This window comes from Miscanthus floridulus, chromosome 10, assembly GCF_019320115.1.
Source record: "Miscanthus floridulus cultivar M001 chromosome 10, ASM1932011v1, whole genome shotgun sequence".
Lineage (NCBI taxonomy): Eukaryota > Viridiplantae > Streptophyta > Magnoliopsida > Poales > Poaceae > Miscanthus > Miscanthus floridulus.
In genome coordinates, this window is record NC_089589.1 from 138,823,264 (window position 1) to 138,894,727 (window position 71,464).

At 51.0% G+C, this 71,464-nt stretch overlaps 1 protein-coding gene, 1 long non-coding RNA gene and 2 pseudogenes across 2 annotated transcripts; 1 reads left to right on the plus strand and 3 right to left on the minus strand.

Annotated features, from left to right (window-relative positions):
• The first annotated feature begins 12,195 nt into the window (after positions 1-12,195).
• On the plus strand, positions 12,196-14,050 carry LOC136487347 (geraniol 8-hydroxylase-like; annotated as a pseudogene).
• Positions 14,051-16,763: 2,713 nt separating this feature from the next.
• On the minus strand, positions 16,764-27,157 carry LOC136487348 (disease resistance protein RGA2-like; annotated as a pseudogene).
• Positions 27,158-32,128: 4,971 nt separating this feature from the next.
• LOC136486059 (uncharacterized) lies at positions 32,129-33,132 on the minus strand. Its single transcript, XR_010766649.1, has 3 exons — positions 33,014-33,132; positions 32,680-32,813; positions 32,129-32,234 (listed from the first exon to the last, which is right to left on the minus strand). It is a non-coding gene; the product is annotated as an uncharacterized lncRNA (long non-coding RNA).
• A 20,940-nt stretch (positions 33,133-54,072) lies between these two features.
• Positions 54,073-54,975, minus strand: LOC136489795 (uncharacterized). Its single transcript, XM_066486339.1, has 2 exons — positions 54,822-54,975; positions 54,073-54,398 (listed from the first exon to the last, which is right to left on the minus strand). Exons 1-2 carry the CDS (start codon positions 54,973-54,975, stop codon positions 54,073-54,075), a joined length of 480 nt encoding a protein of 159 aa, XP_066342436.1.
• Positions 54,976-71,464: the final 16,489 nt, after the last annotated feature.

Here is a 71,464-nt window from a genome sequence, read left to right on the forward strand (position 1 = left end):
ATCCATTTCCTGGTCCTTACTGAGCGGGCGTCCCCGGTCGGTTGGTTCTAGTCAGCTCCGATCGCGCCAGTTAGAGAAGAGTAGTGAGCAGGGGTCTGGCGCATCCCTGGTCGGAGACACGGGTCGTAGTCGGAAGCGGTGTTTTGGCTAGGCCCTCTAGTCAGAGAGGCCATCTAGAGGTGGGGTGGAGACCGAAGCGAGCGCTCCGGTCGGAGAAGTGGGTCGGAGTCGGAAATGGGCGCCATTCCTCCTCGGCCAGGCCCTCCGGTCGGTGATTGGATCGCCCTTCTGGCTTGTCGTTTAGGTACTTGGGCCAGCCCATGAGTTGCGCGTTGTTTGCAACATTGTCTGCTGGGCCAAGCCTCTGTTGGGACACCGGTCCATGAGGGACCCCGAGTTTATGAACCCGACAGGAGCCCCCGAGCCCCCGGGTGATTCACGTAGAATCGTTTGGGGGATTTTTTTGTCTTGACGGCGGGTGCGCACGAGCGCACCTGCGGGTGTAGCCCCTGAGCCCCTGGGCGATTCGGGCAGAATCATCTAGGGGGTTTTTTGTGTTGCATGCGGGGGAAGTTTTTGTTTTGTCAGCGGATGCGCGCGAGCACACCCACGGGTGTAGCCCCTGAGCCCCCGGGCGATTCGGGCAGAATCGCCTGGGGGTTTTGTCAGCGGGCGTGTGTGCTTGTTTTTTAGTCGAGACAGAGTCATCAACCAAGGCGTCATTGCGCAGCCGAGGTGTTTTAGTTTTAGGGATAGGGCAAGACGGAGCTCATGGATCCTGGCATTGGTGCGCATCGTGGGATCAAGGCAGTTAGTTTAGGGATCGGACTAGACAGAGCTCGCGGATCTTGGCATCGGTGTGCGCCGTGGGATCGGGCGAGTTGGAGTCATGGATCCTGATGGGGCGAGTTCGGGGTCGTAGACCTAGGTAGTTAGTTTATGGATCGAATGAGACGGTGCTCACGGATCCTGGCGTCGGTGTGCGCCGTGGGATCATGCGAGTTAGAGTCATGGATCCTAATGGGACGAGTTCAGGGTCATAGACCTAGGTAGTTAGTTTAGGGACCAGACAAGACGGTGCTCATGGATCTTGGCGTCGGTGCGCGCCGTGGGATCGGGCTAGTCGGAGTCGTGGATCCTGATGGGGCGAGCTCAGGATCGTAGACCCAGGTAGTTAGTTTAGGGATCGGATGAGACGGAGCTCATGGATCCTGACGTCGGTGCGCGCCGTGGGATCGGGCGAGTCGGAGTCATGGATCCTAATGGGGCGAGTTCAGGGTCGCAGACCCAGGTAGTTAGCTTAGAGATCGGATGAGACGGAGCTCGTGGATCCTGGCGTTGGTGCGCGCTGTGGGATCGGGCGAGTCAGAGTCGTGGATCCTGATGGGGCAAGTTTGGGTCACATACCCAGGTAGTTAGTTTAGGGATCAGACGAGACGGAGCTCGCGAATCCTGATGGGGTGAGTTCGGGGTCACAGACCCAGGCGTTTTGGTGTGCAATTGAAGCGTAGCTGAGGGATGGAGCGAGTTCGGGGTCACAGACCCAGGCGTTTGGTGTACAGTCGAAGCGTAGCCAAGGGATGGGGCAAGTTTGGGGTCGTAGACCTAGACGTTTGGTGTGCAGTCAAAGCGTAGCCAAGGGATGGGGTGAGTTCGGGGTCACAGACCAAGGCGTTTGGTGTGCAGTCGATGTGTAGCCAAGGGATGGGGCGAGTTCGGGGTCACAGACCTAGACGTTTGGTGTCTTGAGCCCCCGAGCCCCGTGGGGCTTTGGTAGGGGTCGGTTTGAGTTGTGTGCGTTACCCCATCCTCGGTTTCTCACAACCGAAGGGGCTGAGTTTTGTTGCTTGCCTCGATCGCTCGGGCTCGTGCGACGCGCTCAATGAGCTCGCTAATGGGTATGATCGAGTGGAATCTGGGTCCGTCGTTCGTGATGGGGTCGGCATAGCCCTCTTGTGACATTCCGCTGCTCCTTTACCTACAACCCGGCAGATGCCTGGGTCGTTCCAAAGACTGACCCGGGTGGCCAGCTGGCCTCCCCTCGATGGAGATTCTATGGGCTTAGCGAGAGGTTTAGGATCGAACGAGAAGGTTGAGATGACCCTGTCTGCTTTGGGGCAGACTGGGCGAGGGCCGCATGGGGCTCATTTGTGTTTTCTCCCCTGGCTCTGGTTGACGTGGGGCGGCCTCGAGCCCTTTGTGGGCCAGCCTTCAAACCCCAGTCGGTCATTGCTCATGTTGAATGAGGCAACTGCCACTTCATGACGCAACACGGAGCGTTGTGATGCATTTCGCCGCTTGTGCGATGCTTTACTTCCCGAGCCCCTGGGTGATTCAGGGCCCGAATCATCCGGGGGGCATGGGCGTATGGAATGAATGCGTGTATGGATGTATGAAATGATTATAAAGAAATAGCGGGGGTTCGGTAGTGTTACCTTGATGACTCTAGTGATGGGGTCTGAAGATCCTTTCAGGAATCTAGAGTGCGATGTCGAGCTAGAGGCTACCCGAGGTGATGCTGGCAGTCTTTTCCTGAGAATGGGTGGCTTCCGCCGAAGGAGGTGGCACGCTGGATTCATCTGCAAGGCCTTTTTCGGGATGGAGCCGTGCATGGATTTTTTCCGGTGGATCTTCACCGGGTGAGCCTTGTCGGAGGGGAAGTTGCCCAGGACCATGCTGGTGGAGGGTTCTATGCCTGCAGCTGCTTAGGTTGGCCAGTTCATAAAGTTTGATGAGATTTCTTCCAGCCATGGTGGCCATACCTTGGTGGCAGCATCCCTGCCCAGGAGCTACCTCGACTGCATGAGAAGGTCAGAAGCTCCATGCTCTTCTGCTGAGCATCTATGGGTACGACACCATTGAGGTACATGTTGCGCTCGCCAAAGTCGAGGGAGCGAAACCTGGTGGGTCCCTTGAGGTACCCGTTGCGCTTCCCTGAAGTCGAGGGAGCGGAACAGGGCGGGGCCCCTGTGGCGGTGGTTATGTCTGGCGGCGTGTGCCGTGGCCTCTCCTTTGGCGTCAGGCAATGTCGTCGAGTGGCCGCAGTAGTATTTGGAGTAGAAGTAGTTAGAAAATGTAACAGTTGAGTTCGTGGGTGAGCCCCCGTGTGAACATTTTTTGTATCAATGAATATATCAGTTCTGTTTCTGTGACAGAGCCACTATCCGTTCTTTGTTTTTTTATCCTAGCATAGATTTTTTTATCCTTTCTTTTTCGCACCTGCCCATTAGTTTCATAGGCTGCAGCTTTTAAGAACCTAGGCATGGCCCGCGGGGCTCGGCTGCTCGTAACCGTAGGTCGTGGTGGGGTGCGTTCGGTTAGGAGTAAGAACAAAGTTACATAGGGCAATCAAAGGAATGGAACGCACTTCCGTTTGGGGACAAAGTTGTTACCATGTGATAGTAAAAAAGAGAGGTAGTATTTAGTATTGTACCCTCATGGAGCCCCCGAGCGACCCGGGCTAAAAGTGTTTGGGCTAGGGTGCTTTACAGGAGCAAGTGTTGACTAAAAAAGCGGTAAGACCAAATTTAGGGGAAAATGATGTAGCTGTTCAATGTTCCAAGTGTTGGTGGGAACGTTGTCGTTGTCGTCCTCCAGTCGGTAGGTGCCCGGTCGGATCACTTCGGTCATCGTATAGGGTCCTTCCCATGGTGGAGAGAGTTTGTGTTTTTCCTTCGTTGATTGGGTCCTCTGGAGTACAAGATCACTGACTTCGAGTATCCTCCCCCTGATCTTCCTTTTGTGGTACCTGCGGAGAGTTTGCTGGTAGCGAGCGGAGTGGATGATGGTCGTCTCGCAGGCCTCTTCAAGCAGGTCGACTGCGTCTTGCTGAGCCTCAGTGGCTCGGTTGCAGTCAAAAGCCTTCACTCTTGGGGCGCCGTGGTCAAGGTCGGAGGGCAGCGCTGCCTTAGCTCCGTAGGCCAGGAAGAAGGGTGTAAACCCTGTGGATTGGTTTGGGGTTGTTCTCAGGCTCTAGAGGATCGCTAGGACCTCTACAACCCATCACCCTGCGTACTTGTTGAGTCGGTTGAAGATGCGTGGCTTAAGTCCTTGGAGGACCATGCCATTGGCACGCTCGACCTGACCATTAGCACATGGATGTCCGACCGAGGCCCAGTCGATCCTGATGCCGTATCCATCACTGAAGTCTAGGAACTTCTTTCCGGTGAAGTTAGTCCCGTGGTTAGTGATGATACAGTTAGGAACGTCGAACCGGTAGATGATGCCGAGGAAGAATTTAACTGCCTCTTCCGAGCAGATGTTGGTGATGGGCTTGGCCTCTATCCACTTGGTGAACTTGTCGACTGCTATGAGTAGGTGAGTGAAGCCGCCCTGACCCTTTTTGAGTGGTCCTACCATGTCAAGGCCCCAAACCGCGAAAAGCCAGGTGATGGGGATGGTTCGAAGTTCCTGTGCTGGTAGATGAGTTTGTCGAGCATAGAATTGGCATCCCTCACACCTACGGACAACCTCCTCTGCATCTCGTAGTGCGGTGGGCCAGTGAAAACCTTGGTGAAAGGCTTGTCCAACCAGCGACCTCGGGGCCACGTGATGACCGCAGATCCCGACATGGACCTCGAGGAGGAGCTACTTCCCCTGGTTGGTGGGGATGCACTTCATGAGCACCCTCGATGGACTATGTTTGTAGAGTTTATCACCAAGCGCGACGAAGGTCTTGGCGCATCGAGCGATCCATTGAGCTTCAGTCCTTTTGGGTGGAAGAACCTCCCCGAGGAGGTAGGCGAGCAGCGACGCTCGCCAGTTGGTTTGATTGAGTGCCAATACGACAATGTCAGCGGGTGACGTCGTCATAGAGGCACTGGGATCAGAGCCCCCGAGTGCCGGCTTGGTGTCAGGGTCAGAGTCCTTGGGTGCTGGCTTGGTGTTGGGGTGTGTCTGGATTGGACCTTCCAGGACGCAGGCGGACGAATCATGGAGATCATTGATGAAGGCCCTGCTCGGGGATGGATCCTGCCTGGCGGCCAATTTTACGAGAAAATCGGCGGCATCGTTGTCCTTTTGGGGGACATGATGCAGCTCGATTCCCTAGAATTTGTCCTCGAGCTTACACACCTCTTGGCAGTATGCCACCATGAGGTGGCTTTTGTAGGAGGACTCCTTCATGACCAGATCGACGACCAGCTCTGAGTCGCCACGAACGTAGAGTCGTGTAGCACCAAGTTCGATGGTGATGCGTAGTCCGTTGATGAGGGCCTCGTACTCCGCAGCGTTGTTTGAGGCTAAAAAGTGGAGGCAGATGGCGTAGCGGAGCCTACTCCCATCTAGGGAGATCAGAGCCACTCCAGCCCCCGACCCGGGCCCCATGATGGACCCGTCGAAGTACATTGTCCAGTACTCGTGGGTGACATCTGGGGTTGGTAGCTAGACCTCCGTCCATTTGGCAACAAAATCCGTGAGAGCTTGAGACTTAATGGAGTACGGGGGATATACCTAATGATGTGGCCCATGAGTTCGAGTGCCCACTTGGAGACCCATCCCGTGGCGTCGCGATTGCGGGTGATGTCTCTAAGCGAGTATGAAGTGACGACCGCGACTTCGTGGTCGGTGAAGTAGTGCATGACCTTTCGGGTCACCATCAACACGACATATCGGAGCTTCTGCACCTGGGGGTACCGGACCTTAGGGTCGGTGAGTACCTCCTTGATGAAGTAAACGGGCCGCTAGACCTTAAGGCAGTGTCCCGGCTCCTCCCTTTCGACGACCAAGGCAGCGCTTACCACATGGTTGATGGCCGTGACATAGAGGAGGAGGGGTTCTCCTCGTTCGGGAGTGACGACGATTGGGGCCGACGTCAGGGATGCTTTGAGGCTCTCCAAAGCCTGCTGAGCTTCCTCAGTCCAGACTAAGGCCTTCATCTTTTTGAGGAGCTTGTAGAGTGGCATCCCTTGTTCGCCAAGCTGAGAGATGAACTAGCTCAGAGCGGCCAGACAGCCGGTGAGCCTTTGCACGCCCTTGACGTTGCGTATGGGGCCCATGTTGGAAATGGCCATGATTTTTTCGAGGTTGGCTTTAATGCCGCGCTCGAACACAATGTATCCTAGCAGCTTCCCCTTTGGAACCCCAAAAACACATTTCTCGGGATTCAATCGGATGTTGACCTTTGGAGGTTCCCGAACGTCACGGCCAAGTTTGCGATCAGGTCACAAGCTTGAGCTATTTTGACCACTATGTCATCAACATAGACAACGATCATTGGTCTTGGCCGCTCGGCTTGATCAGGCTGATCGAGCGGGTCGATTTGGTCAGCAAAGCATTGCTACATGCACCTTTGGTAGGTGGCGCCAATGTTTTTTAGGCCAAAAGGCATGGTTACGTAGCAGTACGAACCATACAGGGTGATGAACGAGGTTGCGAGCTGATCAGACTCTTTCATCGTGATCTGGTGATAGCCCGAGTAGGCATCCAGAAAGGAGAGGATCTCGCAACCCGAGGTGGAGTCAACTATCTGGTCTATGCGCGGCAAAGGAAAGTGATCCTTTGGACACGCCTTGTTGAGGCCAGTATAATCAACGCACATTCTCCCTTTCTCGGTCTTCTTTTTAACAAGAACGAGATTGGTAAGCCAGTCGGAGTGAAACACCTCTCCGATAAATCTGACTGCCAGGAGTTTGGCGATTTCTTTGCCTATGGCCCTGAGCCTTTCATCATCGAAATGGCGTAAGCATTGCTTAGCGGGCTTTGAGCCCAGGATGAGGCGCAGCATGTGCTCGGCGACATCCCGTGGTATGCCTGGCATGTCGGATGGCTTCCATGTGAAGACATCGTGATTGGCGTGCAGGAAATCAATGAGCTTGCATTCCTATTTTACTGGGAGCTAGGTCCCGATCCGCACCTTTGTGGTTGGGTCGGTGGGGTTGATTCCCACTGCCTTGGTTTCCTTGAGCGGGCGGAAGGCCATCGAGGAGTTTGGTTTGTTGCAGTTCAGGACTGCTGGGGTCGATGACTCCCCGAGCCGCGGAAGCTCGGAAGAGTTGATGACCACGGTGGTGAGCTCAAAATGCTCGTTGTCGCACATGAAGGCGTGCGAAAAGGCGCTGCTCACGGTGATGACGCCGTTCGGTCCTAGCATCTTCAGCTTGAGGTAGGTGTAGTTGGGGATTGCCATGAATTTGGCGTAGCATGGCCGCTCCAAGATGGCGTGGTAGGACCCTAGAAAGTCCACCACTTCGAAGGTAAGGACCTTCGAGCAGAAGTTGGCTTGGTTGCCAAACGTGACGGGCATGTCGATCTGCCCGAACGGGTATGCCTGCGCTCCCGAGATCACCCCGTGGAAGGGAGAGCCCGCCAGGCGGAGTTTCGACCGAGGGATGCGCATGGTGTCGAGGGTGTCGACGTAGAGGATGTTGAGGCCACTGCCTCCGTCTATCAGCACCTTGGTGAGGCACTTCTTGCAGACGATGGGGTCGATGACGAGTGGATAATGTCCCGGTCTCATGACGTGGGAGGGATGGTCCCTCTGATCGAGGGTGATCGGAGATTCCAACTAGCTGAGGAAGGAGGGGACGGCCATCTCGGCGGCACATGCCTCCCTATAGCGCACCTTGTGCTGGCGCTTGGACCAGATGGCGTCGGATCCACCGAAGATCATGATGCATTCCATAGGGTCGGGGAAGTTGTCTCCGTCCTTGCCCGCCGTGCCTCCTTTCTTTACTGCCGCCTCTTTGTTGTCTCCTTCTTTTGGCCCGCCGGCCTATCGTAGGAAACGTTTGAGGAGCTCACAGTCCTTGTAGAGGTGTTTGACGGGGTAGGCGTGGTTGGTGCATGGGCTGTTCATGAGCTTGTTGAAGTGGTCGGGCAGTCCCTGTTGGGGTTGCTTGCCCGTGCGATCAGCCACGGCGACCAATGCGGTGTTGTCCGATCGACGCCGATCCTTTTTGTTCTTCTTGCCCCTCTGTGTGGAGGGGCCCTTGTCTTGGTCCATGCGCTTGGCCTTGCCTTTGTCTCGACCTCCGTTGAAGACCACTCCGACCGCCTCCTCGCCGGAGGTGTGGTTAGTGGCGACGTCGAGAAGGTCGCGGGTGGTACGGGGCTTCAGGCAGCCAAGCTTGTGGATCAAGGACTCGCAGGTTGTCCTAGAGAGGAATGTGCTGATGATGTCTGCATCGACGACATCAGTGAGGGAGTTGCATCGCTGGGAGAACCTACGGATGTAATCCCACATGGACTCGCTGGGCTCCTGCTGGCAGCTCTTGAGGTCCTAGGAGTTTCTAGGTCGGACATACGTCCCCTGAAAATTTCCGATGAAGACCCTCTTAAGGTCTGCCCAGTCGCGGATGCTGTCGTGTGGGAGGAATTTAAGCCATGCCCGAACATGTTCCCCCACGCAGATGGGGAGATACTAAACAATGAAATAGTCATCATCCACCCCTCCCGCTCGGCATGCGAGCCAAAAATCTTCGAGCCAAATACCAGGGTTTGTCTCCCCGGTGTACTTGGTGATGTTGGTGGGTGGTCGGAAGTGCTGTGGGAATGGGGCTCTCTGGATATGCCGGTCAACGGCCCATGGTCCCAGGCCCTTAGGGCTAGGACTCCGATCGTCTGGCCGGTGACCATGCCTGGGGCGCGTTTCACCGCTCTTCTCGATGGTTCAACCGGGACCCATGTCGCCTGCCCTCATCGCCGCCCGGTGGATGTCATCATCATGCCAGGCCTGATGCCGGTTGCTGATGACGCTGCTAGCATCTTGGTATGGACTGGGCTGTTCACGTATCGATGGTCGGTGTAGAGCAGGCACCAGGTCAGACCACGGCGCGGTCGCTGCCTCCCGAGCCGCACTTGGCGGCTATAGCGATGAGCGGATGGAGCGATCCGTCTGGCGTGTCCCCACTCCTGTCATGGGGAGAGAGGGAGCGTGTCGGGGTCACGCTGCGGAGCTTTCCGCCTATTGAATGGCGGCGGCTTCTACCAGCACCCGGAGGTTCCGGTAGACTGTCCGCTCCTAGGGGTCAACGGGCTCAAAAACGCCACATAGAACCATTGCCGCAACAGCGATGTTCTGGCTAGCCCGAGTGAACTGTGGGGGATCATTCCCCTCGTTCATGATGTCATGTTGGACCTGGCGGGCGCGACCCCGGGCACTGCCCGCCGAGTCATGCACATCGGGTGCAACATGCCGCACCGAGCGCGCCGGCTCAGGCGGCGGCTGGTTCTACCACCGTTGTCGTAGTTCCTTGGCGTGCCCTGCACGTGGGTCTAGAGGGGTGTAAGTCTGCACAGACTCCGCAACCACAGGCGGCTGTCCCGGAGCGTCCGCAATAGCGCACTCCCAGGACAGACGGTGGCTAGGTGCCACATGGCCGATGCTGGAGCCGTCGCTCTCACTCTCATCATTCGGGAGTTTGTGGAAAGTGGTAGGAGCATAGCCCGCCATTCCTACGAATTCAGATGTGAGAGGGGATGGCACCAGCATCCTTCGGAGCCCCCTAGCGCACGTGTCCATGAGGGACGCAAGGCCGTAGGGGAACCAATCGTACGATGTTCGCGGTGTGGTCAGTATGGTCCCTCTAGATAATCGGCGGAGGATAGTAAATAGAGAGTAAATAACAGTATGTATATTACTCACAGCGGGGTTTGAGCAGAGAGTTTGCTCGGAATGAAGCACAGATGCCTCGTTGTGGAAAACATCCTTGGTAAATAGAGAGTAAATAACAGTATGCATATTACTCACAGATGCTCGGAGTTCGCCACTCTGCTATCCAACGACGAGGACCACGTCGATTCCTACCATGACAACGAGCCTCTGCGATACCGCACCATGGAAAACATCCTTGGTAAGGAGGCCGTCCCTGGATTGGTGCTGCACGACTTCGAGGCAGAGCTGCACCTGGCGCACAACGACGGCGAGCCTCGCTCCTTCGCTAAGGCAAAGGGAGACGTGGCTTGGCGCACCATGATGTAGTAGGAGATGGATGCCGTGGAGCGAAACCAAACGTGGGAGCTGGCTGATCTTCCTGCCAGCCACTGCACCATCACCCTTAAGTGGGTGTTCAAGCTCAAGAAGGATGAGGCTAGGGCAGTGATCAAGCACAAGGCACGTCTAGTGGTGTGTGAGTTCGTTCAGCAGGATGGAATCAACTTTGACGACGCCTTCACGCCCATCACGTGGATGGAGTTCGTCCATGTCCTCCTCGCGCTGGGAGCCCAGGAGGGCTAGCGTGTCCACCGGATGGACGTCAAGTCAACCTTGCTCAACAGTGACTTGAAGGAGGAGGTCTACACCCACCAGCCGTCGGGATTCTTCATCCCTGGCAGGAGAACAAGCTTCTCTGCCTGCACAAGGACCTCTACGGCTTGCGGCAGGCACCATGAGCTTGGAACTCCAAGCTGAACTCCACCCTCAAGCAGATGGGGTTCCAACAGAGTGCTCACAAGGCTGCTGTCTACCGGCAGAGCAAGGGAGGTTGTGCCCTGCTGGTAGGCATCTATGTCAACGACTTGGTGATCGATCACCAGCACCAAGAAAGAAGAGGTGGATGCGTTCAAGTCTAAGATGAAGGCCGCCTTCTGAATGAGCGACCTGGGACTACTCTCCTACCTGGGGATCGAGGTCCACCAGGACAGCTTCGGCATCTCTCTTTGCCAGACCTCCTACACCAAGCACATCGTCTAGGTGGGCGGGCTCACCAACTGCAACCTAGCCCACACTCCTATGGAGGAGAGGCTGAAGCTGAGCCACGACAGCATGGCAGAGGAGGTGGACACGACGCAGTACTGGCGCATTGTGGGCAGCCTTTGCTACCTCGTCAACACGCGGTCGGACTTGGCATTTGCCGTCGGCTATGACAGTCAGTTCATGCAACGACCGACAATGAAGCATCAGTAGGCCGTCAAGAGGATCCGACGCTATGTCGCGGGTACCTACGACTACGTCTTGCACTACCCAAGGTGTGCCCGCATTGCGCACTCCATCAGCTACAGCGACAGCAACCACGCTGGCGACATCGACACAAGCAAGAGCACGAGTGGTACTCTGTTCTTTCTTGGCAAGTGCTTATTGATCAGCTGGCAGTTGGTCAAGCAAGAGGTGGTGGCACTGTCCAGTTGCGAGGCAGAGTATGTCGCTGCCACTTCTGCCTCTGGCTCAGTTACTGGGCGATCTCCTTGGCGCTTAGGGTGGACAGCAAGTTTGCCTTGGCCTTGGCAAAGAACCCGTCTTCCATGAGCGCAGCAAACACATCCGGGTCAAGTACCACTTCGTCAGGAGCTGCTTGGACGAGGGGAGTGTCAAGGCCAACTACATCAGAACTTAGGACCCTGACCAAGTCTGTTGGGCGGGTCAAGTTTCAGGAGCTTCGTGGCAGAATTGGGATGGCTGAAATTCCCTTGAAGACGCCACACAAGACTTAGGGGGTGGGGGGCGGAGGGAATGAAAGCATAATTCGTGTGCCTATCTATCTTAGGACTAGTATATTGCACGTGCTAATGCTACTGTGACAACCAAAATGGTGTACATGCTTTGGTGATTTTGAAACCGACCACATATTTATAATATTAGAATAAAAAACATGATTCACATGGCAATCTGATACCAAATAAAGATTACTTGCACGATAACAATGATATCATAATACAGTGGATACATACACAACCTTCCGATTTTTTACATATAACAAAAATAGTTTGGCAAACACCGAGAATTTATATGATGTATCCTGACTGACTGGTAACCTCGGTGGCACATATTTCAATGTGCAAGATCACATACTTCAAACTGGAAAATTCCAATCAAATCAAAACTTGATAATGGGAAGAAAGTTGGAAGTGCCAAAGCTTACTATTGACTGCAGAGGATGCCCTTGCCTGCTTTCCTCATACGCTTTAGCTCTCAGCTTTTCAAAGCTAATATATCCCCCGTGATGTCACAAGGACCACTAATGCAAACAGAATACAAAAAGATGAGCGCCAATGCATTGAGGGAGGCAGAGGCCACTGGTTGAAGCACGATGAGTTGCTTATTTACCTCCTGAGGTGAGCATATAACACGTAAGGTTCCAGAGTTGAGTTTCATTCTTAAAAATCTGGTGCCTGCAGGACTCAGGAGCTGGCAAAAAGCTCACAAAGTTGGTGACTCACATATAGCAAGCTCACAAAGTCAGTGACTCACAAAGTTTTTGAAATGGCTGATTCAACAAATCCATCAGTCACACAAATGAATGGCCGTTACACAAGCTGAGATCCCACAAAAACAGATTGTGTATCCATCAGACAAAACAAACCTCCGGATCAGGGGCGTTTCTGGACTACGCAGGCGCACCACCTTTAACTTCAAATCCGAAAGGATTGGGCTTCTGCTGTTGCTGCTACTGGAACTGCACAATGAACGAAGACTGCTCCTGCTGCCTGCTCCAGGAGCCGAACCCAAACTGGTCGGGCTTCACCTGCTGCTGCTGCTGAGAGGACGCGTGCACGACCTGCACTGCGCACCGTATTGCAACGCACCATCCAGAACGTGAATGAAATCCACAGAAGTAACCAAATTCGAGGTACGAGTACCCATAGAGCGAGCATAGCGACTGAACTCGAATAAAAGTGAACATCCGGAATCAACAGCCTGTTCGTTTGGCTCGCCACGACAACGGAGAGGGGAGGAGAAGACCCCATACCTGCCGAGACGCCAAGGAGATCCTCCACGTGCACAACGGCGACCTCGCCGGGCGCGGCGGCATGGACGCGTGGCACGCGTGCGGGCACCACGCCAACTCCATCATCGCGCTGCCGCCGCGGCGCAAGTGGCGTGCCCTGCGGAAGCTCTGCACGGAGGATCTGTTCACGCCACGGCGGCTCGCCGAGATGCTCGCCGTGCGGGAGGAGAATGCGCGCGAGCTCGCCCTCTGCGTGTCCCAGACCAGGGGCTCGCCGGTGGCCGTGGCGCGCGCGGTGTTCCCGGCGGTCGCCGGCGTGCTGTGCCGGAGCATGTTCTCCGAGGACCTAGACCCCGCCACCGCGCACGAGCTAGGGGACGTGGTGCGGGAGGCCGTGGTGGTGGCCGGGAAGCCGAACCTGTCCGACTACTTCCCGGCGCTCGCGGCCGCCGACGTGCTCGGCCTGAGGCACCGGATGGAGAAGCTCGTCGCGTGGACCTACGGCATGATCGACCGGCAGATAGACCTGCGGTGGCGCGGCAGGGCCGCCGGCGAGCCGCGGAGGAATGACTTGCTGCACGCCGCTCTTGACATGGAGGACCAAGTGGATGGGACGGAAGGATGGGTGATGGACCAGGCGGCCATGAGAGGAATGTTCATGGTAATTTGGCACAATTCTGCAGTAACATGTAATTCGGCAAAATTTGACTCCAAAATGTATAATAAATTTGATCATCAGGACTTGCTCGTTGCCGGAAGTGGGTCAACGACGAGCACGGTAGAGTGGGCAATGGCGGAGCTGCTGCTGCACCCACGGTGCATGGCGAAGGTGCAAGACGAGCTGCGACGAGTCGTCGGCGCAAGACCGCACGTCGCCGAATCCGACATCTCCAACCTCCCATACCTCCAGGCCGTCGTGAAGGAGACACTCCGGCTGCACGCCTGCACCCGACAGTTCCCATCGGCCTGAACAAGGCGGAGGCCACGGTGAAGGTCCATGGCTACAGGATCCCGGAAGGAAAGACGGTGTACGTGAACATCTGGGCGATCTGCCGCAGGGCGAAGGCGTGGGGCGATGACGCCGAGGAGTTCGTGCCGGAGAGGTTCGTCGGCAGGGACGACGGCGTCGGGTTCTCGGGGAACAACTTTGAGCTCATCCCGTTCGGCGCCGGGAGGAGGATCTGCCTGGGGTCGCCCCTCGCGGAGAGGATGCTGCACCTCATGCTCGCCTCGCTGCTGCATAGGTTCCAGTGGGCGGTTGATGATGACGGCGTTGACATGGCCGAACGGTTTGGGCTTGTGCTGTCAATGGCTACGCCGCTTCGTGCTGTGGCCAAGGAAGTACAGCAGGAAAGCAAGTGTAATCGTGAACTGAATTAATTGTGAATGCGCCACGAACAAACATGATCCACAGTTTCATTGGTCAGCTAAGAGACCAATAGAAACTGAAATTTCATTGGTCAGCAGAAAGATTAGTGGAAATGAAAGGGTCTATCTAAATAACTGTCGAGAGATTTTGTACCTTCGAATCTGTCAAATTTTTTACCAATATAACATTGCCACGTCTGCCTTGACAAAATGATAGATATTGGAAAAAAATTGTCAGATTTGAATTACACATGTCAACATCAAAATAAGATCCAAAACCGATTAATCTTGAAAACCCAGAGAAAATCCAATAATCGAACAACCCAATAATCAACAGTATCTGACTGCAACAAGTTGGTGGACCGCTCAACATTTCTCATGATTATGAGTTCTACTTCTGAGTATAGCCTTATTAGACTTTATTTTCTCCTGATCTTAACCTTCAGAGTCCATTGGAGCTTGCCTTCTGTGCGTGGTATGTCCAGTGGTAACCGGAGGGGCAACTCCAATTCACCAAGCGACGCCAAAGGTGAGCAGGTGCAGATTTCTCCGGTGCGGCGGTGTTGTTGATGTAGACGTGGAGCTGTTCTCGATGGCATCCTTACTGACTTCGTGCATCCAGATGCTGGATCCTACTGGCAGCCGGCTGTCATCTTCATCGGCTTGTCGTCCATCCTTACCATCTCATGGCCGGAGCCACACAATACCAGCCAGCATACATAGAGCTGTGCAAGAATAGGGGGGGGGGGGGGAATCAGATTATTAGTTTCTCACCAATGGAGGATGACGTGCACGCCATCACCCTCCTCGATTCTGGAATGTGCCGTCTTCGATCTCTAGCAAACGGTGTAGACCGCGCGATGATCTGTGCGTGGGAGCTCCGAACGTTGATAGGTGAAGTGTGGATGTACGTGTCTACGTTGTTTGGCTTCCTCCTTGCTTGGCCCGGTGACCACAAGGCAGCTGCGAGGAGCCGTTATCTATAATAATAGCAAAGGTGGGTACTTCTCTAGAAAATAAAGTAGATTTAGGCCCCGTTCGCTGGTCTGAAACTTGGCTGAAACTGACTGAAAAACACTGTTCCGGCTGAATTGTTGTGAGAGAAAAACACTGTTCCGGTAAAAAAAAGAAGCCGAACAAGCCAAATATGGGGTAAACGGAACAGGGCCTTAATGGTTACCGACTGCCAGAGTCTATTGATTCGCTGGCTAGATGCTTCTTATCAACGTCAGAATTTCTAGCATTTAGTTTATCTTTTCTCTAGTTTGTGGACCTATTGGATGATCATAACAGTATTCAGGGTACACTACGACGGTTCATCCTCGCTATGGTCAATGGGACGGGCTAGTGGAGTTATACACGTACTATTGCGGTTATTATGGGCCACTAAACCTGTGTGGAAAAATCTCATGCAAGTTTTGGATGCATATGGCCTAATGTTGTTGGGGGAAGAAAAAATCGGGTACGGACGGTCCTCACATGGCATGGTGCGGACATCCAACCAAATTCCGACGCGTGAAGGAGTCTCGGTGTAGCAGTTGCTGGTGGGGGCGGACGATGACGTATAGCAGCAGCTGCGGTGCATGGAGGCGGGTTTCTTGTGCCCTCCTTAGATGTGGCGATGAGCTTAGCGTCGGACGAACTTGGGGGCGGCGCCATCAGGGGCTCTCAAGTCTCACGGGGTGGCCGTTCTTAGTCGAGAGGGGAGAAAGGGCAGCGTCATGGTCTCATGGAACAGAGAGGTACCAGCTGGGCACCATGATATGGAAGAGAGCGCGACGGCTGACCAAAAGGCAGCGGCGACGGGGACGAGATGAACGCGATTAGGCTGAGCCATCAGCCGCGGGCGTCGCGCCGTCGCCGACGATCGCAACTCGCAAGCCAGCGCACTGGGCGGCGGAGTCAGCCAATACTCGTTCACGCGTCGAAATTTGCTCGGACGTCCGCACGATGCCGCGGTGAGGACCATCCGCACCTAATTTTTTTTCTTCATGTTATTCGTGAACCTGCATATACTCCCTCGGTTCTAAGCATGGAAATTTTTTAGAAATAAAAAGGTATGATGCACAAAAAAACAAGAAGAGAGATACAGAAAAGAATAAAGGTGTATTGGAAAAAAAATGTGTATTAGGATGAGATCAAAAATTTCGGGATAAAATTTGAAAGCTACAAGATCAAAGTATTTTAGGACCGAGGGAGTAGGTTTAATTTTGCGTGTTCCAGGAACCCATAAAATTAAACTTATATACGGGTTAACAGACAAACCTGCTTGTATCTCTAGTTATAATTGGGCAAAAAAAATTGAGAAGGTAGCAAACAAGTTGTGCAACATCGACTTACAGTAAAGGTGTGATTTGTTGGCTATATATGGCCTAGAGCCAGACTGGTGGGATGCAAGATCCTATTAGACCCTGTTGACGCGGCTTGACTACACTAGTGGAGCTATTTTTTTTAGCTTCAGGTCCACGAACAGCACTCACGACGAAGTTGGAGATACACAGAGAATAGCTTCACTAGGCCTTGCTCATGGGATACAGTAAAGGCCTCTACCTGAATGTACAGATACGCAGATTTTAGGCGTTTTCAAGGAGTCAGACTAGCTGGATGCCTTCGCTTATCCAACTAATGATGTACGTTATTAGGGTAAATTAGTACATATCATATAATATCAATATGTTTTTTTTTAAAAATACATATTAATATAAAATAAGAACTTTAAGAGTATACTTGTACAAAACAAAAATAATGGTCATAACTTTAGTCATTTTATCTCATACAACATATCCTTATACAAACAACCAAATAATATCTTTTCTCAAGCAGGTTAAGTATACAGGCAACTAAAATATGATAGTATTATATACGTTCGGCCTGTCCCACAGAGGATTTGGCTCGTGATACGAGTCAGGCTCGACTCGTAACTGAACCCATCACCCCCTAAGGATACTGACGAATTCCAGGGTCTCTGCAACACTGCAAGGAAAAATGAGAAGAAAAGAAAATGAAAAGAGAGAAAAAGGAGACCACGTGGTCTCAATGTTTTGAACATATGAATCCTTCCCGTTTCGGAGTTTCGTTTGCTTTGATTGTGCATCTGCAGGCCCCTCGCTGATTGAACTGAGGGTAAAAGTGGTTTCTTCATGCCCTTCCTCTTCAGCAAAGTGGTCCTCTTGATAAAAAATTTGATGATATTTTATTTCTTTCCATTTTCACGAGCAAATTGCCAGAGAGTAGTACCACTGTTCAACAGCAGAGGCATAACCAATTTTACATGCCTCTAGAGTGTCAAAATCACAACTAGAATATTAAATTTCTCCTAGTGAGGTGAGGTTCTCCTAGTGTTTTGACATTCAAAATTTAGTACAAATTTCCTTACTAAATGCCTCCCAGTAAGATTCCCATGTATTATGACTAGTGGTAGTGTTTTACTACTACTTAAAAACACTAGGAGATTTCCACTATTTTGGTTACCCATACCACAACAAGCAAAGTTATGACGACCAGTAGAGCTGGGGAGAGGAAAGAGCCTACAAGCAACCTTGAGATCACACTTAACAGACCAAGTAGTGCAAGGCCAAGTAGCACAAGCAACTTTTGAAGAAGATCAGCCATGTCCTTCTCTTTCCCCTCAACCAGCGCCTCCAGCTTTGGTACTTCTTCGACAGGCTCTGCTCCAGGAAGTGATTCCCATCTGATGATTACTGTGAGAACGTGCTGTATCTTTTTGCGATTTGGATGTCCAACCGTTTTACAAGACCTCATGAACTCGTTGTCACAGCCAGAGAGTTTAAAATGCAGCAGAGACTGAGGTAGCACTGGAAGTGACCGTAGATCCATGCAACGCTCAATAACCAATGTCTGGAGTGATGCGAGGTGCTCCATATTATCTGGCAAGGCATCGCAGCTGCACTCCAAAATTTTAAGCTTAAGAAGATGAGAGAGCTCATGCCACCCATGAATAGCTCCTAGTCGGCTGCACTGGTAGAGACAAAGACATCGCACACCAACAACCCAATCTGGGTACCTTGAACCATTGTACCAACAGAGTCGCAGTTTTTCAAGGTGCAATGGAGGGTGGAGGCCCTCGAGTATCTCTGCTTGAAGGTCTGCACTGCAACTCTGTAGTGCATCACTGTTCCACTCAAGAGTTAGATTTGTGAGCCGTTCCTTGGCAGCTAGATTGGCTTCTAGAGCCTCCTCTTTGCTTCCAACATTTTCAAGGCCGCAGAGCACTAGCTTGTTTCCAAGCTTGTTGAAGTGCTTGAGCTGCCATAACTCATAGCCTGGCTCCTTCCTTACCCTGAAGCATCGAAAAGTTTGGAGTGACACCAGCCTTCCTATGTTTGGTACATTCAGAGATCCCAAGCATAATAGATGCCTCAAGTTAATGAGCTTAACCATATCTTGACATGAGGAAAAGACTATAGAAGGACAATCCAGAAGTTGCAGATGGTACAGTCTGAAAACTGTACTTGGTAGAATCACTTCAGTAAAGCCAGGATGCCTACTGACAGAAAGATAACGTAGATGCTTTAGCCGCCCAATAGATGCTGGGAATGAGAACGTTCCTGCTCTCCATGGTGTTATCTGGAGTACCCGCAATGTCCTCAGAGCCTTGAACATATTTTCCAATAAGGCTTTTTCCTCAATTGTTGTGTCATTCTCATCAGCAGAAATGATCAGGGTGCGTAAGTTTTTCAGTTTTGTAATCTTGTTGGTAATCATGGCTAAATTACAATTCTCAACCGAAAGATGACGAACATCCTGAGGAAATTCTCCTTCCCAGCCATTGTCAGCTCTGAAGCAGTCACTTCCTGCTACCTTCTTTACTAAGTCATGCAACAAATCATGAATTGTATAGCGTTCTTTGTCACCATCTACTGGTTGTAGAAATGAGGCTGACACTAATTCATCAAAGTAGCCTTGACCAACAGCCTCCAATTCCTCCCCAGTATTGCGGCTAGTTACAAATCCTTCTGCGACCCACAACCTGACTAAATATTCAGGGTCCAGCCAACACCTTCTGGGAAAAATACTGCAATAAGAAAAGCATCGCCTGACCTGCTCATCTAGATGCTGGTAGCTCCACCACAGAGCTCCCATTGTCTCATTCAGAAGGTCCCGGTCCCGAGTATTTCTCCAAAACTCAATATTTGGTCTTATACATAATTGTCTTCCCACAGTACTGGCAGCTAGAGGTGATCTCTCTTGAGCTTTTTTTCAATCTCAGCTCCTATCATTTGAAACTCTCTTCGATCTCGTTCATCAATGCTTGCAAAATTAAGTGCATAATGCATGAACAAGTCACAGAAGGCACCATCATCCAGGTCACGTATTGGAATGCATCTCACAGCACCCAAAGCTAGCAATGCATCCAATGTTCTACTAGTGGCTAAGATCTTGCTTCCTGCCTTCGCAACATTCAATGGGGAGAGTAACTGTTGTAAATTCTCCTGATGATTTGCATTCTTACTGTACCAGACATCATCCAATACCAAGAGGAAACGTTTTCCTCGAAGCTCCGCCTTCAAACATTTTTTTAGTGCTGTAGCACCAGCAAATTGAGGGCCTGGCTTCCCTGTAACCTGCTCAATCATCTCCCTCAAAATGGTTTCCACACTAAAATTCTGCGATACATGGACCCAGATAACAATGTCAAAGTGGATACTGTCTTTGATACGGCGTGCTTTGCTACGGAGGTAGTAGGGAGGCGAGGCTACGGCGCGAGGTCCTGAATCACGGCGTCAAGTTGGAGGCACCGTGATCGAACAGAGCTAGGGCAGTAGCACGGCAAGGACAAGTGACGCCTGGGCGCCCAGGGAAGAGATTAATCTTAATCCCAGGCTGCTTCATTCAATCGTAATTGTGTAGTACTTATACAAGCAATCCTCAACCGACTAGACTCTGACTTACGCAAATAACAAACTGACTCAAACAAATAACAAACTAAAGATAATAGTCCTAGATTCTAGGACTTGCTAACCAACTTGGCTGACCCCTGACGTGCAGCTCGTTTGGTGATCGCGAACCAGCAGTATCGTAGCAACTCCGGACTCTAGACACGGTTCCTGCGCTCGTACGTCTTACCGATCATAACATCTCTCCCCTCCTTGGGAAACAGCTCGTCCTCGAGCTGGAATGAGGGAAAATGAGCACGGAACTCGTCCACAGGCTCCCATGTGGCGTCGTCTTCTGGTAAGGAGTCCCACTTGATCAACACGTTCCAGACGCCGCGGCGAAGCTGAGAACGCAGAGCACGTTCTGGACGATGAAGCAGACGACCATTATGGAGAGGAGGCAGCGCCGGTGTAGACATAGGAGGGGTGCCCTTGAAGGGCTTGAGAACTCCGATATGAAAAACGTCATGGATCCGGGCTCCCTCTGGCAGGCGCAGGCGATAGGCGACCTCGCCCACGCGTTCCACAATCTGAAACGGACCTGCATAGCGGGGACTCAGCTTCCCACGCACACCCGAAAGAAGGGACTGAGCTGGTTGGTTGAGAAGGCGCAGGAGAACCCAATCGTCGACCTTGAACTGCAGAGCCCGGTGGCGGGCATCATAGTGCCGCTTGGCGTATTCCTGCGCCTGGAGTAGCCGGTCGCGAACTTCTGCGAGGAACGTGTCACGGTCGGTCAGGAGCCTGTCCACGGTGTCAGTCCGCGCTGTACCAGTCGTGTATGGAAGAAGTACCGGCGGGGCACGGCCATAAACTACTTCGAATGGAGTCGTTCGGAGCGCGGAGTGGTAACTCGTGTTGTAACAATATTCAGCCCACGGCAACCAGTCCAACCAAGTCCTCGGTCGATCACCAGTGAGACACCTCAAGTACATTGCAATGGTCCGATTGACGACCTCGGACTGCCCGTCGGTTTGAGGGTGGAAGGCAGTACTCATCCGCAACTTGACACCGGCGAGCTTGAACAGGTCGCGCCAGACGTGGCCTGTGAAAACCGGGTCAAGGTCACTTACAATGGAGGCTGGAAACCCATGCAGCCGGACTATGCCGTCAAAGAACGCTTTTGCCACCGTTGCTGCTGTGTAGGGTGACTTAAAGGGAGGAAGTGCGCCTGCTTCGAGAACCGGTCGACCACTGTCAAGATGACATTCTTCCCATGAACGCGGGGAAGGCCCTCCACAAAATCCATGGAGATATCAGACCAGACCTAGGAGGGAACTTCCAAAGGTTGAAGGAGGCCGGCGGGGTGCAGATGCTCCGTTTTGTTGCGCTGGCAAGTGAAACAAGAACAGACAAATTCTTTGACAAGGCGGCGGTCGTGGTCGACCACAAACTCCCGGCGTAGACGATGGAGGGTCTTTTCTGAGCCTTCATGACCCACGCCGTGGGCTAACTAGAGGACCTCGGGCAGGAGTGCAGACCCTGCTGGAATGAAGACACGGTCACCACGCTTGATCAGGCCATCAGTGACTTGCCAGGGCTCGCCACGTGCAGCTACCATGGAGTCCCGGAGGGCGCGAAACTCGTTGTTGACTTGAAGCTCGTGACGAAGGTCCGTGAACAGCTGAAAAGTTGGCTTGGACATGAGTTGAAGCTGCAGGTCACCATCAGTACGTCGCAATAATGCATCCGCGACCACATTGAGACTGCCTGGTCAATACTCCACCGCAAAATCATATCCGAACAACTTGCTCACCCATTGGTGTTGGCGCACAGTAGAGAGGCGTTGATCAAGCAGGAATTTGAGGGCATAATGATCTGTGCGCACAACAAACTGCCGTCCCCATAAATATGGTCGCCAGTGCCGGATGGCTTGGACGAGACCAATAAGCTCCCGCTCGTAAGCCGCTAATTTGAGGTGCCTAGCTGCAAAAGGACGGCTGAAAAATGCTAGGGCCCCGACACCTTGATGAAGAACTGCACCAAAACCCGTCCCGGATGCATCGCAGTCGACGACAAAAGTCTTGTCGAAGTCCGAAAGATGAAGCACAGGCGCCGCCGAGAGCGCCTTCTTGAGGGCATCAAATGCTTCAGTGGCTGCTGGCGTCCAGAGGAACCCTTCTTTCTTGAGCAGCGTGGTCAGGGGAGCAGCCACTGTGCCGTAATCCTTGATAAAGCAGCGGTAGTAGCCCGCGAGGCCGAGGAACCCACGCATCCCGCGCACCGTGGCGGGCTGTGGCCAGCTGGTGATGGCCGCCACCTTATCCTGATCCATAGCGGCCCCGGCCGATGAAATGGCGTGCCCCAGGTACTGTACTGAGGTAGTAGCAAAAGAGCACTTGGAACGCTTGAGCCGGAGTTGATGTTCGCGTAGCGCAGTGAGGACAGCATTGAGATGTTGCAAATGTGTCGACCAAGACGGGCTATAAATCAAGATGTCGTCAAAAAATACGAGTACGAACTTACACAAGAACGGCCGGAGCACGGTGTTCATGAGGCTTTGAAACGTCGCCGGCGCATTTGAGAGTCCGAAAGGCATCACCAAAAATTCGAAATGACCTTCATGAGTGCGGAATGCCGTCTTCTCTATGTCCGCTGCGTGCATACGGACTTGATGATAGCCCGATCACAGATCCAACTTTGTAAAGAATCGTGCCCCTTGTAATTCATCAATCAGCTCCTCAACCACGGGAATAGGGAACTTGTCCTTGACAGTGACCTTGTTCAGAGCGCGGTAATCAACACAAAAGCGCCACGAGCCGTCGTGCTTCTTGACGAGGAGTACCGGAGCGGAGAACGCTGCTGTACTTGGCCGGATGACGCCCTGCTGCAGCATCGCGGCACATTGTGACTCCAGCTCGTCCTTCTGGAGCTGGGGATATCGATATGGTCGCACAGCCACCGGAGGCGTGTTTGGAAGAAGATGTATGCGGTGATCACAGGCACGAGCGGGGGGTAAGCCTTCAGGTGTGGCGAAGAGGTCGTCAAAGGACAAGAGCAGCTTGTCCAACAGAGGGGTGTCTGTACTGGCCGTGACTCCCTGGAGTGCATTGAGGCGGCGTGTAGACTACACATCCCACCGAGTAGAACCGATGCCATGCCAAAACACTCGCTTGCCTCCTCTGGTGAATGCCATACAAAGGTCATCGAAGTCCCATAGAATCGGTCCCAGCGTGCCATGTCCCACTTATCCATAGGAATTGTGTAGCAATCAACTGAGAAGACCTCGTCTGCAATACGAATGCCCACGTCGTGGGCAAGGCCGCGACAAGCAACGCGGTCACCATTGGCCACGACGACGCCGGTACCCGGGCATGGTTTGAAGTGTATGCCAACGCGCCGAGCTATGTCCCCACTGACGAACGTGTGAGTCGATCCTGAATCCAGCAAGGCCACACACTGGATGTTCCCAATCTGAACAGACACCTGCATGGTGTCTTCAGTCCGGATCCCGGCGATAGCTGACAGGGAGATCGTGGGAGTTTCTTGGCCCGCAGGTTGTGTCTGGTCCTCTTCATCATCCGTCGCAGGTTCTTGAACAATATAATCAGCAACTTCCAAAAAAAAGAGACGCGCACACTTATGGCCCTGGACGTACGGTTCATCACAATTGTAGCACAACCCCAGCTTGCGGCGTTCTGACATCTCCGCCGGGGTGAGGAACTTGAAGGCCCGCGTCGGAGGTTGTGAGGACGAGGCAGCCTGTGACGATGCACCACCGGGAGGAGGCAAGGCCGGCTGTCCCTGGCCCGTGCGGCGAGACGGTCTGTTCGACGTGGCTGGAAGAGCAAGTCTCGACGGCGCGTTGCGGCGCTCATAGGCCCGTGCCAGGCGCATGGCGCGGTGCAGATCCTGGGGCTCATGAAGCTCAATGTCGACGCGGATGTAGTCAGGGAGCCCCCCTGTGAACAGCTGTGCTTGTTGGACCGGATCCAAGCGGCCGGCATGCGCTAACCGCGCCTGGAACGCCGACATGTAGGAGTCGACGCTGTGGGTGAAGGGAAGGCGAGCGAGGTCCGACAGGTGGTTGGTGGACAAGGCCGGCCCGAAGCGTTGATGACATAGAAGCCGGAAGGCGTCCCAGGACGGGCGGTCAGTGTCGCGCTCCATGATGTAGTACCACTATTGAGCATCGTCGGTCATGTGAAACGAAGCTAGCCAGACTTTGTCCGTCTCCCGGGTGAGCTGGCCGCGGAAGAACGCCTCACAGCGGTTCAGCCAACCAAGAGGGTCTTCTTTGCCGTCATAAGTAGGAAAAGTCAGCTTGTGGAAGCGGGGAACTCCAGCGCTTTCCCCATGGTCTTCATGAACAAGAAGCGGATGTGGCCGGTGCGGTGGTGTATGTACCACAGTAGCGGGGGACATGACGGCGCCGTTCAGGATGGCCGACATCGACGGCAGTGGCGACGGCGAATGCGGGAACGGGATAGATTGGATCGGCAGGCCCGTCGTCGGTGGCTGCGATACAGCGACGCTGGAAGTAGCAGTCGCCGCGCCGGATGATGGATGCACCGAGTCGGCCGATGAGAGCGACGGCGAAGGCAAAATCTCCGAGATCACCGGGCCGGACGCCGGAATCCCGCCGTACCCCGGCATACCAAGGAGTAGAGGCTGGGAGTATGGAAGGGGTGGTGTTGCCGATGGACCGGGGCGGCCTTCGACGGCCGTCAATCGCAGAGAGACCTCCCCCAGCTGACGCTGCATGCCTTGCACAGCGAGTGTCAGCGCGGCGAGGCTGTCCTCGACGGAGGGCTTGGGAGGGGCAGGCTGTGGTTGGAACGCCCCAGAGTTGGCCGCAGATGTGGATGGCACGAGCGGCAGGGTGGTGGCGGCGGAGGCGGTGGTGGTGGGAGGGATGGCCGGTGCTCCAGGACCAGACGTAGCCATGAACGCTGATACCAGATTGATACGGCGTGCTTTGCTACGGAGGTAGTAGGGAGGCGAGGCTATGGCGCGAGGTCCTGAATCACGGCGTCGAGTCAGAGGCGCCGTGATCGAACAGAGCTAGGGCAGTAGCACGGCAAGGACAAGTGACGCCTGGGCGCCCAGGGAAGAGATTAATCTTAATCCCAGGCTGCTTCATTCAATCGTAATTATGTAGTACTTATACAAGCAATCCTCAACCAACTAGACTCTGACTTACACAAATAACAAACTGACTCAAACAAATAACAAACTAAAGATAATAGTCCTAGATTCTAGGACTTGCTAACCGACTTGGCGGACCCCTGACGTGCAGCTCATTTGGTGATCGCGAACCAGCAGTATCGTAGCAACTCCGGACTCTAGACACGGTTCCTTCGCTCATACGTCTTACCGATCATAACAGTCTTCCTCATGGGCGCAAACATACTGTGCGAGGGTAGATTTACCAGACCCAGGAATGCCATAAATGCCAATTATAGAATATGGTATAGCACTGTTGCATTCCCGTTGACCATCATCAATTGTCTCACGAAGCATAGCTATGACCTTGGCACGATCCTCATCGCGGCCAATTACTAAACGTGGAGGGTCCACAGTTGTGACTGCGCCACGTGAATTCGCAGCAACAATTTGTCTCTTGTTAACATTACTGCCGCTTGGCAAGTTCAAAAGCTGCAAAATTTTATGTGCTTCAGTCACAATATTTTCTATTCTCTTCAGGATTTTATTGTGCTCCATTTTCGACATACTAAAGGGTGGGTCATCTGAAGTGGCACCGTTCACCTGTAAAATAAAAATAGTAGTATGAGATTTTCTAAGAGGAACTTTCGCCTGGGGATACATCTCTATATTTTTTCCTTGGAACTGATATAGATTTAAAGAAAATAAGACTTTTGCATTCACACGAAGTTTAACCACTAAACTTCATTGCATATAAGGCCGATAGTGTAGATGTAACCTGAGATGAGACAGGCACAATAAACTTGGGGCACCAACAGATGTAAAGGAAATGTTTCGATAGATACTCATTTAAGTTCGAAATATACTGATAAAAATACTTCAAAACATTATGCTTTTATAATTTTTATCAGTATATCAATAGGAAAGTTATGTATACATGGATGAAGTAGACTTATTTAAGTTGGAAAATATACTGATAAAAAACAAAACATTATGGTTTTATATTTTTTATACCATGTATTCGAGAAAAGAAAATAATTGTTATTTATTTGGTGAAGTGTGCACAACAAAGTCCATTTTTTGGTTTAATAATCGTATTCTGATCTATTGGCAGAGATTTGTGCCTTCTTTGAAAAGAAAAGACCTTTCAATCAGCCTGTTCGCTGGTTGATTTCTGGGCTAATAAGCCCGGCCGGTGCTGGTTTGTTGTGAGAGAAAAATAATGTACCATGACTGATAAGCCCTGGCTGAAACCAACAAGCGAACAGGCTGAATGTCTAAGATGTCATGCATATGTAGTCACATGTTGCATGGCCTTACCAAGTGTTCAAAAACTAATAGCTCAAGGAAACTATCATGAGCCATTTGTAGGGACATAGTAGCATGACAAGATGCACCAGGTTTTGAATCGAGGATATTGTAGCCTGACAAAGTTCAGAGCCAGGAAAATACCTGTCTTTTTAGGCGTGAGATCTTGGGCAGGGCATAGTGGATCTTCCTCACCCAATTCCTGCTGCTAGAAGACATGCTATGAGAATCACCAGGGTGAGATAAGGCCTGCCTTTCGAGACTGTAGTATTCGACATCGTCCAAGATGTCTTCAGCTTCATAGAAGGAAGATCTAAGATTCTGAAACAATTTCTCCAATTGATTTCTGCCAGGACTCTCATCAACTGCTTCCATCAACAATTCCAGCTGTAGAACTTTAGTCTCAAGCTCTTTCAGCTTCTCTGCTCCATCAATACCGAGGTAGGAAAAGCCTTTGTTGAGGAGCTTGGTGATGATGGGCGAGACGACCCAACCTACAACAGAGATGCCCCAGCCCACTGCGGTACCAATGGTCACTGGATCTGCCATTGGGCACCCCAAACAAGAAGCAGGCAAGAGGACTAGGCTGCAGATTTCTTGTTTGCTCTTGGTAGGATTATCTGACTTGAGTTACAGCCTGCATATTTTGTCAGAGTTTGTTCCAGCATTTTAAGATCCACATTTTGACCCGGAATTTTCAACTGAATCTCGATGGGGAGTTAGGAAGGGGCTACTGACCTGCCAGAAGAACCCGTGTGGCCGTCAATTGGCAGGAGCCCGGCAGGGCATCCTCCGCCCAACCTTCTCCGGCAAGAACCGTCGTCGGACGGTCGGAGGTGTCGCCGTTGCCAACGTGTGCTGGGACTAGGAGTGGGAGAAGGGAAAGCTTTGTTGACCTGTACACGGGAGCGGGCTCTCTTGTCTCCACTCATCGGAACTTCGGAAGTCAACGGCTCGATTGGGCCTACTGGATCGCAAACAATATGGACCTCTATCAGGGATCAAATTTTAATGGGCCTACATGGATCGCCACTTTTATTCGATCCACACGATGGTCGGCTGGAGGGCTCATTCTCGTCTTATCTTAATGGATCATGATGTGTGCAGAAAAGGAAAAAAAAACTTTGGCTGGGCCACGACTTATGGGTGTACATGGGTTAGTTAGGGATACACTGAAAATGTTTTTGTCTTTTTTTTGTTGGTAATAAGGAACAGGAAATTTTTAGAGAACACATCCAGAAGCTCCTAAATTTTCTGCAAGATCACATGTTAGAAATAAAATACAGTAATTCTTAAAGACTGCACAGCCATAGGTAAGGTTATGGCCTACAGTCCAACAAAATCTCAATTAAAAACTCGATTTCATTCGAGAGAAGGATACGACACAAATCCTAAGTTCAAGTACAGTACATGACAAAAAATCATCACCAATGCATCATGGTGGCGTTTCCTATCTTTTTGTACCTTACATGCTGTGGGGGCGTTGCTTAATTATGTGGACATGTGGTAGCAGTTAATCTGAAATGATCACAAGATCAATCATGGGCTTTACTTGACTTCACTACCGGAGGCCGCGGCTTTGCCGAGTGTTTTTACACTCGGCAAAGAGCCCTTTGCACTCGGCAAAGATTTTGCCGAGTGTAGCGCTCGGCAAAGTCCGCTCGGCAAAATTTTTCTCGGCAAAGGGTCTTTGCCGAGTGTTTTTTATCGGGGCACTCGGCAAAATAAAAAACAATTTTGCCGAGTGCTTAGGGCGGCACTCGGCAAAATATTTTCGGCCGTTCCACCGTTCACGGTTATTTGCCGAGGGCCTGACCCAGCACTCGGCAAAAAAATTTTTTTATTTTTTTAAAGATTACTTTGCCGAGTGCCCAAGTCCATGCACTCGGCAAAGTTTTTTAATTATTTTTTTTAAAAATTACTTTGCCGAGTGCCCCTGTCCAGGCACTCGGCAATTTTTTTTTTATTTTTTTAAAAAAATTACTTTGCCGAGTGCCCCAGCCCAGGCACTCGGCAAAGAATTTCTGGATTTTTTAAAAAAATACTTTGCCGAGTGCCGCTGCCCAGGCACTCGGCAAAGTTTTTTTTATTTTTTTTTAAAAAATACTTTGCCGAGTGCCCCTGCCCAGACACTCGGCAAAGTTTTTTTTTTAAAAAAAATACTTTGCCGAGTGCGCCAGCCCAGGCACTCGGCAAAGAATTTCTGGATTTTTTTTGGAAAAAACTTTGCCGAGTGCCTTGTCCATGGCACTCGGCAAAGACCCCGAGAATTGTAATTTTTTTTTACATTCCATTGTAACAGACAATATATATATATATATATATATATATATACACACACATCAATCATCATATATATATATATATATATATATATATATATATATATATATATATATATATATATATATATATATATATATATATATATATATATATATATATATACACACACACATCAATCATCACATCTATATCACCAACATGCATTATATATCACAAGCACACGCATATTTAATAAATCCATCGAAAATCCATCACAAATGCACCAAAGTTCAACATCACAAGTTTATTATTACAAGTTCGACATCACAAAGTTCAACATCTCTACTGCGGCGACGGAAACTGCTGGTGTGGCCCCCTGGACAGCGGTGAAGGACCGGACTGCGGCGAAGGGTTGACGTGATCAGCCGCCGGTGACACGCTAGCGGGATTGTTTGAACCCGCCGACGGAGGCTGCACAAAAGAGAAGAGATTGCATGTGTTAGACTAAAAATTGAAAATTTCGGCAGCACCTCTCCTGCACGGGGAGGTTTCCAACCTGCAAGAAACAACGGCACGAAGGCCGACAATCACAACGGCACGAAGGCCGACAATCACAACGGCACGAAGGCCGAAAATCACAATGGCACGAAGGCCGACAATCCCAACGGCACGAACGCATTAAACTTCCATACTCACAGGAGTGAAGTGTCGAACCGGAGCTGGAGCTGGCAACTGCACTTGGACACCCGATGCTTGCCCGATGGTTTGCATGATCTGATACATGTCCGCCATCTGCTTCTTCGTGGCCTCTAGCTCTGCGGTCAGGTGCGCTTGCGTCTCCCTTGTCTCTGCCAGCTCGGCCTACAGTGTTTCAATCACATGTTTCAGTATTGCAAATCTGATCAATGTGTGTAACGTTCAATGTACGACGAGTGAAACCAGAATTACCTGAAGTTCGTCGACCCGCGACAGTGTTGGAGTAGGCCGTGCACGTATGGGAAGGCTTCTGGCCGTGCTCCGTGCCCTCACGTTGGAGAGAGAGGGTGCAGAGCTCGAGGAGTCGGCGCCGTCTGCAATCCACAACCGCCCGTGCTTCCTGCCTTGCCCCAGCCTCACGATCACCTCTGTCTCAAGGGGCTCAGTGCTCAGATTGTGATCTGAGCCACGGAGCGCCCTAACCGCCTCCGTGTAGTCTCTGACCTTAGCGTGGACGCTCGGGTCAGAGTAAGCCTGGTTAGGGGCATCCGGGTTGAAGACGACACCGGATTTCACCGGGCCCATGTGGGACACAGCCCATGCCCCAAACTCCGACACCGGCACGTCCGGGTGTGCCACCTCCTGCGAGAAAGACGGCAAGATGATTAGAAATCAGGCAAAATTGAGCGTTAGAATAGATAAATGACATCTCGTACAAGTGCCCGCTTGAATGCGGGGAGGTTGCGGCTGCCTTGGTGGTGAGTTGGAGCGGTCCTCATTGCCCGCTTCCGCTTGCCTTGCTCGTGCTTTGCGATGTACGCCGGGTCAAGGTACCTGTCCACGATCCTCGACCATGCCGATCTATGCGACATGCACCACGAGGCCGGCACCTACACATCATCAAGTGTTTGACATATAAGAAGATCAATTCTGGACCTACTAAATCTCAAAACGAATTAATATTATTCACCTACCTGAAGGTACTGCTCCTTGGTCAGCGCCACATTTCTTGCGCCGGTTTTGTTGAGGGGCTCTTTCTTGATGGACCTGTAGTAGTCGACGTGGGCCTGGAGTCGCGCCTCGTGAATCATGTCGCCGACGTACTTCTTACAGGCTCTGTGTGCCGTCTGATCCGCCAGGGTCTCTCTACCTTCTTCGGCCTTGAAGTACCTCTGCATACAAACACGATGTATCCGTTCATTATTTCAATAAAAGACTTAAGCAATAGAGGAGATGTATTGAGCTATGTTGTGGACACTTGCCCAAAAGTCCGCCAAAACCCGCTCCTGCTTGTTGTCCTGCTCGTCATCCGAGCCGAGCTTGTACCTGTCCCACGCCCAGGCCGACTCCCACCTCCCCTCTTTCAAGTCCACAAGGCCGGGGAAGTGTTTCCTGCACAGACATCCCAGGACGGTAGTGGGGGTGCGTGGGGGGTCAAGAGCACCCGACAGAACTAGCCAGCCCCTGCACAAGTGATTACGAAAAATTATCAGTTTCTCTTTTGATTTTCAACGTATCATATGAAGTACTAGTGATAACATCTATAGTTACTTACCTTCTTCCCACAGGACGAACCAGTGGGCGTCGGTCAAGAAGCGGAATCGGAGGAAGGCTTGTGGGACCTCGCAGGTAGGGAGCCGAGAAAGCAGAACTGTCCTCCGTCTGCTGAGTCCCCTCATCCCCCGACGGAGTGTCTGTGGTCGTGCCCGTGGCCGCCACGTGCTCCTCCGGGGTAGGAGACGGGTCCTCCGGCTGGTCGAGAGCCGAGGGAGGAGGCGGGTCCCTCCTGGCTCGGTCGTATGTCCACACCCCTTTGACCCAAGCATCGATCAACTCATCTATCACAGGCTCCATGAAGACACCCATATTACTCCCTGGGTGTCCAGGGATTATCAACGACAGGAACACGGTATGTCGTTGAAAGGAGACGCCGGGGGGGAGATTCAGGGGGATGACGAACACGGGCCAACATGTGTATGGTGCAGCCATCATGCCATATGGATTGAACCCATCTGTTGCCAGCGCGACACGTACATTACGAGCCTCCTCTGCTTTGAGAGGATGCCGCGAATTGAAGTACTTCCATGCATCAGCATCGGATGGATGTACCATCTTCTCAGGATTGTATCGTGTGCCGTTTTTGTGCCATGTCATCTGTTTCGCGGATTCCTCAGTCATGAATAGCCGTTGGAGCCTCGGCAGGAACGGAAGGTGTCGTAGGACTCTCATGGGGATCTTAAGCTGCCTCTTCTGGCCATCGCCTGAGTCTACCTCCACGTACCTGGAGGATTTACACTTCGGGCAGTACTTTGCATCCGCGTGTTCTTTCCTAAATAGGACGCACCCCTTCGGACACACATGTATCTTGTCATACGGCATCTTAAGTGCAAGAAGAAGCTTCTCTGACTCGTACAAGTTCTTCGGCATAATGTGTGTCTTCGGTAGCATATCGCTCCACACAGCCACCATCTTGTCGAAGCCTTCTCGACTTAGGTTTAACTCGGCCTTCAACCCCATTACGCGACCAATGGCATCCAGCTGAGAAACATTAGTATGATCATGAAGGGGTCTCTGTGCCGAGTCCAACATTAGGTAGAAGGCATCTGCGGCAGCCTCCATCTCCTCCTTGTCACGTCCTTCAGCGAACTGAGCTTGGTGCGTGTCATCCAGCATGTCTGCTACCCCGGCATCATCATCGAAAGCCTCGAGCTGTGGTCTCACCACCTCCTCCCTGATACGATCGGCTTCACCATGGTGGATCCACCGATGGTAGCCCGGAGTAAATCCAAACTTCACAATATGTTTACCCATGGTTAACCTATCTTTCCTTCTTCTGTTGTCACAACCGCTGCACGGACAAACCACTAGAGAATGGCCTCCGGCACTCTCACCAAATGCATGCTGTAAGAATTCTTCGACCTTGACTATAAACAACAAGTCGTAATCGTGCTCGTCTCTTCGGAGCGTGTACATCCACTCACGGTCCTCCATCCTTTAACAGACGTATCAGCACATATGAGTCACCATCAATTGCATCTACGCGGTGTCCCTACTCTCTAATAGGTGAGGATAGGTCCTAATCCCACCCGTGGATCCATAGATGAGGTTAGTTTCCATGCCCCGCTCCTATCCGAGACAGAATTTCGGCAGCACCTCCCTGCTGTTCTCCCGATACACGTCCTGCAAGGGAGAGTGTGTATTCGGAGAACAACAGGGGGTGATGCCGAAACACCGTCTCGGACCGGAGCGGACCATGGAAACTAACCCATCTACGCATCCGCGGGCTGTCCAAAAAACGTGGACAATCCGAAACAGAAATGCTCGCAGATATGCAAAGATCTGCATACCTCCAAAGATATCTCTTTCGGACGGGAGACGCCTAACTAGGCTACACCGATCTACGACGACAGACAAGCGGAAAAAGAGATGATTTATACCTAGGGTGTCGGTGAAGTCAGGCTAGCGAGGCAGTGGCGAGTCGACGCAGTGGCGAGGCGACGCAGTGCAGGCAGACCCGCGACGCCGACAAAAACGATCGGGGACCTCCGGGTCACCTCCGACAGGTCCTGCTCTGCAAAAGAAGAAACACGACACTATAAGTTCAAAATTTCAGCAGCACCTCCCTTGCACGGGGAGGTTTCCAAAACCTACAAAAAACAACGACACGAAGGCCGACAATCACAAACGGCACGAAGGCCGATAAGAACAGCGGCACGAAGGCCGACATCACAATGGCACGAAGGCCGACAAACGGAGAAAGGGTGGATATACCTTGCCCACGCTCGTAGGCGGTTCGGTGACGGTAGGGGCGTCGGCGGGACGGGCACACGGAGAAGACGGCCGAGGCACCTCCTCCTCCCCTCTACCTCGGCTTCCTCCCCCTCTCCCCTTCTCCTCCTCCTTCCTCTCCTCCTCCTTCTTCCTTTTTCTTCTCTTTTTTCCTTCTCCTTTTCTTCCTTTTCCTTTTCTTTCTTTCTCTTCTTTTTTCTTCCTTCTTCTTCCTTCTTCTTACTGCTGCTTCCTCCTCCTTCTTCCAAGCCGGCGGCAAGAGCAGGGGCGCACGGGGCCGGCGCGTGCAGGGGAGGACAGCCGCGCGCGCTGGCGGTGGCAGCACGCGCGGACGGCGGCGGCGGGCCGCGCTTACGGCAGCGGGCAGCGCTGACGGTGGCGGCGCGGCCGGCTGGGGGGTACCGGGGGTGGGGGCACGCGGTGGCTGGGGCTCGCGGCGTGGGCGCGCGGGGAGCCGCGCGGCTGGGCTGGGGGTGCTCGGGGTGGGGGGCGTTGTGGCGGGGGGCTCGCCGGCGTGGGCGCGCCGGGGAGCCGCGCAGCCGGGCGGCGCGGCGGGGCTGGGGGGTCATAGGGGGGGGTGGGGCGCGGCTGCGTTGGGGGGGTCTCGCCGGCGGCGCGCGAGGGGGAGCGCGGCGAGGCTGGGGGTGCTGGGGAGCGGGGTTCGCCGGCGTGGGCGACGGGGGAGACGCGCGGCCGGGCTGGGGGGTGCTCGGGGGCGGGGCGCGCGGTGGCGGTGGGCTCGCCGGGGCGCGGCGGAGCGGCGCTGGTGGCGCTGGCCGGCAGGGGAGGCGCAGCGGGCGTCGGGGTGCTCGGGGGCGGGGTCTCGCCGGCGTGGGCGCGTCGGGGAGCCGCGCGGCCGGGCTAGGGGCTGCTCGGGGGCGGGGGCGCGCGGTGGCGGGGGCTCGCCGGCGTGGGCGCGCCGGCGCGGCGGAGCGGCGCGGGCGGCGGGCGCGGCGGGCGTCGGGACAGAGCAGGCGGCTAGGGTACCGGGGGTGGGGGGGGATTTTGGGCCGGCGGTTTTATTTAAAAAAAATTTGCCGAGTGTAAGCCCCTTGAGCACTCGGCAAATTTTTTTTTTAATTTTTTAAAACTTATTTTGCCGAGTGCCAGCGTCAGGCACTCGGCAAATTTTTTTTTTATTTTTGAAAATCATCTTTGCCGAGTGCCCCCCATGGCACTCGGCAAATTTTTTTTTTTTGATTTTGGGCCCAAATTTTTTTCGGTGGCCTTGTGACAGTGTTTAAAACTCTATTTTAAAATTTGAGGCAATTTTGACTTTTTTTGATATATTTCATTAGTTTATTTCGTTTCGTCTAATTGTTTGGGATATTTCAAATTTGAACTGCAGGTACATGGAATAATGGACTTTGGTCATCCAAAAATTGATACTCATGATATTTAGGGTATGTTTAGGCCGTATCCAGAAAGTCACATGAAATCTCGAGTATCTCGTTGACGTAACATGTCGAGGTACTTGCCGGAAATGTGATTTTAAATTATATAAAATGCAAACGAAGTCCGAAAATCATGAAACTTGTCGATGCGTCGTGTTATCACATGTGGAGGCTGTGGTAAAAAATTGTAAAGGTTTCGAGCAAATTGTGACGTCGGATGCCAAAAACCCAGATATCTCCACATGTGTGGAGATGTCTGGGTTTTTGGCATCCGACGTCACAATTTGCTCGAAACCTTTACAATTTTTTAGATGTCTGGGTTTTTGGCATCCGACGTCACAATTTGCTCGAAACCTTTACAATTTTTTACCACAGCCTCCACATGTGATAACACGACGCATCGACAAGTTTCATGATTTTCGGACTTCGTTTGCATTTTATATAATTTAAAATCACATTTCCGGCAAGTACCTCGACATGTTACGTCAACGAGATACTCGAGATTTCATGTGACTTTCTGGATACGGCCTAAACATACCCTAAATATCTTGAGTATCAATTTTTGGATGACCAAAGTCCATTATTCCATGTACCTGCAGTTCAAATTTGAAATATCCCAAACAATTAGACGAAACGAAATAAACTAATGAAATATATCAAAAAAAGTCAAAATTGCCCCAAATTTTAAAATAGAGTTTTAAACACTGCCACAAGGCCACAGAAAAAAATTTGGGCCCAAAATAAAAAAAAACATTTTGCCGAGTGCCATGGGGGACACTCGGCAAAGTGGGCTTTGCCGAGTGCCGGCCCAGAAGGCACTCGGCAAAGATGATTTTCAAAAATAAAAAAAAAATTGCCGAGTGCCTGACGCTGGCACTCGGCAAAATAAGTTTTAAAAAATTAAAAAAAAAATTGCCGAGTGCCCAAGGTTTACACTCGGCAAAATAAGTTTTTAAAAATAATAAAAAAAAATTTGCCGAGTGCCATCCGTTAGGCACTCGGCAAAGTCTGACGGCAAATGCCCGCCGTCACGGGCCGGCCACCTTTTGCCGAGTGCCGCGGCACTCGGCAAAGCCTAGATTTGCCGAGAGCCAGGCTTTGCCGAGTGCATGGCGCTCGGCAAATCCACGTTTGCCGAGTGCTTTATTTTGCCGAGTGCGGCACTCGGCAAAATATTTCTTTGCCGAGTGCCCCGATAAAAAGCACTCGGCAAAGTCTCAGGCACTCGGCAAAGTACAGTTTTCCAGTAGTGCTTGTTCAGCTCTCAACTGCATTTTGCTACAGTTGTGTTGAGGTGATTCGACCGCCGTGCTGCATTTAATCGCTTGTTTCAGCCTGAACCAATTTCACTGGACCAATGCAATTTGAGAGTTTTTTATTTTCTTTTCTGCATCAGAGACGGTCTTGACGAGTCTTTATAATATTTCAGCGCAGAGTAGTCGGCTCCTACTAAGACTACTATTATGATGTAGTAGGTTGGATCAGTGATTGGCATTACATGTTGGCAAGATTAACTCATCCATATTTGGGAGGTGAAAGGTATTGCTCGGTTTACAACAGGTGCAGTGGTGGGCTTGGTCCATCCACAATTGTTAGTTGCCATGAATTGTCTGCACTTCTAAATGCTATATGTATATGCAGCTATGTCCTGCACACTTGCGCCTGCAAATGTAGTAGTTGCACTGCCACTAATGTTGAGATACTGCAACGGCATCTATTTATGTAGGAAGTATCTTATTCCATCTGCAAGTTTACAGTCTACTTTGGGCCACAAGATGCTTGCGTGATTGCCAAGTCCCCACTGGGGCAGAGTTTGCACCTGTGTACTAGCTTGTACCTAAAACCTACTGGTGACAACCATGCATGGAAACGTTGAGAACACTCTCAGTTATGGTTTCGTGGAAATCTATCATCTATCATCTTTGGATTCGCCGCCAATCATATTCTCTTATGATAAATGGGCAGCTACTGACTGTTTCTTCTTCTTTTTTTCAATACAATTGACGACAGCTCTTCTGCTAGATTTGTTTCAGAAATTTATATAGATTTTTGGATTTTATCGTATTTATACACTGAATCATGTTGACTAGTGTGGGGCCATTGCATATATGGCATGTGAGACATGAATAGGGTGGGGGCCTGGACTGGACATGAGCCCGTGTTTAGTTTGTGGAAAGTTGGAAATTTGACTATTGTAGTATTTTTGTTTTTATTTGGTAATTAGTGTTCAATCATGGACTAATTAGACTCAAAACGTTTGTCTCGCAATTTTCAACCAAACTGTGCAATTAGTTTTTTTTCGTCTACATTTAATGCTCCATGCACGTATCGCAAGATTCGATGTGATGAGTACTGTAGCACTTTTTGGGAAAACTTTTCGCAAACTAAACAAGGGCTGAATGGAACCCACGGGTCCTTGTCCACAGCCCACATGTCCAAGAAAGTCTCCAAGCATTAGCAAGACCCCTGGACCCTGGTATATGCTATATTGTCATCTTAATATTATTCCTGCAACCACGCGCTGAAATGAATGATTGGCGTCCGGTGGGGGAGGGAATGCAATCCTGAACCCTCGCCCAGATCAACCACCTCAACCACATTTCCATGCCAATAAATTAAGACCGGCCGTCCCAAAGCTAATACGTACGTACAATGCTGTCGGTTAACCAGGCAATGCACCATCAATTCATTTCGTAGGGCTAGTTATCTGCTCGTCTTTCGTGTCTGGGGTTCTAATGGCAAAAAAACATCGGACCCAATAATCGAAATGGATTGGATCTTCGAAATTCTGGTAATTTCGTTTGAACCGGCGTTCACTTGTTTTGACTGGTCAAACCTTCCAAATGTTCATGTTTAGCTAATATTTTGGCTGGAATGTATGTTTAGGCCTATGTGAGGAGGAGCTGTTGGAGATGGCCCAAGGACAATGTCGATAGAGGACGACCTTGTCTGATCGTTCTCTGGGGGCGGATCGGATCGACCTACAATCTTGGCATATTTGGCTCAGGGTCCAAATGCTTGAAGGAAGGGATCTACTCAAGCCGTCCTTGTTCACCCCGGCCATAAACCAAATGCCGTTGTATGTATCAACTGTTTCATTGACACCTACTGGTTGCTCCTACTACTACATATATATAGCCTTTTTGTCGTCCAGTCCAGGACGTGCTGGACCTTTTGTTGTTGGAACACCTCTCTCTCTCTCTCTCTCTCTCTCTCTCTGGTCCGGCCTGTAATCAAAATGTGTACTGACAGTCGATGATCTGTCACCCGAATCTACCATGCATATCCTTGACGACACTGCTGCTACTGCATACTCTCCGATCTGATGATGTAGGGCTTGCATATCCTCGACACTGCTACTGCATTACTGCACTGCATATCCTCTACGGTCGAGGTAGAAGCCGTAGATCATGCATACAGATGCAGATAGAAGATGCAGGACCGGCCCCTACCACTACCCGACCGTGTCTACTAGCTAGCTAGCTGCACGCATGCATGCACATGCACATGCACGCCGCCGCGTTCCGGAGGTCACCATGCATATGCATGCTCTTGGTTGTTGGGTGTGGCAGCATTTCTTCATTCAGGCCCACGTACAGGGCCGGCACCAGCTCGCTGTGATCCATATATCCCTTGGTTCATCAATTGAGTTATTACTAGCCATCGTGTCCGTGCGCTGCAACGGGAGAAACAAGCTATCAGATATTCATGGAAATCAAGAACCGAAATGATACATATTTACGTTTCACTCTTTTTTAAAAAATTTAAAGCTATAATCTATTAATTTTATGATAACTATGACATTCATAATACAAGCTAATTTTATATCATCAGTTTAATACTACATTTGTACGTGCATCTGAGACACATTTATTTATACCCATATAGACAACAAATTGCTCTAGATTAGTTGATCATCAGCTAAATCAGACTATAATAAGATAAGTATTTTTTTCTAATAAAAATTGCATCCATAACTTTAGTGGTGTAAGTCTGTATTTTTTTAAGGAAGAGATGAATTTCAACTGCTCATACTATTTATTACTATATCTATTGTTTGTTTTTTATAATATTTATATATGTTAATTTTATATCATCACTTTAATACTACATTTGTGCGTGCATATTAGACACGTTTATTTATACCGATATAGACAACAAATTGCTCTGGATTAGTTGATCATCAGCTAAATCAGACTATAATAAGATAAGTCCTTTTCTAATAAAAATTGCACCAATAACTTTAGTGGTGTAAATCTCTATTTTTTAAGGAAGAGATGAATTTCAACTGCTCATACTATTTATTATTATATCTATTGTTTGTTTTTTATAATATTTATATATGTTAAAAATAAAAAAAGAGACGGAAAAAATCAATTGGAAGTTAACGATAGATGCTCATATGTGGGAAAAGAAAACCTTGAAAAAAAGGGAAGCCAATGGATATGGTAAAGCGGACAAAAAAAAAAAGATAAACACAAAGAAACTTCTCATGCTAATAAGAAAAACAGGAAAACAAAAATAAAAATGACCAAAACCTAAAACTCTTCGTGGTTTGATATTACGATAAGCTTTGTCTGATTTCTATTTTTATTTTTTTCTATTTGAATTAGGATTCATATTCATGTTGTCAGGAAGGAGGTGATCTATTTGGATTAGTATTCATAGCTATCCATGACTCTAGATAGATTCCACATTTATAGAGTTAGTTATGGAGGGCCCGACCAAAAAAATGTGGAGAGAAACACTACGTAAAAAACGATTTTTAGCAATGGTTCGAATTTTTTGTAGGGGCGGCTGGTGATGGAGCCGCCCCTACAGTGGCGTGCTCGGGTGCCCAGACACCAGCCGCCCCTACAAATGGAACAGCAGGGGCGGCTGGTGATACGAGCCGCCCCTACAAATGGGGTCTGATTTGTAGGGGCGGCTCAATCACCAGCCGCCCCTGGAGTTGCTATTTGTAGGGGTGGCTGGTGATTGAGCCACCCCTACAAATGCCCCCATATATATAGCTCTGATTTGTAGGGGCGACTTAATCACCAGCCGCCCCTACAAATGACCCACATATAAAACAGCTGTAGCACCTTCTTCCTCCTCGGGTCACTCACTCCAACCCGTGAAAAAAAACTGGGGAGGCCTTGGGCACCTCCCAAAAATTGCTCTACTAAGGGGGGAAGGTTTTGGTCTCAAATTCTTTGGTGGAGCAGATGTACGATGCATTCCAAAAGAAGGACTTCATATGTAGAGCAATAATATTTGTTACTACCAATGATTACCCCACGTTGTTTGCTTTGTCTGGACAGATCAAAGGAAAGACGGGATGCTTGGTTTGCTTGGATGGTACTACATGGGTGTACCTGGATGCATCCAAGAAGATAGTTTACCTAAGGAACCGACGCTTCTTAAAGACAAGTCACAAGTACCGCAGCAAATTATTCTTTAGATTTTATGACAACGCCCCGGAGATTAAACCCCCTCCAGAGAGACGTCATAGCGGAGAACACGTGTACAGAATGGTGAAAAACATACGCGTCGTCTATGGAAAGAAGAATCCAGATGGGACAAACAGAGATAGAAGCACACCTCCTGTCGAAGGCGTACCTTTCAAGAAACAATCGATCTTCTTTCAGTATCTGCCTTATTGGCCAAACTTGGAGGTCCCCCATGCCATTGATGCTATGTGTCAGTGTTTTGGACCGGCAGGCCCTCAACCGACTAGTGAAAATGTACTGTGTATCCCTAATCCCGGATGGTAATGCAAAGAGACACAAGGTTTATACTGGTTTGGGCAATAGGTGCCCTACGTCCAGTCTGAGAGAGCGATCTTGTATTCCTTGCACCGAGGTGCTTGTAGTAGGGGTTTACAAGCTGGGTGAGAGAGGGAGCTTGTCCCAGGTCTCTGCGTAGACTTGCGTGGGTTGCTTGAGATGTTGATCTCGTGTAGTGAAGAAGAGTGTGTGTTACAGAGCGTTGTGCGTTGCTTGCATGCGTGGTGTCTGTCTCCTTCCGATCCCCTAGAAGCAGCCCCGGTCACTCCATTTTATAGTCAAAGGGAGGCACGGGGGCGGTACATGGATTTGCTATGTGGTGTTTTGTGAGCAGAGGCGACATGTCCGAGCCCTGTAGCTTGTCACTGTGGTGGCATGGTCGGTGGAGCAGTCTTGTCCTCGATGCACTGGAGCGACGCGCCGGTCACGCCCGATCCTGTGCGACATGGGAGCTCCTGTGATGGCTTGACGCAGGGCATGGCACGTATTGTGGACGACGTGCTGGTCACTGTATGTTGACAACATAGGGAGCCGAGGCCCAGTTGGTGCAGAGGCTGAACCATTGGGGGGGCTCGGCGGGCGTGAGTCTCGAGGCTGCCGAGGCCCCAAAGCAGATAGCTGAGGCTCGGAGGGAGCAGTTGGTCTTTGTACGTCGATTCTGAGGCTACAGGGACCCGGACATGACTCTCCACGCCGCGCTGTCCTTGGAGCAGGTGGGGTTAGGCAGCACAGTGCAGCACGGGTGTCGGTCGTGGGCACAGCGCCGAGCACAGCGACCGGTAACCCCCGCCCCGTCTTGTCCCGGACGGCGTGGCATCGATGTGACTCTCATCTCGTCGACCACTCCGCTGTATCGAGCCGTCGTTCGGCTGATGTCGCGGGAGTGGTTGAACGCGCTAGTTGGATGTGATGTCCTGTTAGAGAAGTCAGTCAAGGCAGAGGCGACGGGGTTGTTGCCGAGCCGGCCTCGAACGAGGCAGAGAATCGATACCTCGTCCGAGGCCTTACGGACGGGGCCTCGGGCGAGGCGGAGAATCGATACCTCATCCGAGGCCTTACGGGTGGGGCCTCGGGCGAGGCAGAAAATCGATACCTTGTCCGAGGCCTTATGGGCGTGGCCTCGGGCAAGGCAGAGAATCAGTACCTCGTCCGAGGCCTTACGGGCGGGGCCTCGGGCGAGGCGGAGAATCGGTTCGTTGTCCGAGGCTTCGTGGTCCGGGGCATTGAGCGAGGCAGAGAGTCGGTTCCTCGTCCGAGGCCTCGTGGTTTCGCTCTGGGCCGAGCCCGCTTCGGGTGAGCCTGGATATTGTTCGAGGTGGGCCAGACGGTCCAGCCGAGCCTCGGATAAGGCAGGGGTTTGCTGGCGGTTGTTTCTTAGTTTTGATTTTTACAAGGTCTAAGCGATCTTTTCAGCTCTTGCTTAGGGGACCCCTTTTATGGTACCCGACAGTAGCCCCCGAGCCTCGGGGAGAGTGTGAGCGCTCTTCCTGAGGTTTTGACGAGACTTGGCTCATGGCAGCTCCTGGCGGGATGGTATTTCGTACTCAAGGGCTCGGTGGGTGCACGCGAGTGCACCCGCTGGGTGTAGCCCCCGAGGCCCTGGAGGAGTGGATTTATTCCTCCAGGGGCTTTTCTCATGTTGAGCGAGGGGTTTTATCGCGTTTGCCAAGCCCACAAGTGCGAACTCGGGTCGCTAGGCCTCGGCTTGGTTGTAGGAAGAGCCCCCGAGCCTCTGCTCGGTGCAAGAGGGCGATCAGGAGTTTTCCTGTCTTTTTTGCGCGGCCCTCGCGTGTCCTTTTTGTTCGGAAGGAGCGGTGTTTATCGTGTTTGCCGAGCCCTCGAGTGCGAGTTCAGGTCGCTGGGTCTCGGCTTGGTTGCAGGAAGAGCCCCCGAGCCTCTGCTCGGAGCAAGAGGGCGATCAGGAGTTTCTCTGTCTTTTTTTGTGCGGCCCTCGCGCATCCTTTTCATTTGGAAGGAGGGGTGTTTATCATGTTTGCCGAGCCTTCGAGTGCGAGTTTGGGTCAGGGGTCTCGGCTTGGTTGCAGGAAGAGCCCCTAAGCCTCTACTCGAAGCAAGAGGGCGATCAGGAGTTTCTCTGTCTTTTTTGTGCGGCCCTCACGCATACTTTTTGTTCGGAAGGAGGGGTGGAGTATGCCAGGCTACCCTCGGTGGGCGCGAGCAGTGAGACCTCCGGTGAGCTATTACCGGGTAAGTCCGTGTGGAGGTCCATGCCCCATTCGATAGGGGTCGGCTAGCGGTCTAGAGACGCACTCCAAAAGTACCAGAGGGCTTCTCTAGTGGGTCCTAGGGCCGTTCGATTGGCCTTGGGGGCTCGGTGCCTCCCAACGGTGGGATCCCATTCAGAGACCTCCCTGCCGGTCTCGGACATGACTTAGGGCATCCCAAGCAATTACTTGCTTGGGCCTCGGCCATGTACGGGCTCGCCCATAGTCATCCCTAACTCTGTTTGTCCTAGGGTGGCTATCAAGACCCTCGGGGGCTCAGCCTTCGAACCCCTGGACCGTAACGGGCTCGGTGCCTAGTTCCTTAGTCTAAAAGGAATCGGGTTGGTTGTAGGAAGAGCCCCCGAGCCTCTGCTCAGAGCAAGAGGGCGATCAGGAGTTTCCCCATCTTTTTTGTGCAGCCCTCGCGCATCCTTTTCATTTAGAAGGAGGGGTGGAGTATGCCAAGCTACCCTCGGTGGGTGCGAGCAGTGACACCTCCGGTGAGCTATTACCGGGTAAGTCCGAGTGGAGGCTCGTGCCCCATTCGATAGGGGTCAGCTAGCGGTACAGAGACGCACTCCAAAAGTATCAGAGGGCTTCTCTAGTGGGTCCTAGGGCCGTTCGATTGGCCCCTGGGGCTCGGTGCCTCCTTACGGTGGGATCCCATTCAGAGACCTCCTTGCCGGTCTCGGACATGACTTAGGGCATCCCAAGCAATTGCTTGATTGGGCCTCGGCCATGTACGGGCTCGCCCATTGTCATCCCTAACTCTATTTGTTCTGGGCGGCTGTCGAGACCCTCGGGGGCCCAGCCTTCGAACCCCTAGACCGTAACGGGCTTGGTGCCTAGTTCCTTAGTCTGAAAGGAATCAGGTTGGTTGCAAGAAGAGCCCCCGAGTCTCTGCTCGAAGCAAGAGGGCGATCAGGAGTTTCCCCATCTTTTTTGTGTGGCCCTCGTGCATCCTTTTCGTTCGGAAAGAGGGGTGGAGTATGCCAGGCTACCCTCGGTGGGCGCGAGCAGTGACACCTCTGGTGAGCTGTTACCGGGTAAGTCTGAGTGGAGGCCCATGCCCCATTCGATAGGGGTCGACTAGCGGTCCAGAGACGCACTCCAAAAGTACCAGAGGGCTTCTCTAGTGGGTCCCAGGGCCGTTTGATTGGCCCCAGGGGCTCGATGCCTCCCTACGGTGGGATCACATTCAGAGACCTCCCTGCCGGTCTCAAACATGACTTAGGGCATCCCAAGCAATTGCTTGCTTGGGCCATGGCCATGTATGGGCTCACGCATAGTCATCCCTGACTCTGTTTGTCCTGGGGTGGCTGTCGAGACCCTCGGGGGCCCAGCCTTCAAACCCCTAGACCGTAACAGGCTCGGTGCCCAGTTCCTTAGTCTGAAAGGAATCGGGTGGAGGATATTCCCCTCCCATCGACTGACAACAGCGGGTGCGCCTTTTGAGGTGGTTCCTCGGGGAGACGGAACGGTGCCTGCCGTTGCTGTGGTCAGATGTGATGCGACGTCTATGGATGGGACGTTACTGTGTGCGCGATTAATAAGGAAAAGGTGGACGCATGGGTGGCTTGGTCAGATCCAGATTAACTGCGCTAGATCTAAGGGAAACTTCCCCGATTTCATCGCTCGTCCATTTCACCCCCTTCCTTCCCTCATAAATACAAGACGAGCCATGCCTTGCCCCTCCTTACCTTGCTGCCTGTGTTTGCCCTTTTTGCCCTTGAGCGGTTGCTAAGAACAGAGGAAGAGAGCGCCGGCATTCTCCACCGCACCCATGGCCGGCAGCGCTATTGTCATCCAGGCGGATCCCTGGGGTCTGTCCGATGTGTCCATGGCGACGCTGCAGTCGCTCATCGACGATGGTCTCCTCCGCCCAGTTACCGACCCCAACAGACTAGAGTGGATTGCTCCGGGGGGGCGAGCTAGAGCCGAGGCCACGCGATGGCTATATCGTGAGCTTCATGGCCTTCCACGAGCGTGGTCTCGGCTTACCGGCGGACCGGTTCATGCGGGCGCTCCCGCATTACTATGGCATGGAGCTCCATAACTTCAACCCCAACTCCATCGCATAGGCGGCCATCTTCATTGCCGTCTACGAGGGGTACCTAGGCATTGCCCCCCCACTGGGAGCTGTGGCTTCACCTCTTTCGGGTGGGGCTCACCACCAAGCCGGCGGGCATGACGGGCACGCGGAAGGTGTTGAGGGCCGGTGGCTGCACCCTCCAAGTGCGCCAAGACCGGCAGCCCCTCTACATCCTGGCCCAGCTCGCGTCATCCAACCGTCGCTGGTACAACAGTTAGTTCTACCTCTGCAATGACGACGGCAGGCTTCTCCCCTATACCGGGAGGGTCGTGGAGAGCCAACCAGAGAAGTGGAGGTACGGCGTCCTGATGGCTGATCAGCCCAAGCTGCGGCCGCTCCTAGAGGCGCTGGAGAGGCTGTGCAGCCGCGGCCTTACGGCGGCTGTGGTCGTGGCGGCCTTCCACCGCTGGAGGGTGCTGCCGCTGATGGCCTGGCGGTAGCGCCTGTTCAAGATGACACTAGATGAGTCGATCGATGGCGTCTAGTTGTCCGCCGTCGCTCTCTCCGACGAGGAGATTCTACGTCGGGTGAGAGAGACGGTGAAGGGGCGGCTGAGGAGCAGCGGTCTGACCCCATTCCTGATGCGCCCATCGCGGGGGTACATCTCTCTGGTGAGTCACGCACCACTGCGGCCCCCGAGGCCTCCTTGCTCCTTACATTTTCGATCTATTCCCTTGTTTGTGTTTGTCGTTCCTGTAGGGGATGAGGGATGTGTGAGCCTCCCCGCGCCCGTTCTCGAGGACGCCGAGCGGCGAGCGGTGAACAGGGCGCATGCCGATTCATACAAGGAGTGGAAGGATGCCGAGGAGGCAAGGCGCAAGAGGAAGGGCCTCAAGCACGACGAGCTGGAGAAACATCACTGGCAGCAGAGGTGTGACGATCTCCTAGTGGAGCCATCTCCGTCACCGTCGCCGATGGATTCTTCGAGCGATGATGACGAGAGAAAGGCGGGGCAGGGTCCTCTGGACCATCTCCCTGACGTTAGGGGGACTATGCCTGGGGCGTCGGCGAGCGGCCCGGCATTTCCAGGAGGAGGGGGACTACGCCCGGGGCGTCGGCGATCGCCCGCCCTGGGGCCGAGGCCGACATGCCCGAGACACGGGCGTTGGGGAAGCGTGCCATTAGCCCGATGGGCTCGATGGCGGAGGTGGAAAGGGCGACGGCGGGGGTGACCCAACAGCCTCCACAGAGGGTCGAGGGGGCGTCAGAGTCCAGCGAGGGCTAGCCGGCACCGGTGGACACGGGGGCCGTGCCACCGCCGCCGCCACCGCCGTTGCATAGTACAAGGGACGCGGTGCGGAAGGTATTGTGTCCCCGTTCAAGGTAAGTGTTTTGTTAGTGGAGTTTGTAGCATCTCCCACCTGTTCTTTGGTCACATGCTGACCTTGTGAGTGCTTTGCCTTCAGCCAGAAGCGTCAGGCGGAAGCGCCCGCCCTAGTGCCACATAAGGCGCTCAAGGTGAGCACTAGCTCCACCGCTCAACGGGTGGTGGAGGCGCAGGCCGCCATACAGCATGGTGCGGCATTGGCGAGGGCCGACCCGAAGGAGCCGGTCGCCCAAGAAGAGGCTATCAGGGCAGCCACGAAGCAAGCAGGGGAGGAGGCACCTACGCCCCGCGAGGCCGAGGCCTGTGAGTTAGATGAAGCCGAGGCGCCTTCAGTCGCTGAGGCTACCGAGGGCGAGGTCGAGGCCCCTAGGACCTCCGAGGCCATGGTGGTGGAGGCTGGAGCTCCCGGGACCACCGAGGCCGAGGTGGCGGAGGCCAGAGTGGGCGTGGCAAAGCTGGCGGCCCAGGATATGGAGACGGAGGCGGGACAAGCTTTAGTATCGCCCCTGGTCCAAGACCCGCTGCTGTCACAGGAGAGCGCCCGGGAGGTGGAGGTTCATTCGATCTCCTCCGATGATACTTCCTGGGGGAAGAAGGTGTGAAAGGTCCTTGTTGGTTTTGGTAATTGAGTGACAACCTAGGTGGACTAATTATGTTTATGTGAGATACACAGGTGATTAGTCCACAGGTACATGTGTATGAGCAACATATGCCATGAAGGTGAAAATGGCTTGGAGATGTTGCAAAGCTCACACATGTGATGATGAAGGAGCTTAAATGCACATGAGACATGACATTGAGTCATGTGATCAAGGTGGAGAAGATCAAGACAAGACTTGGCTTGATGGACCGGTTGCAAGCGTGAAGGGCAAGTCGAAGGCTTTGGAGTGATGGACCACGTGGCGGTGAAGCTTGAGCAAGACTTGGCACCGATGGACGATGGCAATGGTGAAGAGCAAGTAGAGTCAAGATCGATGAACCAATATGATCATGTGATGATATGAAGTGGATCATATCATTGTTGATCGTGTTGGTGCATGTGTTGCATCGACATTGAAGGAGATGGAATGGAATGCACAAGGCAAAGGTATAACCTAGGGCATTTCATTTCACCAGTCATAGGTGTGTAGAGAAGTTTATGACCGGGTTTAGGATAGATGGCCGTACTATCAAGAGGGGCAAACTTGTTTGCATATCGGTCATCTAGTGCCACTCGAGTGATCTAACTTTGCATTATCGCTAGGATCGAGTGGCGTGGCAAGTTGAGTGGCTAACATCCTTTGGGAAATGATTGTGAAAATGCTAACACACATACACATGATGGTGTACACTTGGTGGTGTTGGCACATTTACAAAGGAGGTGGTGTTTGCAAGCTTGGCGGGATTCGGCGCTTTCGGGAAAATGGAATGTCTATTTTCTATTACGCCGGATGCAAATTCTTGTGGTTAGCACACTTGAGCAAGGGTGAAGAAAATGGAGGAGCTGCCAGCGTTGGTCAAGTGACCGGACGCTAGATCCAAATGCACCGGACGCTGACTGCCTGTGTCCGGTCGCACTGACGTAGAGTGTAGCAGTAGCTAGAGAGTGACCGGACGCTGGTGCTACGTCCGATCGCGTTCGACCGGACACGTCCGGTCATGCTCGGGAGCTTACTAGAAACGACCGGACGCTGAGGGTCCAACGTCCGGTCAGTTGAAGCTGCTGCGTCCGGTCAGGTCAAGTGACCGTTGGAATCTGGACACGTGGTTGTCTGTGGGCGACCGGACGCTGAGGTCCAGCGTCCGGTCAACACGACCGGAGCGTCCGGTCGGCCCGACCGTTGCCCAGTGAAGGGGTAACGGCTAGTTTAGCCCTTGGGGCTATAAATAGAAGTGGCCTTCGGCCATGGCTGGTGCTGAGCACCTCAAGGGACTTAGTGTCCATGCTTGTGAGTGCTTGGGAGCCCTCCATCACACATATACTTGATAGTGATCATTCGATTGTGTGAGTGAGCGATTCTAGTGCGATTGCATCGTGAGGTTGCATCGAGTGGCACTAGGTGATCGAGTTGCAAGCCGGTGGTGCTTGTTACTCTTGGAGGTTGCCACCTCCTAGACGGCTTGGTGGTGGTCTCCGTCGAAGCGCGCAAGAAGCTTGTGCGGCGCTCCGGAGAAGTGCTTGTGAGGGGCATTGTGCTCGCCCCGCGGGAGCCGCGAAGAGCAACTCTAGTAAAGCGTGTCATTGAGCTACCCTCACTCAAGGGGTAGGTTCTTGCGGTGCCCGACGTGCGGGCTTAGCGGGTGATGCTAATTAGCCGCCGAACCACCAAGTGAGCGGTCGACACAACGGGGACTAGCGTGTTGGCAAACACATGAACCTCGGGAGAAAAATCATCGTGTCAACCTTGTTCTTCCCGTTGGTTTGCATCCCCATTACACAAGCTTGCAATTACTTTTATACATATTAAGCTTGTGTAGTTGCTCTTGTAATTAGATAGCTTGTGTAGCTTGCTAATTATCTTCTTGCTTGTGTAGCATAGAAGTAGCTCCCTTGCGTGGCTAATTTGGTTTTAGTAACCTTGTTAGTCACATTGCTTAGTTTGTGTAGCTAAGTATTTGCGCTCTCTAATTAGGCATTGGTTGCCTTGTTATTGAGCTTTGCTAGTGAGCTTAGTTGGCTTTGTGCTTTTGCTTACTAGCATGTGTAGGAGCTTCCTTGTTGCTTAAAGTACTAGTGGTATAGGTTTCTGTGACCTTGCTCCTAGAATTGTTTAGGAGTGCTCTAACTAGCCCGGCACCTTTGTTGCATATTTGTTATCTTTGCAAGGTGCTAGTGAACATATATAGTGGGGTATAGTCTTGGCTAGACCGATAGTTTTAATTCCGCATTTGTATCGGTTAGCCGACATAATTAATTTTAGAAAAGACTATTCACCCCCCCTCTAGTCCGCCATCTCGACCCTTCAAGGTGGCAGATGCCGAGGCGGCCAGCACCATGGAGCAGCCAGCTCCGACCTCTGGTGATGGGAGCTCAGCCCTCGTCTAGGTACAACCCGAGCCCCACGGGTGGGATAGCCCGCGTGTCTTGTGGTGGAGCCAGGACGACCCTGAGGGGGAGCCTCTATTCGCCCTCGAGGACGCGGCCAAGGGGGGCGCTGGGGCTCCTTTGAGCAATTCCGCCAGCTAGCGGAGCGGTCGTTGCGGACAGCGCTGTCCGTCATGGCTGACGATCTGCCCGGTGTTGCCCAGGTGCGCGCTTTCTTTCCTTGTGATGTGTCGTCTTTTTCTCGAGTTTTCTCACAGTGCTTGACGTTTATTCTGCCTACCTAGGAACTCGAGGCCTGGTCCCTTGGGAAGTCGATGTTCCTATGGTGGGAGAGGGACGTCCAGGACTAGCTCCGGTAGCAGAAGGACCTGCTCGCCGGTGCCAACGAGCTTCTGTCAGCGCGGAGCATGGAGGTGGAGGACCTCTGCCTTCGCTGTGCTGACATGAAGGCCGAGGCAGCCACGGCTCGGGAGCAGGCCGCCCCTTTGGTGGCGTGGATCAAGGAGCTAGAGGAGGAGTTGACCCGGGTGGCCGGCGAGCGGGACACCTTTAGGTCCCGGGCCGAACAATTGGAGGTCTCTGCCAAGGCCATCGCCGGGCAGCTGGGGGTGGAGCAGGGCGCGCACCTGCTAACGAAAGGTGCCTTGGCGGAGGCCCTCAAGGTGGCCGAGGCCTCCTAGGTCGAGGCCTTAGCCTAGAAGGAAAAGGCCGAGGGTGAGTCTTGTTGAGCCACGCCCCTTGCTTTATTTGTTTTTCTTGTGTTCGACTCCTAACTCCCTGATGTGACACAGAGCTGGAGACGGAGGCTTCCAGGGAGGCCGAGGCCTCTCAGGTTGAGGTCCAAAACTAGAAGGAGAAAGCCAAGGGTGAGTCTCATAGGCTCGCGCCCCTGTTCGGCTTGTTTTTCTTTGGTGTCTAACCCCATCCCGCCTGTCTTGGTGCAGGGTTGGAGAAGGAGGTCTCCCGGGCAGCTGAGGCCTTCGTTGAAGTGCAGGCGATGCTCGAGGCCGAGATCCGGGAGCACAACGCGCTGCAGAGCAGTGCCCGTACCACCTGTGAGGCCCTAGAGGTTGGGGGTCGAGTCGGGCAGCTCCCTCAGGAGCCGCTTGATCGCGTTGAGCAGCCGAGTCCGCGAGCGGCTCCAGAGGGCGCTGCACACAGGCATCAAGCACGCCCTGGCCGTCGTCTCCTCGCACTACGCCAGCATCGACCTCGAGGCCGTTAGCGATGGTTACGTCATGGCCGAGGATGATGAGAAGGCTGAAGACGAGGTCATGAAGCTGGTGGAGGCGGCTGAGACCCTTGGCATGGCGCTGGCCAGTTTGTTCGAAGAGGAGGTGGTTCCTCCTACGCCGACAGCCGACGCTGGCGACCCGGAGTTTTGACCTGGGCCAAAGGGGCCATGTAAATAGATTAGGACTTTACATCATTGTATCATAACGCTTGTGGCCGTGGAGGCCTTTTTAAAGTACTTATGTGTATACTCTTTTTAATATTTTTTATTGTATTTCCGAGCCTCTGCCCTCTGTCTCGTCTTTGAACATATCTCTTGCAAAAAACTTCCTCAGAGCCTAAGCTGCCCTTCGGGCAAAAGGTGGTGAGGGAGTTGCCATAACCCAGAGCCGTAGGCCATCTCGTGACTCGGCCGGCCTTTTGGCCCTGAGACAGACTTTCGGTCCTTAGGTTTTTTACAATCGATTTGTCAGAGCACGTGAGAGAGTTTGGCGTAGGATTTTTTTTCGAAAAACGATTTCGAAAAATGACTAAAAAATGGTGTTTGGGACTTAGGGGGGGTCCCCCCTTCTAGTCCCCGAGGGAGGCTCGGTTCTACAGAGGCAGAGCTAGGTCTTGCTTATAGCATTATCGTAACGTCGCTCCCCCATCGATGGGGGGCGGGGTTTCTCAAAAAATTAGAACAACTAAAGAACGTTTCTTTAATGTATTTCAAGAAACAATGTATACAATGCTTGGGAATTTAAGGGTAGAAGCGACATAGTTGTTCTATGTTCCAAGCGTTGGTGAGGATTTCGCCCTTCTCGTTGGCTAGCTTGTAGGTTCTGGGCTTTAGCCCTTGGGCGACGATGTACGACCCTTCCCATGGTGGGGTCAGCTTGTGGCGACCCTTATTGCTCTGCCTCAGTCTCAGCACCAGGTCACCCACCTTCAGGTCTTGGCTTCGAATGCGCCGAGCTTGATAGCATCGTAGGGCTTGCTGGTACTTGGCCGAGTGTAGCAGCACAACATCTTGGGCTTCCTCTAGTTGGTTGAGGGCGTCCTCATGGGCAGTGCAGTTGCTCTGCTCGTTGTAGGCCTGTAGCCTCGGGGAACCGTACTCCAAGTCAGTGGGGAGGATGGCCTCGACTCCATAGACCAGGAAGAACGGTGTGAACCCCGTGGCTCGGCTCGGAGTGTTCCTCAGGCTCCAGATGACCGACGGGAGTTTGGCAAGCCATTTCTTGCCAAATTACTTCAACCAGTTGTATATTCTTGGTTTGAGGCCCTGTAGGATCATGTCGTTGGCATGTTCTACTTGGTCGTTTGTCCTAGGGTGTCCTACGGTCGACCAGGCCATGCGGATGTGGTGGTTGTTGCAGAATGTTAGAAACTTGTGGCCGGTGAATTGTGTCCCATTGTCAGTGATGATGGTGTTTGGAACCCCAAACCTGTGGATGATATCAGTGAAGAAAAGCACCACTTGCTCGGATTTGATTCGAGTGATCGGACGAGCCTCGACCCACTTGGAGAACTTGTCGATCGCTACTAGCAAATGGGTATAGCCCCCGGGGGCCTTCTACAGAGGCCCAACCATGTCTAGCCCCCACACGGCGAATGGCCATGTAATGGGGATGGTTTGGAGGGCTTGGGCTGGGAGGTGCGTCTGTCGCGCATAGTACTGGCATCCCTCGCAGGAGCGTACCAGCTTGGTGGTGTCAGCAACCGTTGTTGGCCAGTAGAACCCCTGGCGGAAGGCGTTTTTGACGAGCGTCCGAGTCGCTACATGGTGCCCGTAGGCCCCCACGTGCAAGTCCCAAAGTAGGGCTTGGCCTGCCTCGGTGGTGATGCACCGTTGGAGGATGCCAGATGGGCTTTGCCTATACAACTCGTCATTGCTGAGAACGTAAGTTTTGGCTTGTCGCACAAGCCATCGGGCTTCGGTCCTGTCTGCAGGAAGCTCTCCTCGAGTGAGGCAATCAAGGAACGGGACTCACCAGTCCGTGCCCTGGTTGGCCTCAGGAGGCTCCGCGTTGATTTCCATGACCTCGGGCTCAGCCGCAGGGGGCTCAATGACAGAGGGGGCCTTGGGCCCTGTGGTGGGCTCGACCGGTGGGCCCTCTTCCGCCGCCGAGGCGTAGTCGATGGAAGGCTTGTGGAGGTCTCTAGTGAAGATGTTCAGGGGGACCGAGGCCCGTGCCGATGCCATCTTGGCCAGTTCGTCCGTGGCCTCGTTGAATTTTCATGGAATGTGGTTGAGTTTGAGACCGTCAAACTTGTCTTCTAGGCGACGTACCAACTTATAGTACGCCTCCATTTTGGGGTCATGGTAGTTTGACTCCTTCATTACTTGATCGATGACGAGCTGCGAATCGCCCTGTATGTCGAGACGCCGTACTCCAAGTTCGATGGCGATCTGCAAGCCGTTGACGAGGGCTTCATACTCGGCTGCGTTGTTGGAGGCGGCAAAGTGGAGACGGATCATGTAGCGCATGTGCACTCTGAGGGGTGAGATGAAGAGCAGACCCGCGCCTGCCCCGGTCTTCATCAGGGACCCGTCAAAGTACATGGTCCAGCATTCCGCCTGGATTTGAGGAGGTGGCAGTTGGGTGTCGGTCCATTCAGCCACAAAATCGGCCAAGACCTGGGATTTGATTGCTTTCTGAGGCGCAAAAGACAGGGCTTCCCCCATGAGTTCCACGACCCACTTGGCTATTCTACCCGAGGCCTCCTGGTTCTGGATTATCTCTCCTAGAGGGAAAGATGACACCACGGTCACCAGGTGGGACTCGAAGTAGTGACGCAGCTTGCGTCGAGCCAAGACTATGGCGTAGATCAGCTTCTAGATGTGGGGGTAGCGTGTCTTAGTCTCGGAGAGCACCTCGTTGATGAAGTAAATAGGTCATTGGACAGGTAAAGCATGCCCCTCTTCCTGCCTCTTGACCACTACAGCCGCGCTGACCACTTGGGTCGTTGCAGCAACGTAGAGCAAGAGGGCCTCGCCCTTGGTTGGCGGCACTAGGATGGGAGGATTGGAGAGCAGTGCTTTGAGCTTGGTGAGGGCTTCTTCGGCCTCGGGGGTCCAGGAAAAGCGTTCAGATTTTCTCAAGAGGCGGTACAGAGGCAAGCCTTTTTTGCCAAGGTGTGAGATGAAGCGGCTCAGGGTCGCAAGGCATCCCATAACCCTCTACACTCCCTTGAGGTCTCGGATTGGTCCCATGTTGGTCATGGCCGAGACCTTCTCTGGGTTGGCCTCGATGCCGCGCTCTGAGACTATGAATCCCAAGAGCATGCCTCGGGGGACCCCGAGGACACACTTCTCGGGGTTGAGCATGATGCCCTTCCCTCTGAGGCATTTGAATTCTATCTCCAAGTTGTCGATGAGATCACTGGCCTTTCTGGACTTGACCACAATGTCGTCCATGTAGGCCTCGACGGTTCACCCGATGCGCTCGCCAAAGACCTAGGTCTTGCACTGTTGGTATGTGGCCCCTACGTTTCTGAGGCCGAATGGCATAGTCACATAGCAGTACATGCCGAATGGAGTCATGAAAGAAGTCACGAGCTGGTCAGATTCTTTCATCTTGATTTGATGGTAACCGGAATATGCATCAAGGAAAGACAGGGTTTCACATCCCGAAGTGGAATCAATGATTTGGTCGATTCGAGGTAACGGGAATGGGACTTTTGGACACGCCTTATTCAAATCGGTGTAGTCTACACACATCCTCCACTTCCCATTTTTCTTCTTAACTAATACATGATTAGCTAACCACTCTAAATGGGACACTTCCTTGATGAATCTGACCGCCAACAGCTTCTGCACCTCCTCGCCGATGGCCCTGCGCTTTTCCTCGTCGAATCGGCGCAGGCGCTGCTTCACCGGTCTGGATGTCTAAGGCATGCTCGGCGACCTCCCTCGGTATGCCCGACATGTTCGAGGGGCTCCACGCGAATACATCGGCATTTGCACAAAGAAAGTCGGCGAGCATGACTTCCTATTTGCTGTCGAGGGTGGCGCTGATCCGCAGCGCTCGGCCGTTGGAGCAGGTGGGGTCGACCGGGACGAGCTTGACGGCCTCTGCAGGCTTGAAAGTCCTAGCACGACGCTTGGAGTCGGGCGCCTCGCTGCCAAGTTGGTCGAGGTTGACAATGAGGGCCTCGGCCTCCACGAGAGCCTCGGCGTATTCAATGCATTCGATGTCACAGTCGTATGCATGCTCGTACGTGGACTCGACAGTGATGACATCGTTGGGGCCAAGCATCTTGAGCTTGAGGTAGGTGTAGTTGGGGATCGCCCTAAACTTGGCGTAGCATGGGCGCCCTAGGATGGCGTGATAGGTCCCTTTGAACCCAACCACCTCAAAGGTGAGGACCTCCTTGCGGTAGTTGGAGGGAGTGCCAAAGTAGACGAGCAAGTCGATGCGATTGAGGGGTCGTGTGCATTTCCCCGGCACGATGCCGTGGAAGGGCGTGGCATCGCCTTGGAGCTATGACTGGTCGAGCCCCAGGAGTTCTAGGGTGTTGGCGTAGAGGATGTTGAGACCGCTGCCTCCGTCCATCAACACCTTGGTGAGCCGGGTGTTGCCGATGATCGGGTCAACGACGAGTGGGTACTGCCTAGGGTTTGAGACGTAATCGGGGTGGTCATCCCGATCAAAGGTGATTGCCTCCCGAGACCAGTCGAGGTACCGGGGAGTGGCCACCTTAATCGAGAAGACCTCACGACGCTCCTTCTTTCACTGACGCGCCATGAGGCACGCTGAAGGCCCACCAAAGATCATGAAGGCATTGAACACCTCGGGGAACCCATCGTCCTTGTCGTTGTCCCTATCGCCGGCGTCTTTCTTCTTGACCTCATCGTTGTGGAGCCCGAGCTTGGTGTAGTAATGCCAGAGCATGGTGCACTCTTCGAGGGTGTGCTTCACCGGGCCCTGGTGGTAAGGGCAGGGCTTCTTAAGCATGTCGTCGAAGAGCCTGGGGCCTCTGGTGGGGCCTCGGGGATTCTTGCGATCTGCGACTGCGACTAGACCAGCCTCGAGGACCTCCTGCATCCCCTGGCGTCCCTTTTTCTTTTTCTTGGGGAGGTGGGAGGCCGAGGCCCCGGGGGCCTCGTCCCTCCGCTTCCCCTTGGTGTCATTGTCGGGGAAGATGGCCCCGATAGCCTCTTCGCCCAAGGCAAAGTTGGTGGCAATGTCGAGGAGTGCGGCCACCATGGTCGGTACATTCTGGCCTAACTCCCAGACCAGGTCTCGGCAGGAGGTGCCAGAGAGGAATGCCTGGACAATTTCCGAGTCACCGACGCAGGGCAACTCGGTGCATTGCTTGGAGAAGCGTCGGATGAAGTCTCGGAGAGACTTGTCCAGCATCTAGCAACAACTCTTGAGGTCCCAGGAGTTCCCGGGGCACACGTATGTGCCCTAGAAATTCCCAACGAAGCCCTTTACCAAGTCGCGCCAGTTGTGGATCTGGAAGGGAGGGAGGTGTTTGAGCTAGGCTCGCGCCGAGTCTGACAGGAACAAGGGGAGGTTGCGGATGATGAGCAGGTCATCGTCCGCGCTGCCTAGCTGACAAGCCAGGCGATAATCGGCCAGCCATAGCTCGGGATTGGTCTCGCCGCTGTACTTTGCGAGGTTGGCTAGTTGCCGAAACTGGGTCGGGAAGTGGGCACCGCAGATGGCCTTGCTGAAGACTCGAGGGCCAGGTGGCCTAGGAGAAGGACTGCGGTCCTCCCCACTATCGTACCGACCGCCCTGGTGTGGGTGGTAGCCTCAGGCGGGCCCATCATTGTCGTGGCGCCATCGCCTGCTGACCGCATCATGGTCGCCTTGCGCCTCGCGTCGGTCGCCGAGGCGGTCGTGCACCGAGGGGGCCTTGTATGCTTTTGGTGCCCGACCAGGCTTTGGATGAACCGAGGCCTCTCTATCCTGCCGAGGCGGTAACATGGGTAGTTTTGAGGCGCCCCCGCGCCGTCGAGAGGCGGAACTTTTGGCCTACTGTACCGCGGCGGTCTCAAGGAGGTCTTGGAGCTCACCGTGGGCCCGTCGCCCCTCCGAGGTAGAGGGCTCGGGCATTGTCCGGAGTAGCATCGCCACTGCCGTGACGTTCTGGCTAGCGCGATTGAAGATAGGGGGTTGCTCGCCCCCTTCATCGTTGTTGATGCGGTGGTTGACGTCGTGAGCCCTCCGCCAGGCTACTCCACCATCACCGCGACCCCACTGCTCTTGCTCGAGAGTGTCTTGGAGCTACTGCATAAGGAGTTGGTCTTGTTCGACCTTGGCCTGAAGCTCACAGAGCTGCTCCAGGTCTAGGCGCCGAAGCTCCTCGGGGGCGAGGTTCTCATTCCACGCCGCCGGGGACTCGACGTGTAGAGGTGCGGCGTCACTTGACCCCTCATGGGGTGGGAAGCGACTGCCTGCCCCTTCATCCTCATCGCTCGGGCTTGGCATCCCGAGCTCAACGTTGAAGCACTCACGAGTAGGATCATAAGTGCCTTCGTCATCAGAGTCAGAGTAGCCGAAGCAGTAGTCGCTCGTGGCCATGAAGTGGCGCATGGCTTCAGGTTTGCGAAGCCCAGAGAAGTCCGCTCCGGCCCATGCCTCGTCCTCCTCTAAGGAGTTAGTGTGGATGTGGGTCGAGGTTGTGGGAATGAGGTCGAGGGCGAAATGTTGGTGGCATCCTTTGGGCTCTGCATGAGTGGAAGCGTAGGCGGAAGCATAGGCGGTGGCATTGCTCAACCAGAAGGGTTACGGGGATGGTGCCATCGCTGGGCTACGCTCCACTGGAGTCGATTCCTCAGGAGGTGGCGGGGTAGAGCTTGATGACGGGGCATCGCCGCGCGCCACCAGCGTCTTTCCCTTGCCCAAGCTTAAGCTGGACAGGTCCCCAACCAGGGACTCTATACCAACAGCCGGGTGTGGGATAGTGGCGGAGCGTGGTGTGTCGCCCTGAGCTCGCGCGGTGTCGGGGTGGTCTCGCTCGCGTCGTGCCTGGCGAGCGCGACGAGAGTGGCGGCCCGGGCGCCGCCTGCGCCTAGGCTGCTAGTGTGTGATGTCGTCGTCGGTCGGTGGGGCTCTGGGTGTGAGGAGTACCATATCGTACTCACATCCTAGAGACATGAACTCTAGGCTCCCGAACCAGATCACCATGCCGAGACGCAGTGGTCGCATGGGGTCTGCCATCCGAAACTTGTTGGGATGACTAAGCTGACATGCAGTAGCACCCCTACCTAGCGTGCCAACTGTCGATGTTTTGGACCGGCAGGCCCTCAACCGACTAGTGAAAATGTACTACGTGTCCCTAATCTCGGATGGTGATGCAAAGAGACACAAGGTTTATACTGGTTCAGGCAATAGGTGCCCTACGTCCAGTCTGAGAGAGCGATCTTGTATTCCTTGCACCGAGGTGCTTGTAGTAGGGGTTTACAAGCTAGGCAAGAGAGGGAGCTTGTCCTAGGTCTCTGCGTAGAGTGGCGTGGGTTGCTTGAGATGTTGATCTCATGCAATGAAGAAGAGTGTGTGTTACAGAGCGTTGTGCGTTGCTTGCATGCGTGGTGTCTGTCTCCTTCCGATCCCCTAGAAGCGGTCCTGGTCACTCCCTTTTATAGTCGAAGGGAGGCACAGGGGCGGTACATGGATTTGCTACGTGGTGTTTTGTGAGCAGAGGCGACATGTCCGAGCCCTGTAGCTTGTCATTGTGGCGGCATGGTCGGTGGAGCGGTCTTGTCCTTGATGCACCGGAGCGACGCGCCGATCACGCCCGATCCTGTGCGATGTGGGAGCTCCTGTGATGGCTTGACACAGGGCATGGCGCATACTGTGGACGACATGCTGGTCGCTGTATGTTGACAACGTAGGGAGCCGAGGCCCAGTTGGTGCAGAGGCTGAACCATTGGGGGGGCTCGGCGGGCGTGAGTCTCGAGGCTGCCAAGGCCCCGAAGTGGATAGCCGAGGCTCGGAGGGAGCTGTTGGTCTTTGTATGTTGATTCCGAGGCTATAGGGACCCAAACATGACTCTCCACACCGCGCTGTCCTTGGAGCAGGTGGGGTTAGGCAGCATAGTGCAGCACGAGTGTCGGTCGTGGGCACAGCGACTGGTAACCCCTGCCCCGTCTTGTCCCGGATGGCGTGGCGTCTATGTGACTCCCATCTCGTAGGCCACTCTGCTTTATCGAGCCGTCGTTCGGCTGATGTCGTGGGAGTGGTTGAACGCGCTAGTTGGACGTGACGTCCTGTCAAAAAAGTCGGTCAAGGCGGAGGCGACGGGGTTGTTGTCGAGCCGGCCTTGAACGAGGCGGAGAATCGATACCTCATCCGAGGCCTTATGGGCGGGGCCTTGGGCAAGGCAGAGAATCGATACCTCATCCGAGGCCTTACAAGCGGGGCCTCAGGCGAGGCGGAGAATCGATACCTTGTCCAAGGCCTTACGGGCGGGGCCTCAGGCGAGGCGGAGAATTGGTACCTCGTCCGAGGCCTTACGGGCGGGGCCTCGGGCGAGGCGGAGAATCAGTTCCTCGTCCGGGGCCTCGTGGTCCGGGGCCTCGAGCGAGGCAGAGAGTCAGTTCCTCGTTCGAGGCCTCGTGGTTTCGCTCTGGGCCGAGCCTGCTTCGGGTGAGCTTGGATATTGTTCGAGGTGGGCCGGGCGGTCCAGCCAAGCCTCGGATAAGGCGGGGGTTTGTCGGCGGTTGTTTCTTAGTTTCGATTTTTACAAGGTCTAAGCGATCTTTTCGGCTCTTGCTTAGGGGACCCCTTTTTATGGTACCCGACACTATGCACGTACAGAAGAATGTCTTTGAGAGTCTCATTGCTACCTTGATGGACATAGGCAAGTCAAAGGATGGTCTGAAAGCACGAAAAGACATGGTGCAGCTAAATGTGATGCCACAGCTTCACCCGGTACCTAAGGCTAATGGAAAATACACTCTGCCCATGGCATGCTTCAACCTAACACCAGACGAGAAGAGAGCTATATGCACTTTCCTGAGGGGGATCAAAGTCCCAACTGGGTTTTCAGCAAATGTGAAGAAGCTAGTGTCGATGAAGGACTTGTTAATAACACACTGCAAGGCTCACGATTTCCATGTGATGCTGACAGTGTTTCTACCTATTGCAATCAGGGCTATAAAGCCAGAGTTCTTGAAAATGGCCATCACCTGCATGTGCTACTTCTTTTCGAAGATCTCACAGAAGACGATTGGCAAGCAAGAGCTGGGTGACCTACATGAATTTGTGGTGGAGACACAAAACCAACTAAAGATGTGTTTACCTCCTACTTTTTTTGATATAATGCCACATCTCATGATTCACATGGTTCATCAGATACAGGCGTTGGGCCCTTGCTACTTGCATGAAATGTGGTCCTACGAGCGGTTCATGTCGGTTCTAAGTCGATACATGCATAATCGAGCATACCAAGAGGGCTCCATGATAGAGGGTTACAGTATTGAAGAAGTCATCGAGTGTTATTAAGAGTACCTAAAAGTACAGAAAGGGATTGGTAAACCTGATTCTCGTCACAAGGGTAGGCTAGCTGGGAAGGGCACCAGTGGTAGAAAAGTGTTCATCGACCATGATTACAAATTGGTGAGTCAGGGGCATTACAGTGTCTTGCAGAGTACACAACTGATGCAACCGTACATTGATGAACACTTAGCTATCATTATGGCGGAGAGAAATGGCCGTTCGGATGATTGGGTCATGAAACAACACAAGCAACGACTAACTACATGGTTGAAGGACCAAAACATACCACCTGGAGAAACCATAGACTCTATTACCATCAGTAGGTTGGCGGAGGGGCCATCGAGACAAGTGACATCTTTGAATGCTTATGACATCAATGGGTATACGTATTATACCCACGCAAAGGATAGTAAATATGTGAACCAAAATAGCGACGTTCGAATAGAGGCTCTCGATGGATTGGGGTGAAAGATCCAATACTTTGGCATCATTGAAGAGATATGGGAACTTGACTATGGAAGGGATATAACGGTGGCTCTGTTTCGATGCCGCTGGATCAAACAACACCAACTAAACGAGATCGGATTGAGAGTCCTGGACCTCGAGAATCTAGGCTACCAAGATGACCCTTGGGTGCTCGCTTCATGTGTCACACAAGTTTTCCATATGTCTGACCCATAAAGTAACATCCCCCCGAAGAAGACAAATCACATGGTTACCTCCAGGAAACAGCACATTATTGGAGTTGATGGCGTAGACGATGTTGAAGCTTACAATAACTACAATGAGATGCCGCTATTCATAGACTTTTCTAAGAAGATCAGTGTTGTGGAAAAGAACCTCTCCAAAGACATATTGCCATGAGAACGAAAAGATGTCAAGGGGAAAGTCATTACAACGGGCTAGCTAGTTGTTGAACGTGGAGTGTTTGTGTAAGTGTGTGTTTGTAAGACTTCATTTATGCATGCGTGTGAGACTATATATTTATGTACGTGTGTAAGACTACATATTTTTGTATGTCTGAGACTATATTTATGCATGTGTGTGAGACTACCCTTTGCAACATCCAGATGACTCTATTTGAACATCCACTCTATTACTACTAAAACTTTATGAAATCACTTAACACTTTATGAAATGAAGAAATAACCAAAATAAAAGTAGGAGATCTTGACGAGTTATACAACTTTTATATTGTTCAAAATAAAAATAGGAGATCAGGTTTGAAGCTGTCATTTTCTGAAATTTAAAATTTGAATTGTTAAAAATTAGTGACAAAGATAGATGACTAGACTAAAATGATAAAGCATGATTTTAGAAAATTTTAGGAAAGAAACCATCACATTTGGAGTTAGTATGACGGAGAAAAACTAGTTACAAGTTTTTGTCACAGATTAAAAAGAGAAATCGCACATGTTCATCATTGATCATCATGAACAGTTGCACTTTTACTTTTTAATCTTTGGGTAAAATTTATAACTAGTCTTTCTCCCTCATACTAACTCCAAATGTGATGATTTTTTTCCTAAAATTTTCTAAAATCTTGCCCTATCAAGTTAGTGTATTGATTTGGTCATTCTTTTCATTTGACAAAGTTTGAGCACTTCAAAATTTCAAATTTAAAAAAATGACAAGTTGAATGAAATTTTCAACCATTAAATGATTTTAGCTGAAAAAGTGATGAATACCAAAGTTCTATAACTCATCAAGATCTACAATTTTTATTTTGATCATTTCTTCATCTCACAAAGTGATATTAAACATTGTTCACAAATCAACATGTTTCTCATATAGTTCAGGAAACTATGAGTCATATGTGAATTTATGAACAATGTTTACTAATACTTTATCACATGAAGAAGTGACCAAAGTAAAAGTTGTAGATAGTGATGAGTTCAACAACTTTTATGTTCACGACTTTTATTGTTGAAATCATTTAAGGTTTTAAAATCTTGTTTGAAGTTGCTATTTATTGAAATTCAAAATTTCAACTGTTCAAATTTGGTCAAATGAAAATATGATCAAAATAAAAGTTGTACATATTGATGAGTTCTACAACTTTGGTATTCATGAGTTTTTCATATGAAATCATTTACTCTTTAAAAATATTGTTTTAAGTTGAAATTGTTTAAATTTCAAAATTTAAATCGTTCAAACAAAGTCACATGACAAGATGACCAAAATAAATATTGTACATGTTGATGAGTTATACAACTTTTATGTTTACAACATTTTCATTTTATTTCATTTAATGTTATAAAATTGTAGTGGAAGTTTTAAAATTCAAATTTTTAATTTTTGTTTTTTTTTGTTTTCTATATTGTTTTGACTACAATTGTTTATATATATTTCTTTATATATAGAATAATACAAAATATTATATTTGTGCATATACACAATTATTTTTATATTACTTTGTGTTTTTATGATATAAAAAATACATAATTATTAATTTTAAAAAATAAAAAAATATTTGTAGGGGCGGTTGGATCAGGAACCGCCCCTACAAAAGCATTTGTAGGGGCAGCAGGATCAGGAACCGCCCCTACAAATCGTCCCGACTATAAATATTTGTAGGGGGCGCACGGGTGTTGCCTGTTGGGCGCTCTCTTCTTCCTCCGACGCCGCCTCTCGAACCTGTCTCGGCGCCAGCCCATGCCCCTTCCCCGCACCTACGCGCCCCATCTCCGCACCCGTGCCCCCTCCCAGCACCCGCACGCCTGCTCCTCCCCGCCCTAGGGTTTCCGACCGGCCGGCAGCGAGTTTCTGACCTTGAGGTGCCACGGCGCACCCGGCCGGCGGCGCACCCACATGCCCCATCTCCGCACCCGTGCGCCCCCTCCCCGCACCCGCGCGCCCCCTCCCGTCACTTTCCCTGCACGTAGAGCAGGCGGTGGCTCAGCTACCGCTACCACTTTGGCCCGCGCCACGCCTCCCCGCTGAAGCTGTTGGTGGATCCAACCGGGTTAGAGCCGCTGGGGTGTTGGTTTTGTCCTCGCGCGTTGGACGCCCTGTGCCACGACCGTCGCCAGTGTCTCCCCTTCCTCGTGGGCGAGCCGACGCCCGGCCGGCGGTCGCCTGTGCTGTCTGTTCGCTCATTGTCCTGAAGCCGCTGATCTGCACTTCCCGTCTTCCTTAGGCCAGCTACCTCTGCTCCAGTAGCTCATTGTAGTAGCTGTCGGTCCCACGGAGTCTAGGTTAGTACCAATCCGTCTCGGTCTCTATATGTGTATTGGCTTTTGGCTTTGTTTTGAAGGCTTGCAAATATAAATTCATCTGTCGATTTGTTTTGTTACATGGGCGCTAGGTTGTTGTTGTTGTGGATTGAATCTATGATTCATTACCGAGGATATCTAAGTCTACTGGTTCTGGAACATATACTTTGTAATAGCTGTACTTGTTAAATTAGCATATGGATTCTTCATCGGGTCTTACAGATATGCTAGCTAATTTGCTTCGACGTTTCTAGTCCAGTTTATTTAGATTTCAGCTTAATTAAGTCACACATTCAATTGAGGCGTTTTGCTAGGCATCTATGGCCACATATTATTCTATAAACATCTTGCTGAGCAAAATACTATAGGTCTGCACTTCTTGAGATATCATAGCTAGTCATGATATACATAGCTAGTTCTGTTATCTTGGTCTGTATGAGATGTACTGAAGCAACATGACAATCATGCATACATAATGTTATTTTTTCAATTTTACGAAATGTTATATGACTATCGTGCATACATAATGTTATTTTATCAATTATGATTTCTGATGCTTGTTCCTTTTGGAGCATGGAATATTTGCTGTTGTCTGCTACTATGCCATTACAGATTTCTTAGTTAGATGTGGCATTAGCTACTATTTCCATTACAGTTTTCTTAGTTAGAGGTGCTGTCCTAATGTGGATTTAAGTACTGAAATGCATAAAAGAACATTTGATTTGTTTGCTTCAAAAATTCCTGCTGGTATAGTTTTGGTTAGAAAAATGTTTTCATGCTGTAAATGACCTTTTATGTGAACCTAGACAATATAAAAGTTGTAGATAATTTAAGTATCTTTGCTGTCCTAAAAATTTCATGATTTTATCCTATCCGGTTTGGGAGCTATGAAATTTTGAAGTTTGTTGTCAGGATTTTGCAGTGTGCTGTACAGTTTTGAGATTTTGTATAATTCGACCATGTTAGCTTGAAAATTAGCTCATGTTGATAACTAAGTAGTTGTAGTATTTTTCATAAGATTTCCAAATTGTTAAAGAACAATATTTTTGGTTGGCTAGAACTCCAGATATGAATTTCTAAACTTTCCTGTCAGGTTGTGTCTGCCTACGCAGCAATGCTTCTTTATACTTTTTGACCCTGTTAACATAGAAATCAAGTCTGTATTATAACTAGAAAGATGTGTAGAACTTCAAAAGCTTTCCAAAATGTTAAAGAACATAGTTGTCCGTGATCTAGAACTCGCTATGATTTATTCTTTCGACTGTACTGCTGCTGTCCTGAAATTTCAGATCTTATAATTACATGATTTGCCTATTTGTATAGTTCAATAGAGCATGGTTCCTTTATGTGGGCTGTAGACGGTATATAGTTTTCAAACTCCAACTAATATTGTTCTCTACGTTTAGACTGAGCTTTATTGTTTGAGAAGTTGAGTTAATTAAACTGTAGGGTGAAGCAAATGTCTTTCTTTTACACAGCTGTTTTCAACTTGTTGTTAATGCTTGATCAAGTTAACTTTGCTGGTTTCTACTTCTGTGGATCCTTGCTTTGTTATGTCCATCCAAATATTTTAATGGTTAGCATAGAGTTAAGTTAATACACTAAACCTGTTGTGTAGAGGTTCAGCTTATGAAACTATTAAGTGGTCACCTACAAATTTAATCTAGTAAAGGCTTTTCTTTCTAGTTTGTTGATCTTGCTTAGGCCGACTATGTTTTTTTGTGAAGCTAGAACATGCTTGCTTATATTATTGCTTTGTTGCTTGCTGGCACGAATCAATTTGCTATTATTAAGTGCAAGTGGCATCCATTTCAGCGAAAGCGTACTATTAACTTTTTTCTGTTTCGTCATGGGTTCCTGTTTTGGCAATTTGAGTATTGGAATTTAGCCTGGCAACTATTAGCTAGTTTGTTTGCTTGTCAATTTCAGTTTCATTTTTTAGTAGCTATCTTCATTTGTACCTCTCTCTCGTGTGTGCGTAACAGCACCAAGGCTGCTCGGCCAAGCCTGCTGATCCGCCAGGCCATCTATGGTGTGTGCATAGCAGCAGCAGCAAGACTACTACTACTACTATACTGAACTACTACTACTACTCTACTCTACTGAACTACTATTGCTCTATCTACTCTACTCTCTTCCCTAGCTGCTGGCTGCAACTCTTAACTACTGGCTGCTACACTTCTCTACTCCTCCTCTACTCTACTCCTCTACTATTACTCTATCTACTATTACTCCTCCTCTACTCTAATCCATTATTTACCACATCTAAGTTACCAGATTTTGATCTGCAGGGGTCTTTCAACCATGTGGCAGCAGTCAGCTATTTTTTGGGAAGCAACAGCTGCTTTTTTTACACCTTTTCCTCTCTATGTTTGTTAAGCAGCTGTTGCTTTTTTTACCAAATCTCCCCTCACCTTTGTTTTGCCGATGATGAAATTGTCCAAGTCCATACATTATATGGAATATGAGCTGATGACCAAGAACTTGTGAGGAACTTGGCATCATTAGCAGTCGCCCTTACATTGCCTTCTCCTCTCTTCTCTATTATGATGCCTTGATGCTCCAAGTTCAAGATCAGATGATACTTGACATGTTTCTGAGGCCTCTACTACTGCTACTTCTCGTTCTTTAGATATATTGTTGTTTTATAGGACTATTTTGTTTTATAGACCTTTTTTATTTCTTATACCTTCTCATGTACCTAAAGCACACTTTCTTGCATCTATTAGAACAAAGCGTGAAATAATGTCGCGGACACTGGACAGTGCAGCCCGATGCCCCGAGCATGATGAGCAGCCAGCCCTTGAGGAGCAAGCACTAGAGGACCAGCTTACTTAGGAACAGTTCGATAACAAGGTAGAAAAGGATCTAGAAGTGATGCTTACTCAGGAGCAGTGTGACGAGAAGGAAGGGGGAGCAGGAGAGGCTGCTGAAGGCGAAGAAGAAGAGGATGATGATGATGATGACTCAGAAGAGGGATATGAAAGTACCGAGGATCATTTCCCACGTGAAGCTAGAAGGAGGCCAACGGAGGAAGATTTGGACAAGGATTTTGACCCGAATAAGGAGGTAGGGAAAAAGCCTTAGCTTGTAAATTTTGCTAAAGCTTTGGCTATGTTACCTCTGCTAACACTTTCACCTGTCGTATATATAGGTCCCTCCTAAAACTCGGAAAAGACGACGTCGACGTCCGTGATATCTCGCTAGACAAGACGGAGTAGAGGAAAGAAGAGCAGAGGCAACAGCCACAGAGACGGATCACGATGCCTCTGCTCCACAACCTCAAGACACAACCACGACTACCAAGCCTAAGAGGAAACGAGGGGATAGAAAAGGAAATCTATATCCAGATAAGGCATGCTATGTGATAACGGAGGTCGGACCAGCAGGGGAGATCCTTGAGCCGAAGGAATTAAGAGGACGATTCTGTAATGCGATCGGGGCCCTAGTAAGAGATAAATTGAACCCAGCAATCCCTAACTAGAAGGAGGTACCAGAGAACACAAAGAATGCACTATGGGATAGGCAGCTGAAGCTTAATTTTAGATTTCCGGAGGGTAAGTACGAATTGGTAAAAAATACTTTTCAAGATGATGGGAGAGTCATTCCAACGTTGGAGGTCAGAGCTCAACACGAAGTATATCCAAAAGGGGTTAACTCCCTTCAACGAGTTCGGCAAAATAACTCCTAGTCAATGGGAGGAGCTCGTGGCTCAAAAGACTTCACCAGAGGCATTGGAGCTCAGTGCCCATAATACCAAGCTGACGAAGAGGAACAAACAACACCATCATCTAGGCCCCGGTGGCTACTATGCCAAGGAAGAGTAGTTTAGGAAGGTGGATGAAGAGGCCGCAGTTGTTGGGAATATCGATGTGACGAATTTGAAGGTACGCTCAAGGAATTGGATATATGCGAGGAGTACAGAATCATCCGACGATAATCTTAAGTTTGATAAGCCGGAGACCCAAGAGGCAGTATCAAGGATACCAAAATATGCTGAAGACAAGGAGAAGGGCTCATTCAATCCTTCCAGAGAGAGGGACGAGCTTAGCCTTGGCTTGGAAACCTTGGCTTGGAAAACAAGGAGCACATAGACCGCACCAGGGGGCTAGGGAAAAGGACGACTTGGAAGCAAGGATTCGAAGAGGACAGGCATATGTACAAGAAACATGGCAGAGACTGGGAGACTAGTCTTGAGCTCCAAGTGAAGGCTCTAGTTACGAAGGCGCTGGAGGAGCAAGGACTGTCTATGGAGCCACGGATATTAGTGACGCCGCCGGGAGAACTAGCATTAGTTGGCAGCCCTCCGAAAGTTCCTAGCAGCCAAGGTTCCACTGCAGCCACAACCCCCGTCGATTGCATACGGGAACCAACTAGTTGCACCTTGGTGTTTATCAGCGGCCGACAGAACACTGTAATGGAGATGGCAACGGGTGTGGCACATCCTTTCGGTGGCTTACACCATAATAATAAGATACCGCTGGACTATACTAGGGTCGAGGTGCATACAGTGAAGCCCGAGTTCATGCAATGGAGGATAGACTACGCAACTCTCGATGGGCTAGTGTTACTCGGAGATGTTATGGGGTAGTTCATCCTCTGGCACAAACGGGACATTATATTGACTACTTCTTCGCCGCCTCCCCCTCTCCCAAATTTGGAGTGAGTTGTTGAGGTCGAGGAGATATTTTCACCGTCTTGTGACCACCACATTCTTGAGATGCCACATTCTTCCCCGTCTCCTAGCGAGCATGTGCCTGATGAGATGCCACAACCTTCTCCAGCTCGTACCGAGCAAGTGCATCATGAGATACCACAGTCTTCTCAACAAGCACAACCGATACATGAACAACGAGTGCCTCCTGAAGAAGGTGATGCACAAGAAGATGAGGACGTGCCTGAATAGGAACTTCAAAAGAAGCATCCAATCACCATAAGGCTAGTTTATGTTCCGATCAAAGACGTCTCGTCGGTGTCCAAGTGGTTTTTCCATGACCAGTTCAAGCCTGAGAACCAAGTTAAAAAAAGTCCCATCACGGGGTTCTGAGGAGGCCGTCACTAGCAAACTCCACCAAATTACAAAGCAGTATCCAAATGTTGATGCCATCAAATGATCAAAGGATTGCCCGAAAACATATGAAAGAGGCAAGCCCTTCCTACCAAACCGAGACATGTAGCGCCTACCACTTGGAATGAGAAGGTTCCATGATTGGTACTTGCGTGTTCTCCCAACAAGCATAGATCTCATACAAGCATGTTTCCCAACCGGCACATTTGGAAGCCCAGCCAAAAAAATTGTCTTTGACTTCAATGACATGCACACATGCTTTCACCTAGGAGAAATAGAGATGAATCTAATTCGCATGTGGTGCCTATAAGTCCTTGTCCTCCCGATATAATATGAATGTAATCTTTGAATTTTGTTGTAACTAACCCACGCCGTGATTTGTAGAATGCAAGTGCACATTATCAAACAAATACCAAGTGTGAAAGCCGGGTATCTAGACCCTCAAGCTATAGCCCAAACAAATTTTAATTACCCTAAACAGTGGACACTGGATGCCAAAGAGCTAGCTGCTGTAAAGACTCTTCAGGAGAAAGAGCGCATCCGTACGGTGAAACTAAGGGAAGAGTCCCTTAAGGTTGTGGCATACATTGCCCTGGCTTTCAAAAATCTCCAACAACACTCTACTATATGGCTACCATACAACTTTGAGTAAGTTCAACTCTATACTTAAAGCTTTGTTCGATATATTTTATTCGATGCAAAAGAGCTTATCTAGTTCTATGATTAAATCCATGCAGCAACCACTGGATTTGTATAGCCATCGATGTCGGGAGGAGCATGGCATGGGTCTTTGATTCAATAGATAGGGACCCGGTGACATACAAAGACTTCATATCAATTATCAAGACGTATACATATCGACAATCCTCATTAGCTTATATGTTTGTATACGTACTTGTAACATTCACTTTTGGATTCTAACAAGTTGTATTTGCTAAAATAATTCGAACAGGGCATTTAGGTTCTATGTCACTAATCATCACGGAAGGCATGATCTAGGAAGGACGGAAAAGCTGGCTAGAAAAACACTATATGCGGTAAGTGTAACTTACTTCTTCAGTACTCCATTACATGGCTGTCAAAAGCATTACTTAACATTTTCATATGCAAAACACACAGTGCCCCAAGCAGAAGCCTGGGAGTGTACATTGTGGATACTATATATGTTCTATGATGAGTAACATCGGTGCCTACAGGAGACTCCCCTTAAGGGTAAGTTTGAACCTCTTCACCCGTAGTATGAAAACTTCATACATGGTATGAAATACTAAACCGAAAATTATTCTCTTGTAGTGGAGAGAAGAGAAAGGAATGAAAAGAGACCCATACAAGGATGACCAACTCTTAGAGCTCGTCGGCGACCTTTGCAACTTCATATTGGACCAGATTATACACATCAAAGGCGCCTACATGACCGAGAGTCTGAGTTAGGTACAAATCCTCAGTACCAACACCTTCTTGAGACTAAAAGGCTAGCTCTAGGACGTTGATAACAATGTGTATGGAATTTGTATATTTAATGATGGATTGTATATATTCTTGTGAATTGGACTTGTAATTGTAGTTTATATAATACTCTTGTGCTTGTAGTCACGGTCGCGGGGCGTTCGGCAACACGAACGCAGTTCAGAACGTTGGTCGCGGGGCATTCGGCAACGCGAATGCTGGTCGCGGGGCGTTCGGCAACGCGAACGCGGTTCAGAACGTTGGTCGCGGGATATTCGGCAACGCGATTTTAAATTGTAAATTTAAATTTTTTTTGCAGAAAACGTACTGTAGGGGCGGTTCTAGATTGAACCACTCCTATAAATACCTGTTTGTAGGGGCGGCTGACAAATCGATTTGTAGGGACGGCCTGAGAACCGCCCCTACAAATGCATGATTTATAGAGACGGTTCGGTAGGGGCGGCTGGCCAAACCGCCCCTATAAATGGTTACGAGCCGCCCCTAAAAATCGATTCTATAGTTGTGAAATTTTGCCTCTTTAATACTCCCTCCATATTGGTAATTCAAATTGTTTTGGACAGCAACATGATCTCCAAAATATAACTTTGACTCCTTACTTTTATAAAAATAATTTTGGGAAAGTTTCGTATGGTTTTTACATTTCTAAACTCAACCACTTAAAAGTTATTCATAATTTATATTTCTAATGTTTGATTCAAACCTTGTTCAAAACTACTTGAATTATCCGTATGGAGAGAGTATTAAGTATACATTAAGTTGCCGCACTTATTGTTGCTGGATTTGAACATCGGAACACGTACACAACAGGGTATGTAATGTACGTGTGCAGTGCAGGAGTAGGAACATCACGTGCCCTTAAATCCGGCTTGATCTGTTTTTTTTTCATCTGAAACCGTGTTTTTCTCTCAAAAATTCCTCCAATATTCCTCTAAACCATCTAAATTCCTCCAGAATTTCTCTAAACGAACATGGTATGTAATGTACGTGTGCAGTGTAGGAGCAGGAACTGGACTGTGTCTGTGGCGTAATTAATATAAGGGAGTCTGAACAAGCAGGTGAACGAATTGAATGAACGAATGAGAAAAAAAAAAAACAAAGTAGAGTAACTTTTGTGCACCACACTGGCTATAGAGGGCGGAGGTTAATAATCCATAAAAGGTGAGGACATGTTTCGAATAAATGAATTCGAAACAAAGCAGCCAAGAAAAAGGAACAGGTAGATGTTGAGTAAAAAGTGAAAGGCTACACGAAAAAAATGCCATCGGTGGCCACCGAGGACGCCCACCTCGGGGTCGATCTCGATGTCGTAAATGGTAGGGTGCCTTTGCCTGCTCTGCGAAGCAAACCAGCGGGGCAATGCAAGGTGTGTATACGAACAGAGACGAGAGGCATTCAAAAAAAAAGTGCCTCTGCTTGCAAGATGGATTGATCCATGCATGCATGGGGCATGGCCGCATGGCTGACATATCGCGAGTGTGGGCAGTGGTGGGGGATTGAGCTAGCTAGTAGCTAATTACCGTGATTAATGACTGCATGCATGCGGCCGGCCGGCGGTGGTTCGTACGGTACGGCCGGCGCCGGCGGCGATGGGCTGCTTTTGGATCTCGCTAGCTGGTGCTGCTGCTCCTCCCATCCAGTTCCCATCCGATCCAGTCGTTTACTGTTGTGGCGGTGCACCTCGTGCGTACGGTCACCTGCATTTTTTTTGTCCGGCCCACGTGGCCATGGATCTCTCACGCGGGCGGCGCCTGCTGCTGCTGTATACAGCAGCCAGTGCTACTCGTGCATCTACAGCATTATTCCTTTTTCTACCATGTCCTCTAAGGAAACTACGTGCTGCGGTTGTGGTGGATTATTAATTACCTTCTTAGAAAAGTATCACCTACTAAAATAACAAATCAGGTTTTTGTAGCCCAACGGTTAGGATAATTGCCTTCCAAGCAATAAACCCGGGTTCGACTCCTGGCAAACGCATGCATTCCGGTTCTCCGTCTTTTTAAAAATTTTCAAACTTTTTCCTCATAAATTATTGCCGGTCAATCTCTCTGTTTTTTTTTCTTTCCATCCAATAAAAGAAACGAAACTTTTTTTCTCATAAATTATTGCCAGTCAATCTCTCTGTTTTTTCCTTTCCTTCCAATAAAAGAAACGAATCATCTGATTTTGGTACAATCACAAA

Excerpts from the sequence above, each read along its gene's own strand:
- LOC136489795 (XM_066486339.1), bottom strand. The coding sequence starts at position 54,975 with ATGCTCTGGCATTACTACACCAAGCTCGGGCTCCACAACGATGAGGTC. Across the intron at positions 54,399-54,821 it reads TTCAGCGTGCCTCATGGCGC|GGCGCCCATGCTACGCCAAG; the intron begins GTCAGTGAAAGA and ends ACGCCATCCTAG.